The sequence below is a fragment of the Cryptomeria japonica genome, chromosome 10, assembly GCF_030272615.1.
Source record: "Cryptomeria japonica chromosome 10, Sugi_1.0, whole genome shotgun sequence".
In the NCBI taxonomy this organism is placed as follows: domain Eukaryota; kingdom Viridiplantae; phylum Streptophyta; class Pinopsida; order Cupressales; family Cupressaceae; genus Cryptomeria; species Cryptomeria japonica.
The window spans coordinates 166,042,762-166,114,850 of record NC_081414.1 but is presented as its reverse complement, the minus strand read 5'-3'; positions in this window follow the sequence as shown (position 1 = coordinate 166,114,850).

The window sequence follows — 72,089 nt, the reverse complement described above, 5'->3', positions numbered from 1 at the left end:
TGTCCACCTCCATTCTTTTTCTTCTTTTGAAGATGATAGGCACTTATTTTGGAAATAATAGACACATTCTATGTAAATTTATATGCAACTTTTTATTGAAAATATACAACTCTACTTTTCAAAGAGCCCACATTCATATTTAATAATTTTGTTTGAAATTATTGATTATTAATTTTGTTTGAAATTATTAATTATTAAAAATAATAAAAATTAATTATAGTGAAGGCATTTTCTTATTTGAATTAGATGACCTTTTATGTTATCTAGTATCAATGGTTGAGAGCTAAGGAGAAAAGATGCAAGATGGTTTGAAAAAAATTGAGTTGTCCATTTTTTTTTGGAATGTGTGTTGCTCTCCTCTCCCCATAAGGTTTGTTCCTACTATCATGTCATTGTACCACCCTCCTCTCACAATCAGATGAGGTTGGAAATGTGAGAAGGGGCTATCCACCTATATATTTAGCAAGTTATACAAGAGAAAAAGGTGCATCAAGAGATGTGCCCCTTATATAAATCCATAAATTTTCAATTCTATCCTATGCAACACATTAAATAAAGGGAGTCGAATTTAAATATAATGAGATGTAAGATATTAGTTCAAGATATAAGATATTAGTTCAAATTTTATATAGCATGTTAAACAAAAGTTAATTTAGTGCATCTTCCATGGTCACGTCATGATTTGATTTCCTTTTTGAAAAAAAATATTTTAGAAATACCATTTTAATTGTATTTAAAAAGTTGATCTTAGAACCCATGTTTGTCAGACTCCATATACTCATTTTATGTATTACTTGAATTTTATTAAATATGTGAATCGAATAGTAAACTTTGAGTCCCTATATTTCCAATTTTACTTTGTGCAAGACATTAAATAAAGGGGAGTCAAAATTAAATATAATGAGATGTAAGATAGTAACTTTCAAATTTTATTTAACTTATTAAACAAAAGTTAATTAATTTTCTTTTAACTATTTTTCAATATGATCATTATTTTTAACTTTTAACTATTAATAGTACTGTATAATATAAATTTATTAGTTTAAGTATTATATTAATTCTTAAACTTCATAATATATTAACTTATATATTTATATTGTATTCAAATTATCAATCAATAATGATTTTTGTTTTGTTTTCTTAGAGGTGTCCCCACAATTTGGTGAGCTTTTTCGTTCGAACGAGGCTTGAACCTACGTCGATCATCCATGCCTTTCAGCAACTCGACCAACCAATCTGCATCCCGTCAATCATTCATGTTTTTGTCTCCCCGTGATCAACTCCTACTATCTTGTCATTGTACTTCCCTCCTAATGAGATGAGGTATGAAATGTGGAAAGAGGTTATCTAGCCATATATTTAGCAAGTTATACAAGGTAAAAAAGGTGTATCAAGAACCGATCAAAAAAAAAAAAAGGTGCATCAAGAGATGTACCCCTTATATAACTTGCTAAATATATGACTGCATCTAAGTGGTCACATCATACTTTGATTTCCTTTTTAAAAATTTAAACCGTTTTAAAAATGCCACTTAAATTATATTTAAAAAGTTAAATCTTGGGCACCATGTTTGTTAGACTACATACAATTGTTTTTTGTTTCACTTGAATTTTATTAAATATCTAGATTGAATAGTAAAATCAAGTTCATAATTTTTTATTTAATCTTGATAAACACATTCAATAAAAGATAGTCAAATTTAAATATAATGACTTGTAAGCTAGTAGTTTAAATTTCATTTAACTTATTATAACAAAAGTATTTTAATTTCTTTTAAATATTTTTTAATATGATCATTATTTTAAAACATATATACATATATATTAGTTTAAGTATTATATTAATTTTTAAACTCATAATATTCAATATTTATTAGTTTTAAATATATATATTTAAATAATTATAATTGATATATTTATATTGTATTCAAATTATTAATCAATAATTGGGGATGACCCCACAACACAATGGATAGCTATGAGCCTCTTACATGGGAGGTCTTGGGTTCAAGTCTACTCAACTGGTTCTTAGCTTCAAAGAAACGCTAAAAAATACTACCTATGACTCATCAAAAGAAAAAAAATTATTAATAAATAATGGATATATATTATTTAATCTATCTCATTATATAATAATTTAAGAAATTAATATTCTTTTATAGCTATAAAAATAATATATTTATATATAACTATATTATATTTAAATTATTCATTAGACTCATGGACGGAAAAAGTTACAATGAATTTTATTCCAAAGGGATTTTTTATAGTGATTTTCACCAGCCAAGAGGAAAAGTAAAAGATTCTGCAAGGAGGGCTATGGAGAATTGATGATGACCCCTTATACATTTAAAAATAGGTACCAAACTTCAATCAATTATTGTAGAATCCCTATGATTCCCCAATTTGGAATCTCTTATATAATATGTCGATTGAGTATTGGTAAAACAAATATTTGGAGGAAATAAGTTGAGAACAATTATTGGCATTGATGTAGATGTGGTAAATGGAGACTCTTATCTATATTCAAGGGTCAAGGTGGTAGTTATTAGGAGAATCCCAGGGGAATTATGCTTTGTGTAAACATAAGGCACTAGATTCAAAAGATGGAGATAGAAGTAACAAAGCTTTTTTGTATTCACTATTGACATAGAGATTATATGGAGAAATATTGTAGGATGGCTCCCAAAATGATGAAGAAATGGATCGAAAAGGAATACCAAAATAATCTAGTAGAAGGAAAGGAGAACAAAGCAACATGCATAGACATGACAATTGTAGTAATTGATAAAGAGAATAATGAGAAAGAAAAAAAGGAATATATTGGATCATGATTGGTGATGTATATAACCAAAGTAGGAGGCAATATAACCAACAAGGATAGTGTCTTAGGGGGGAAACATCAAAATATAGTGGATCTCAATGAGTCAAAGAGGCCGGTGTTTCAAGCAAGGAAGCATGGGAGTTAGATGAGCAAGGAAAGGAATACATGATGAGTTGGACATAGTGGAATTGAGATGCATAAATCAATTGACTGTGAACATATTGCCCAAGATTAAAAATAAAGATGTAGAAAATATAATAAGAAAAAGAGAGAAGATGAAGAAGAAGAGAAAGTTTGGTTAGTATCAAAGAATTTCTTAGTAAAACCAAGGGAGAAAAAGCCTCTAATGGAAAGAAACTAGAATCCTAACATTGAATGTTAAGGGTTTGTTAGCCCCTAACAAGAGGCACCTAGTGAAGTGTCATCTGGATAAAGTAACAATGGATGTTGCACTACTTCAAGAAACCAAAACTGGTTCTCGGGAAGGGCTTAATTTTGTCAAAATTTGCATGTGTTAGGAAGGTCATTTTATTGGTGCCCATACTATCATGAGAGGGATGGGATTGGTTTGGAAGTTAGATACTATCGAGGCCTCCATAGAAGGTGTCAAGATGACTATAAGATTATTCTTAACATGAGAAATTAGGTGACCAATGAGATCTTCCCTCCCTTTAATATCTATGACCCAATTAAAATGGAGGACAACGACAATGTTTGGGGAACTATCCTTGGTGCAGTCACCAATGGGAGGGACCTCAAAGAGATCAATCTGGGTCGGGTAGCAAGAGTAAACACAAGGGAAACAAGAGGATATGATGGAGGCAAATGAAAAACTAAATGAATTGGGTCATGAAAACTGATTACAAATAACTAGTAACATTCGGACTACAAGATTCAACTCTCAGGCCGGCCACATACATGCTCAATTACAAAATTGGTCAACTCCGGACCTCTAAATCCTAAGATCTATCTTCTATGTTCTATATCACTGATCTCTAATGAACATTTACAATGATTTATATGATCCAAGAAGATCTGGTCGGCCTAAAAGGGATCAAATATTGAATAACAAGATCAAACATGTAAAACCAACAGGTCAGCCTCCGCCAAAGAGATTCCTCTGTAAAATCCAAAGGATGAAGCGTGGATCAAAGGGAAGGTCAGCCACATGCCAAGGAACATTGAAATCCATGAATAGGGGCTCCACAAGCTATGGAAAGGGTCCACAAGATTAAGCAAAATAGGTCTAGGCAGTTCCAGTGTCAAAGCCAAAAAACTGTCTCAGAATCTAGAATCGATATCTTGTCAAAAAATAATCTAAATGCTTTGTGGTTTAGGAATAAGGAAGATGATCATGTCCTCATAAAAAAACCAGCTCTACAAGAACCGATAAGACAATGCAAGAAAATATAGAAAGAAATGCAGAAATTGCAAAATAGAAAATAAATTGAAAAGGCAATTTTTTTTGTTGATGCAAGATTGCCAAGAACCAGGGATGCTCATGTATCAGATATCAGGGGTTATTGAAAAAGTGTGTCTCTTACTTTAATGGGGTCAGAGGAAAACCAAGGTGGTCTACCTCTACCTAATAAATCCAAGATGAATCTTCAATTGGTTTGTCCTTCCACTTCACTAGATACTCTTTGTACTGACTGCTCCGGGTACTACGCCCAATTCTACTTTCTAAAATGTCTTCAATCTAATCTAGTTCCCTTCAGGAGAAATTATTTTTCCAAGTCTGCAATACTCTTCACTGAATTTTGATTCATGATACTAATGTAGATCTGCAATGTTAAATATGGGTGAAATACTCAAACTATCCAGTAGCTCCACTTCATATGCATTTCTGGAACTGAACTTCCTCAAGATCTTGCAAGGTCCAAACCTCCTCATCTACAACTTGTTATAGCTTCCAAATAGAAATCTCTCTTTTCTTGGATACACCATCACTTCATCTCTAACTTCAAATTCCTTATGTTTTCTTTTCTCATATGCTTTATCCTTATACTTGGTGTTCATATCCTCCAAATGCTGCTTAACCTAAATATGTAAGGCCTTCATGTGATCTACAAATTATTTTTCTTCTGCACTCCACTTATCTTCATTGTTGATATCTCTCAATTCTGGTATACCCCTAGGGTGTGCTCCGATAATAATTTCAAAATGTGTTCTTCTGGAACTCTTGTTTACTGAATTATTGTCAGCAAACTCTTCTTGTGCAAGAATCAAATCCCAACTTCCGATTTTCTCTCCAACTAGGCTTCTCAACAAATTTCCTAAACTCATGTTTACTATCTATGTTTGTCCATCAATTGGTCTATGATTGAAAATAAGAACTGAATTTCAATTTTGTCTTCATCTTCTTCCAAAGTATTCTCCAGAAATAACCAACAAAATTAGTGTCTTTGTCTAAAACTATGCTCTTAGGTAATCCATGCAATCTCACCACTTCCTTGAAAAATAAGTTAGCTACATGCACTCCATCTAAAGTTTTCTTACATGGTATGAAATGAGTTATCTTTGAGAATCTATTCACCATCACAAATATAGAAGCCTTCCCCCTTTATGTCTTAGGAAATCCAAGTATGAAATCCATGCTTATGTCTTCCCAAGGTCTCTTTAGTACTGTCAAAGGCTTGTACAATCCCACATTCTAACTACTACCTTTTGCAACTTGACAAACTCTACAAATCTGCACAAATTTCCTAACATCCTTATGAATTTGAGGCCAGAAGTAGTGTTCACTCACCAATGTTATTGTTTTGTCAATACCAAAGTGTCCTACTAATCCTCCACTATGTTTTTCCTTTATCTTATTTTCCCTCATAGAACTCTTAGGTATACACAACTAAACTCCTCTAAATAATATCCCATCCTGAATGAAATAATCCAGCCACTGACTTTTTTTCCACCATAACTGATTCTCTCCATGCTTTCCAAAGTTCTGCAAAATCCAAGTCATCATCATACAAGGTCTTCAACTCCTCAAATCCTAATACGGTCACTCTCATCTCTGTCAGCAAATTCCTTCTTCTACTCAGTGCATCAACAACTTTGTTTGACTTTCCACTCCTATGCTTCAACAAAAAGGTGTAAAAATTCTACCCATCTCATATGTCTCTAATTCAACTTACTCTAACTATTTAAATACTAAAAGGCTTGATGGTCGGTATATAACACAAACTCCTTAGGCAATAGGTAATGTCTTCATTTCTTCAAGGCTTGAACTATGGTATAAAATTCTTGATCATATGTTGAATATCTCCTCCTGGAATCATTCAACTTCTCATTGAAATAAGATACTGCTCTCCCTTCCTGACTTAACATGGCTCCAATTACAGTTCCACTTGCATCACAATCTACTTAGAATACTTTGTTAAACTCTGGTAAAGCTAACACAGGCTTCTCAACCATTCTCAGCTTCAACAATTCAAAAAATTTATTTCTTCGATGATCCACTTGAATTATTTCATGTCTCCTAGCATCATCTCAGTCATAGGGCTACAAACAAAACTAAAATCTCTGATAAACTTTCAGTAGAAACCAGCCAATCCATGAAATGATCTAACCTCTCCAATACTTTCCGGTGTAGGCCATTCAACAATTGCTTTCACCTTCTTAGGGTCCATCTTCAACCTATCTGTAGATATCACAAATCCCAATTAGACCAATTCTTTCTTCATGAAAGTACACTTCTTTAGGTTTATCAACAACTTCTCCTCTCTCAACCTCTGTAAAAATTATCTCAGATGCAATAGATGTTCCTCTTTTGTCTTACTGAAAATCAAAATGTCATCCAAATATACAATAACAAAATTACCCAAGAATTTATTCAATACCTCATTCATCAATCTCATGAAAGTACTTGGTGCATTAGTCAAAACAAAAGGCCCATCACCAACCACTCATACAATCCTTCATTTGTCTTGAATTCTATCTTTCACTCATCTCCTTCTTTGATTATGATATGATGATATTCACTCTTCAGGTCTATCTTTATGTAGTATTTGGCTCCACTCAAACAGTCCATTATGTCATCCATCCTAGGCAAAGGGAACCGGTACTTCACTGTGATCTTGTTTATTGATCCGGAATGAGTACACATCCCCTATTCTCCATTCTTCTTAGGTGCTAATACCATTGGTACTACGCACGAACTCAAAATTTCTCTAATCAAACCTTTCTTCAACAATTCTTGCACTTGTCTATTCAACTCTTCATTCTCTATTGATGTCAACCAGTGTGCATATTTGTTAGGGAAACTAGCTCTAGGAATTAGGTCCATGCAATGACCGATGCTCCTCATAGGTGGTAATCCATTAGGCGTATTATCTGAAATGCTGTCTTCATACTCTGTCAGCAACTCCTTTTATCTCTTCCAGTTGTTCTTCATGTTCCAGATTCTCACTCTTCCTAGGAACTAAGGTAAAACACACATTCTCATGTCTCATTCTATCTAGGAATTTCCTTCCATCCACCAAATAGATTCTATCATTCATACAGACTTCACTCTTCAGGGGCTTCTCCAAGGGTAACAAGATTTGCTTCATCCCATTTGCTACAATAGTGTATATGTTCTTTCTCCCATCATGTATTGTTTGTCTATCAAACTGCCAAGGTCTAGCCAACAAAAGGTGACAAATATACATATGCATGATGTCACACAAGACTTCATCATGATAATTTTCAATTTCACCAAACATTTCTCACATACTAACAACTTATGATCATCTTGAATCCATGCTATGTGATATGGTTTAGGGTGTTTCGATCTTTCCAACTTCAATGTATTCACCTTTTCGTCTAAAACAAGACTATTCGAACTACCACTATCAATAACTACTTTACAGCACTTACCAGATACCTTACATCTAGTCTTGAACAAATTTCTCCTCTGCAAGGGCTCTTCATTTTCTCTAGTATGACACAAAGCTCTCATCATCAATAGTTCTATGTCTTCTAGTTTGTTAGCTAATTCGGTGGGTCTTTCTTCTACCAACATTGTTCTCCCAGTGTTCTCTATCTTCTTACATTCAAAATCATGATGTCCTTCTCCTCCACACTTAAAGCAAGTACCTCTAAACACTCTCTTATCTTGTCTTTTGTCATCTTTTCCAAAATTTTCATTGTGGTAACCATCAGGTTCTCTCGTTCGGTAGAAGTTTATGTCATCCTTCGGGTATGAACTAAAATCATTTCTTACTTCCTTGTCCTTGTTCTGATCTGTACAGGTTTGTTTTGCTCCTTGAAATATTCCTCTGGAAAACCTTCCACCTCTACCTCTCTGTCTCTGCTCATTCCTTCTATTCAACTTGTCTTTTGCTTTCTAGGCGTATTGGTAATCTTCCTCAACACTCTATAACTTGATCAAACTAAGTTCATCATGTATAGACATTCGCAATCCATTCAAATATCTTGCAACTTGTTCGACCTCATCATCGACATATCTGGATCTGATATTCATCTAATAGAATGAATCGATATACTTCTTCACACTAGATTCTTTCTACTTCAAGTTCTGCAACTTTTGAAACAAATTTACTTGATAATCAACTAGCATAAACTTTGATTTTAACTTGGAAATCTGCTCCCATGTTTTGATCTTCTCTTTACCTCTTCTTTTTTTATCAATCTACAAATGTTCCCACAAAAGAGACGCATGACCTTTCAGCTGAGTATAGGCATATTTCACCTTTCTTTCTTTTGCGGTGTTTTCAAAATCAAAATACTTTTCCATCTTTGAGATCCAATCTATTAATTCATCTGAATCCAGCTTTCCATCATACTACAATGGGGTAAAATGCGGTTTAATGTTCACCCTACTCAAAACCCTTAAGAACCTCTCTTCCTCTAGGTCGATCGTCAGTCTATTTTCTACTTGTTTCATCAGTGCTTCTTCTTCTTCTTCATCTTCACTCACATCTTCAATATGTTGGCCTCTTCTTTGGGTTGTCTCAACAGCCTCCAACTGTGCTATAATTTCTCTCAACATAATTTCCATCACACTAGGGTCTACATTCTTGCGAGCTCCACCATTCTTATTTCCTCTTTGCGTCATATTCATGCCAATCCTTTGTAGCTGCAAGTCAGATCCATAGTCTACCACCCCACAATAAAAGCTTCATGACAACACAGTCTCTAGAACTAAATCTTGCTCTAATACCACTCAGTGCAATCACTATTAGGAGGGACCTCAAAGAGATCAATCCGGGCTAGGCAGCAAGAGTAAACACAATAGAAACAAGAGGATATGATGGAGGCAAATGCAGAACTAAATGAATTAGATCATGAAAATTGATTGCAGATAACCGATAACATCTGGGCTAAAATATTCAGCTTGCAGGCCTGCACATACATGCTCAATTACAGAATTAGTCAACTCCTGACCTCTAAATCCTAAGATCTAACTTCTATGTTCTATATCACTGATCTCTAATCCACATTTAAAATGATTTATATGATCCAAAGAAGATCCAGTCGAGGAATCAAATGTTGAAGAACAAGATCAAACATATAAAACCAACAAGTCGGCCTCCACCAAAGAGATTCCTCTGGAAAATACAAAGGATGAAGTGCATATCAAAGGGAAGGTCGGTCACATGCCAAGGAACATTGGAATCCATTAATAGGGACTCCACAAGCTACGGGAAGGTTCTACAAGATTCAACAAAGTAGGTGTAGGTAGTCTTGGTGTCAAAGCCATAAAACTATCTCGAAATCCCGAATAGATAACTTACTAGAAAATGATCCAAATGCTCTGCAGTTTAGGAATAAGGAAGATGATCGTGTCCTCAAGCAAAATATAGCCCCACAAGATCCGGTGAGCCAATGCAAGAAAATACAGAAAAAAATGCTGAAACTACAAAATAGAAAACAAATTCAAAAGGAAATTTTTTTTTTGGGGGTTGATACAAGATTGCCAAGAACCGTGGATGTTCCCACATCAATCCTCTAGGATATTAATAGTATAGAAGTAAGGAGAAAGAAAATATCATTTTGGGGGGATTTCAATACAATTTTAGACTTGAGGAAAACAAGTGGAGGAATCTCCAAAGTCAATAGAGTAATCCTTGATTCTAGAGAAATTATAGAGAAAACTAAAGTGACAGACTATATTCCAAAAAATGGTAAATCCACATGGACAAATAGAAGGGAGGGATTTACCAACACTTCTAAAAGAATGGACAGGTTTTTCATTAGAGGTTACTGGAGTAAAAATAATATTATGTGCACTATTAGAGTACTACCCTATTCTTTCCTTGATCATAACCCAGCCCTATTAGAAGTGAAAGGTAGCGAGAGATCAAAAAGGGATAATTTAAATTTGAAAGAATATGGTGGAGGGACCCTTATTAGGAAAAATGGAAAATTGGTGGAATGAGAGCAACATTTTTCAAGGGACTATAAGCTTTTGATTTAAAAAGAGATTAGGGTTCATTTAAAAAAACTAAAAAACATGGAATAGAAAGAACTTTATAAATATTTTTTTGAAAAGGGAAGGAATGGAGTAGTAATTCGAAGATTTGAACAAGAAATTCATCCAAGGTGGTATCTACCTAGATGACTTCCTAAAAGAAAAAGAACTCAAGGAGAGATTGGTGAAACTTCTCATCCACGAGGAGATTTACTAGAGAGACAAGGCATGAGAAAATTGGCTCTCAAAGGGAAATGGGAACACAAAGTATTACCATGCTTCAATGACAGAAATATGGTAGAGTTCAATCTAGAATTAAAGAGATCAAGTTAACAAATAGGAATGTATGTAGAGATCTGGTAGTAGAGATCAAAATGGAAGCAGTTGATCACTTCAAAGAGATTTTGGCAAGAAAATTTGGGAATGATATTGATTTGAACGATCCTATATTTTCAATAGTTCTACATTGTGTGATAGAGGAATACAATTTATTGTTGAATGATAAATTCACAAAAGGGGATTTTAGAGCAATAGGATTCCAACTTCCTCCAAACAAAATGTTGGGCCCAGATAGCTTGCCCACAAAATTCTTCCAAGTTTGTTCGAGATTCATTGGCCAAGACATATGAGAGTTGGTGAAGGAATTAAGGAGGAGACACAAATTTGTACGCGACCTAAATAACACTACTATAGTTCTTATTCTGAACAAGAAATATTGCCCATCACTGGTGGATTTTTGACCTATATCCCCATGCAATTCAATATACAAAATCATTTCAAAGGCCCTTGCCAATAGAGTGAAGTTAGTGATAGAAAAATTGATAGCAAAAGAGCATAATGGTTTCATACCATGAAGGGATATTGTAAACAGTATTATCCTAACAATCAAAACCATTCACTCTATTGCAATAGATTAACTCAAAGGTATGTTCATTAAACTATACATAAATAAATCATATGATAGGGTGTAATGGATTTTTATTTTATGAGTATTGAGGAGGTTTGGTTTCAACCAACATTGGAAAGAGATTATTAAAACTTCTATTTCTACACCTTGTTTTTATGTGTTGGTCAATGGTGTGATGTGTGGGGTTTTCAATCCTACTAATGGTTTAAGACAAGGGGATCCAATCTCTCCTTTCTTATTTATTTTTATGGCTAAGGTAATGTGGAGATTGATTGGAAAATTAAGAGATAATAGAAATTGGAAAGGAATTAAGGCAGCCAGAGATCTAGAACATGTTACCTGTGCCCAATTTGTGGATTGTACTACCTTGTTTGGGGAATCCAGTGTCAAAGAAGTAGAAGTTATCAAGGAAACTTTGGAAGCATACTCAGAAGCTTCAGGACAAATTTTGAATAGAGACAAATAGAAAGTCTTCTTCTTTAACACAAATAATGTGGTTTAGAAATGGATAAGCGAGATTTTAGGCTTCTCTATTGCTGCTCTTACTGTTAAATACCTTGGGCCCCCTTGTTTACTAGAACAAGTAGTTCCTCACTATGGAAAGAATTTATTGACAACTATAGAAATAAAAATAATGCTTGGAAGAATAAATGGTTGACCTTGGCTAAGAGGATCATTCAATGATACAGGCAATTATGGTTGTTATTCTAATCTACATTATGTTATGCTTCAAATTTCCTAATAAAATAATTGATGAATTGGAGGGCATTATGAAGAAGTTCAAGTGGGAAGGGGAAAAAGAAGAGAGGTGTATCCCACTAGTTAATTGGGACACAAATTGCCTCTCTAAAACTAATGGCGGTGGTGACTGTAGGAGGATGGGTTGGCAGAATATCGCTCTTGGTGCCAAACTTATATAGAAGATGTATAAGCATCCAAAAAAATAGTGGTATTATATTATGCAGACGAAATATCTTGACAATAATGAGTCGAGTCAAATCCTTTCAATAGAAAATAGTGATGGTGAATTAGGTATATTGAGATTTATCTAGGAGAGTCGACATTTAATTGTTAACCATTTGTCCTGGAAGGTGGGGAATGGTGGAAAGGCTAAATTTTGAAGTAACTTGTGGAATGGAGAAGTTTCCATCAGCGGCATCTTAGGTAACCTAGATCGGATAACAAAAATATCTTGAACACATGGTATTCTTGTAATCAATTATGTGTCTAGATCAGATGATGGATGTTTGGATGATTGGAGTTGGAGTTTGGTGGATAATTTGAATAATCCAGGGGATGCAAAAAATATTCTAAAGAAAAATACGAAAGACAAGAAGATTAAACTAACGGAGGAGGTGGATGAGTTTATACGTTGTGCTACTAAATCAGGGGAGTACTCTATGAGACTAGGATACACATTGCAGGCTATACAATGGAGAGGTACAGATTGGCCTGTGAAGCTATGTTGGCATAACAATGTTCTTCCCAAGGTCAAGGTCTTTCTAAAATAGCTCTACGTGAGAATATTTTGATGGGGGACAGGCTAAGGAAGGTGGGGATCGAGGGGTCCAGTTGTTGTCTCCTTTATTTAATGGATGAAGAGAATGTGGATCATCTACTGCTAAGACGTCCTTTCTCGATAGCCTATTGGGATTCGATGGCATACTCTTTAAAACGGTAGACTACAGGACAAAAAATATCGTTGAACTTCCTCTCTAGTTGGCCAATCATTAGTAAGGAGTCACACATGGGGAGATCTATGAAATACTACTTTGTCCATGGTGGTTTGGTAGCTACTGGAATGGCTTACAGTGTGAGTTGATAAATTCTAAAGTAAAATAAAAAAAGAATAAGTATTTTTCCTCATGCGATGGCAACATTCAAAAGACGTGGATCAGATTGAAGGCTTCCCCTATCAACATCATGAAGAATTGAGGGATAAAACTTATTGGCTGTCTCCTACAATCAAGAGTCGTAAGCTTAATTTTGATGGTGTAGCTTAGGGGATCCGAGAAGAGAAAGTATAGACCTTTTTGGATCAAAAATAATGAAGTAAATTGTATCGAGTATTTGTCTAAAAATATAAGAAATCCCTCAAACAACAAGGCTATAATGGAGGCATTCACTAGAGGGTTGTGGCTTTGCAAGGACAAAGGCATCCATACCTAGATGTGGAAGGAGACTCGGAAATTTTCATTAACATTGTTAGTAAGGAACATGTTAATAAGTGGAGACTGAAAGCTTGGGTGGCACAAATTAAGGAAATCGTGGTCTCAATAAACAATATTCACATAACCCATGTCTACAACGAATCAAATAGGGTAGTTGATTTTTTGATGAATGTTGGGTTAAACTAAAACAATGTTGAGGTTGTATTCAAATGATAAAATAAATTATTGGCTAGAACTAAGGTATATTATAGATGCATAAATGAACAATGTTAATACTTTGCCTCAGGATGGAGTAGGATAGGGTACAAGCAGGGGCTTTGATAGATAGGATTGAAAGGAAGGAGGGTCTGAAAAGGTATAATCTCCATGTGGTACGAGCAAGGGCTTTGATAGATAGGATTGAAAGGAAGGAGGGTCTGAAAAGGTATAATCTCCATGTGATTGTGTGAATGCAAAAATCACAAGGAATGTAACACATAGAAAATAGAGATCTTATCCCCATAGTGATAGTCTCATTATTTATATAGGAAGAGGTTCTCAATGGATTGATTGCATAGAAAAATATGTGGAGGGTACTACACAATCATCCTAAGGAAGGAAGAAAGATTTTCAAAGCAAGAGATCTTGAGAGGATTATATTCCCTATTTTTTTTGCATGCTAGGGGTACAAGATGACTAAGTATGGCATGTGAATTTTAGGTTCATATGAAGTCATTGATTGTTTCTTAGATTGCAAACTCAATATAAAAGAGAAGAAAGGAACTTTTTACTCTTTGTCTAAAGGTGAAAGAGAGAGGTGATGATAAAAGAGCATTGTTTTGATCAATGAGATGTGATTGTTGAAGTTGTAATCACCATTGGATATGATAGTCCTAAAAATGATTGTGTAAAAAACCTTCATGCCTTAGTTAAAATATTGGTCATTATGGATTTAAGTTTGCCCTCTTTTCAAGGTTCAAGGTTCAGGGTTTAGGGTTTAGGGTTTGTGTGTTTTGTTTAATCTTTATTTTAAAAACCCTAGGCTTGTTTTATTCCTCCATTACCTTTTTCTCCACTTAAGCCAAGGGTCTGTTACGGTTGGTGAGGCCTTTTATTTTCCTAGGCATTAAGTCATTTTCGGTCGGCCCCTTTGTATTTTCCTAGTATTTCACGTGAAGTTATCATACGCGAGTCCCTTTTAATATTTTTCTGTCAGCACCAAAATTGTCTAAGTCTAAAGTTTTATATTTTTTTGTCGGTGACTTTAAGGTAAAGTTTGAGAAAATCCTACAGTTCGCATAGCCCCATGATTGAAAGTGAGAGGATATTATGGATTGCAGCATCACGAGATGATGTCATGTGTCCTCAAAGGAGAAGGTTAAACCGGCAGTTTGATTTTTTCAAACCTTAAATGTTACCAATTCCCAGCGAGTAAAGACCAGACTACTAATGGTCCCATCGATTTGTACGTATTTTAATGGATGGTGATGTTATAATCTAGGTAAAAAGGTGCTCAATGTTTAATTTGGAAAGGTTGGTAGGCACTGTGGTCGCAAGGTAAAGTGCAAACATATCCAACGGCCCTCATAACCCCGTGAAGGAAGATGCAAGAAGGTTATGGACCGCGGAATCACGAGATGATGCCACATGTCCCGGGCTAACCAAGAAGACCAACGATGGGGCCACTGACAACATTAGGCTAAGAGGATGACACGTCTCTCTGTGCCCATAGCTTGTTTGCTCCCTTATTTCTATAAAAGGGATTTCAAGGCCTTGAGAGATGGTCAGAAATTTTGATTCCTAAAGGGGTTCCAAATTTTTGTTTCCTTTAGCAGGTTTTAGATGCAGTTGTGCAAAGTGTAGAGTCTTTTGCAGATAAAAGTAGAATGAGTCTAGTGTCATGTTTTATGTAGGCTTTGAAGGATTGATTGTCATGTTTTATGCAGGTTTTGAAGGACTGAATTGTATATTGTTTTATGGCAGACATGGCATTTGAATAAATAATATTGAATTCAGACTTATTTTCTCTCCAATGTATGATTTTATTATCTTTTGAATGAAATAAATCAAGCTTAAGTGCATTGTTATGATGTATGTGGTTTGTTTTTATGCTTTGATCCAAGGGGTCGATCAAATGCTAAAACAAAATTAAACAGTGGTAAGGCTTCTGCAGGGATTTTGATAAGTAGTTTTTGGGCTTGGGTCATAGTTGAGATGTATTGTAAGGCAATATATTTGTTTATGGTAAAAATGGAAACAACAACATTGAAAGACTAAATGAATTCAACCACAAAACACTAGCCTAACAACAACAAAGATCCACCATAACATATGAAGATTACCTAAGACAATGCAAATCAAATGAAATCACAAAGATTATACCATCACATGTCCAATAGGGTTTGGATCTCCATTCTTCCTATCTCCACTGATCTTGCTTGATATATTTGCTCTCTGATTTTATATGTGCACAAGAGCTCAACAAAGAACAGAAATGTGGTTGATAGCTAGATTGCATATGAAAGTTCGAAAGAGTAGTTGGCATTTGATAATGAAGGAAGCATCTCCTTACATAGAAGACACTATAAGAAATGGAGGGATAAGATTGAGAGGTGTAAAAGATAAATGGTCGACTAACATTAGAGGGTAGGTACTGTAAGAATTAAGAGATGAATGACATGTGTCATGGGTAGAAAAGGTTAATGAATTAATTAAATAAATAAAGATTCATTTAATTAATAGAAGAAGTGGGATCAATTTAATAAACAAAATATTTATTTAATTTAGGAAAAGGTTAATTTAAATAAATAAAGTATTTATTTAAATGAGAAATAAGGCTAGAAGAGGATAAATGAATTAATTAAATAAATAAAGATTTATTTAATTAATAGAAGAATTAGGCTAAAATAATTAAATAAATAAAAATATTTATTTAATTAGACATGACAATTTTAGGTGTCTACATTTTGCCCCTCTTTGAGACAATGCAGCTTGTCATGTTGTTTCAAAGAAGATTAGATGAACTGATACAAAGTTGCCCCAAGATGGGAATGATATGCCCCCTCAAGAGATTGGATGAAAATGTCTGAAAAGATCGCAGACAATCTCTTGATAAGAAAGAAAGGCTAGAAAGGACTTACAAGATAGGATAGAGTGATAGAGTCACGGAAGACTAGGGCTAGGGTAGTCTATAAGATAGACTACGAGGGAAAACATCTTCATTGTCATCCACACACTTAAGAGATCAGAGTGCAGTAGAGAAAAGAGAAATCAGCAGTGATGGCATTGGTGCATAGATTCGATTGCGTTCGCCGATATCAAAGGCCAGTAGATGTAGGAGAGTCGGTAAGTACCACAAAACCTCCTTGTACCTTGGTTTATTAATTGTTGTCATGAATGCATGTCAGGTAGAGCAATAAATGTGCATTAGGTATGTCTTAGAAAGTGCCAAGCAGGGTAAAAAATGCTAAGGCGCGTCTGCGTTGGTGTCAGGCGTGTCTAGGTAGCTTAGGCACGTCTATGTGTTTAGAAGCGTCTGTGTCAAATGCAAGTGTGTCCGTGAAGTTCAGGCACGCTTATGTAGGACAGGCATGTCTATGAAGAACAAAGGTGCATCTGTGTCATTCAGGCATGTCTAGGCAGAGCAGGAAGTATGAAAGTGTGTTTGTGTGATAAAAGCATGTTTATGTCTTCAAGGTCGAATCAGCAGTTGGGTATATGCATGAAGTTGTGGTACCAAAAAGGTGCCACACTTCAAAAAAAATTAAAAAGTGCATAAGGCGCATGCACTAGAGGGCGCCCGCCCTATAGTGCGCACGCCTTATAAGGCGTGCACCTTATAAAGCGTGCACCTTATAAGGTGTGTGCCTTGTAAAGCGTGTGCCTTATAAAGCGTGCACCTTATAAGGCATATGTGCATTATAAACAGCAAAAAAACCTTGCTCCGCATTTCTGCATTCCAAACCTGCGTTTTGGCATTTTTGGGTGCTATTTTCTTACGCTTGCCCTTTGTAAAAGCTTGAAATTGGGCACTAAGTTGTCCATCTCTCATCAAAATGCCGCCATGCCATCGAAGAGCTCGAAGAGGTATGTATTTTTATTATCTTATTGTCATTTTTTTTAATTAATTTGAAGATTAAACTAGGTTTATTGATTTAAATTTATTTTCATTATCAGAAAATGAGATTAGACAAGAAAATATTGAAAACACTCAATCACCTCCTCATGAAGACCATATTGAAGAAGAAGCACATCAAGAACCTCCTACAATCCCTAGACACCCCATAGGTACAGAAGAAAACCTATTAGGTCAAATAGAAAATAGCCAAAAAGAGCTTGAAGGTTTAATCACAAGGCTAAAAGATCCCACTAGAACAAACTCCCTTAGGATAAACCTTGCCAATTCTTTGCAATCTATTGTCTCTCACATACAATCTGTGAGTGGGCAAATAAATTTTTGGTCTCGTAAGAAGGAAGAACAAAAGCAATTTTATGCTGACAAATTATCATATGTGGCAATGAAGAAAAAGAAAATTAATAAATTTGACTTGTGTGCTCTTTTTATGGACCCCCAAACGAATCAAGCTTTACACCCTAGATGTAGGAGATTCCCTATTCATTAGTGTCATCATGAAGGGATTAAGAACAATTTTTGGGATAGGTGGTGGATGGTATTTGATCAGCCCCCATGCAATAATCATGAGGTACCCCAATACATTTTGAGAAAACCGTACTGTGAGTTTGTCCTTAATGAGATCCCAAACTATTTTGATTTTCTAGATTTCCAAGGTAGACGTGGGGTTCCTCGCATGATAGAGAGGGTGCACAGTGTGATCCAAATCTCCCACCAAGACCCTTGGCCAGACCTATGGTGGACATGTTATTATTCCTTCCATTGTGAAGGAGAGTATTGAGGTCGAAACTCAAGACTCGATTAGCTCACTCACTCAAACCCTTATACAGTATGCTAGTCCTCTAGTAGAGGGTGATGTGAGTGATGATGTTGATTCTTCTAGGCATCGAGTTCCAGCTCATTTTTGTCGATCTTGTGGTTCTCTTTGCACTTATGATCCTAATAGTTCTGAGAATGCATGTGCACGAGCGGAGTTTGCTACAGAGAACATTGTCATGACAGAATCCTTGCTGAACGAAACATTTGGCATTGATACCCAAGTGAATTTCATTACAAGTTCATTTCATTCTTTTTATTAAATCTTATATGTAAATTTGAGAATATATCTAAATTAGTAAATTATTATGATAAAAAATCAGGGTCAAAGTGTTCACAATACTAGCAACATTCCTGCAGCACCCTTTTTCACTACTTCGTCGACTCCACAGGTATGCAACGAGTGAAAAAATATAATTATTATATGTAGATAGTTGAACCTTATGTGAATGATTTTCTAATTACTCATTTTGGATGTCAAATAGTTTGATGCTAGAGCTTCAACATCAACACCTCGTAGTGTATTTCATCGACAATCTTTCACCCAGGTAAACAATTTATCTTTAATGTTGTTATTAAATAATATAGATAGTTTTGGTGATTAATCAATATACTTTGTTTAATTTTTAGATGTTGAATTCAGAGACTCCTCCTTCTATCTACGCGTCAATGGAGCGCGGTGTTGCTGCAATAGTAGCAAGTTCAACTGCTTTAACAAAAGTATGAGACATATTTGTTAATTTAGTAAATTTAGCATTACATTTGTTATCTTAATAATATGTTATTGAAAATTTTAATGATACTTGTATTTAGTTTAATTTATATTGTGATGCTTACAGGAGGGGCTTGTCACTCCAGATCATGAACGTGCACCTGTTGTGGATGAACATCATGATTATTTGTATGTGGTAAGTGACTATTCTATTACATGTCATTCTAAAATTCAATTTTTGTATATGCTAACATCATTCTTTTCATTGTATCAAGTGGAGTTACAAAAAATTCTAGAAAGGAGGTCGAGTGGAGGTACTCGAAAGACACTTGCATCATATACATCTCCATCCCCTTGACAGGAAAAGATATCTCATGATATGTTTCCTTCCCCTAGAGGGAAATGAATAGAATAGGGTCCTATGTTGTATGCCTATATGGCAATTTTGAACATATGTTTTGTATTACGGATATGTGACATTCTATCGCCATATGGCTTTTGGCAAGCTCCTATTTGACTTTATTGGATACCATGTTGTATACCTATATGGCAAATTTGAACATATGTTTTGTATTACAAATATGTGACATTCTATGTCCATATGGCTTTTGGCAAGCCCCTATTTGACTTTATTGGATATCATGTTGTATGCCTTTATAGCAATTTTGAACATATGTTTTATTTTATGAATATATGAAATTCTAAGTCCATATGGCTTTTGGAAAGCCTATTTGTTTGTATTGGATATATTTGATAGTTTTAACGGTATACAATGTTGCATGGATTTGTAGCTTTTTGGTTAATGCAAATCATTTATCATGGTTATCCATAATTGTAGTACAAATGATTAGATGAATAATTGCACAAAGTTTATTATTACTTAAGCTTTGAACCTAAATATGTTTTTGTAATCCAAGACACAAGCCACCCCGACGCATACGAGCTGACGGTTCGATGCCACAACACAACCCCGCAGGATCAAACGGATCGTTCTTATGATTAATGGGCATGGAGAAACGCGATGTTGAATATTGACAACTTTCAGCAATTTGAGCACTTGGGTGATTTGGCTGCTAGGGTGTGGCCCGCAACGATCAAGCGAGTTGGAGAGCAAAAAGAAGGCATTCCAAGCATAAAACTAGCCACCCCGACACGTACGAGCTAACGGTTCGGTGCCGCAACGAGCGGATTGAAAGATGGGGCATTGTGCAAGTTTTCATTGAACTCATCTGTCACTTTTTGTCGCGACCAAGAAAGAGTCGCCACGAGCAACTCGATCCGAGTCTACCCAAACTGAGAGAGGATTTTTTAGAGTACCATAACATGACCCCGTAGGATCAGATGGATCATTCTTATGGTTAACAAGCATGAAGAAACGTGATGCCGAATATTGACAACTTTGAGCATTTTGAGCACTTGGGCGAATAGGCTGCTAGGGTGTGGCCCGCAACGATCAAGCAAGTTGGAGAGAAAAAAGAAGGCATTCCTAGTGTAAACCCGGCCACCCTGATGTGTACGAGCTGACGGTTCGGCGTCGCGATGAGCGGATTGAAAGATGGGGCATTGTGCAACTTTTCATTGAACTTATCTGATGCTTTTTGTCGCGATCGAGAAAGAGTCGCCACGAGCAACTGGATCCGAGTATACCCAAACTAAGAGAGGCTTTTTTATAGTGCCATAACACAACCCCATAGGATTAGACAGATCATTCTTATGATTAACAGGCACGGAGAAATGCAATGCCAAATATTGACAACTTTGAGCAATTTGAGCACTTGGGCGATTTGGCTGCTAGGGTGTGGCCCGCAACGATCGGGCGAGTTGGAGAGCAAAAAGAAGGCATTCCAAGTGTAAACCTGGCCACCCCAACATGTACAAGCTGATGGTTTGGTGTCGCGACAAGCGGATTGAAAGATGGGGCATTGTGCAACTTTTCATTGAACTCATCTGACGTTTTTTGTCGCAACCGAGAAAGAGTCACCACGAGCAACTGGATCCGAGTCTACCCAAACCGAGAGAGGATTTTTTAGAGTGCCATAACATGACCCCGTAGGATCAGATGGATCATTCTTATGATTAACAGGCATGAAGAAATGCGATGCTGAATATTGATAACTTTGAGCAATTTGAGCACTTGGGCGATTTGGTTGCTAGGGTGTGGCCCGCAATGATCGGGTGAGTTGGAGAGAAAAAAGAAGGCATTCCAAGCATAAATCCGGCCACCCCAATGTGTATGAGCTGACGGTTTGGTGCCGTGATGAGCGGATTGAAAGATGGGGCATTGTGCAACTTTTCATTGAACTCATCTGATGCTTTTTGTCGTGATCGAGAAAGAGTGACCATGAGCAACTATATCCGAGTCTACCCAAACTGAGAGAGGCTTTTTTTTAGTGCCATAACATGACCCCATAGGATCAAATGGATCATTCTTATGATTAATGGGCACGGAGAAATGCGATGCCGAATATTGACAACTTTGAGCAATTTGAGCACTTGGGCGATTTAGCTACTAGGGTGTGGCCTGCAATGAATGGGTCAGTTGGAGAGAAAAAAGAAGGCATTCCTACCATAAACCCGGCCACCCCGATGCGTATGAGCTGATGGTTCAATGTCGCGACAAGCGGATTGAAAGATGGGGCATTGTGCAACTTTTCATTGAACTCATGTGACACTTTTTGTCGCGACCGAGAAAGAGTCGCCACGAGAAACTGGATCCGAGTCTACCCAAACTGAGAGAGGATTTTTTAGAGTGCCATAACACAACCTTGTAGGATTAGATGGATTGTTCTTATGATTAATGGGCACGAAGAAACGCGATGCCAAATATTGACAACTTTGAGCAATTTGAGCACTTGGGCGATTTGGCTGCTAGGGTGTGGCCCGCAATGATCGAGTGAGTTGGAGAGAAAAAAGAAGGCATTCCTAGCATAAACCTAGCCACCCTGATGTGTACGAGCTGACGGTTCGGTACCGCAATGAGCGGATTGAAAGATGGGGCATTGTGCAACTTTTCATTAAACTCATCTCACACTTTTTGTAGCGACCGAGAAAGAGTTGTCACGAGCAACTAGATCCGAGTCTACCCAAATCGAGAGAGTATTTTTTAGAGTGCCATAACATGATCCTGTAGGATCAGATGGATCATTCTTATGATTAATGGGCATGAAGAAATGCGATGCTGAATATTGATAACTTTGAGCAATTTGAGCACTTGGGCGATTCAGTTGCTAGGGTGTGGCCCACAATGATCGAGTGAGTTGGAGAGAAAAAAGAAGGCATTCCTAGCATAAACCCAGCCACCCTGATGAGTACGAGCTGACGGTTTGGTGCCGCAACTAGCAAATTGAAAGATGGGGCATTGTGCAACTTTTCATTGAACTCATCTGACACTTTTTGTCACGACCAAGAAAGAGTCGCCACGAGCAACTGGATCTGAGTCTACCCAAACTGAGAGAGGATTTTTTAGAGTTCCATAACATGACCCCATAGGATTAGACATATCATTCTTATGATTAACAGGCATAGAGAAACGCGATGCCGAATATTGACAACTTTGAGCATTTTGAGCACTTGGGTGAATAGGCTGCTAGGGTGTGGCCCACAATGATCAGGTGAGTTGGAGAGAAAAAAGAAGGCATTCCTAGCATAAACCTAGCCACCCTAACATGTACGAGCTGACGGTTCGGTGTCGTGATGAGCGGATTGAAAGATGGGGCATTGTGCAACTTTTCATTGAACTTATCTGATGCTTTTTGTCTCGACCGAGAAAGAGTCGCCACGAGCAACTGGATCCGAGTATACCCAAACTAAGAGAGGCTTTTTTATAGTTCCATAACACAACCCCATAGGATTAGATGGATCATTCTTATGATTAACGAGCACGGAGAAATGCAATGCCAAATATTGACAACTTTGAGCAATTTGAGCACTTGGGCGATTTGGCTACTAGGGTGTGGCCCGCAACGATCGGGCGAGTTGGAGAGAAAAAAGAAGGCATTCCTAGCGTAAACCCAGCCATCCTGACATGTACGAGCTAATGGTTTGGTGTCGCGATGAGCAGATTGAAAGATGGGGCATTGTACAACTTTTCATTGAACTCATCTGTCGCTTTTTGTCGCAACCGAGAAAGAGTCACCACGAGCAACTGGATCCGAATCTACCCAAACCGAGAGAGCCTTTTTTAGAGTGCCATAACATGACCCCATAGGATTAGATGGATCATTCTTACATGTCACTAACATCAAGAAAAACCATGCTGAATTTTGACAATTTTTCACACTTTGAGTGATTGACAACAAATGAGCATTATTTACATCTTTTACCATATTAACAGGGTATACTTCATGAAATGATCCCATGTGATCTCTAATGGTCCAAAATGACATTATTTACATAAAATCACACAAAACAAGACAAAAACATAATTTTTAATATTACAATGCCTCGAGTAGTCAAAAATACAAGTCATGTACATATATCCAAATAAGATTGATATTACAATTTTTTACATTTACATTTAATCCAATGAACCATCTGGATCTGCTCTACTCTTTATCATTTCTAGTATGGCCTCATGGTCAGACTCATGAACCTTCCATAGGTTCTTGTTTAGTGGTCTACCCCCATATCTGATCAAATGAACATTTGAAGCTACAACAAGGTTAGAATAATGAAGAATCTTCCTATGTGTCTTGAAGTCCTCAAACAACCACAAGTTAGACTTCTTCACTGGGTACCTTCTAAGCCATGTACCAGTAACAACTACTGATCCTGTGGGGTACTCAATATTTTCTCCATCTACCATAGGGCAATCCAATTTCTTTTTTGCGTTCACACAATGACACAGGTAATAATATGTTCCTTCTTCATTGTCTTCAGCTGCAATTACTGCATAAACATGCCCTACAATGATAAAGTGAGAAGAATTTAGCAAACAACTAAGGTAAAATATTAAAGTACAAAAATTGCATGTGGATAATTTACCTGGTTGGACTAAATCTGACACATGGTCAAAGTCAATTGATGCTTCCATCTGTGTGAGTTGTAGTGCACTCGGAGGTCGATATGTCTCAAGTGGGATTAGAGGTCTCATACACAATTCGTCCACCCACTCCTTTGACTCACAGTCATTATAGGAACCATCTCTACATGAAGAACAATAACATGCCATCCGCTACGTATGGATAGTCCATGAACCTGCATTAGAGCTTTTGAAAGAGTGTAGCTCACTCGATCTTGTCAATGTACAACAATCTTCTAATTTTGCAATGTTAGTATCATCTACCAACCAAAAAAATCTGTGAACTAAAGACTTACCTTGATTACCTAGACCAATTGTACCATTGCACCATTGAACAATTGATTTTGCATCTTTCAAGTTTGCATTCCCTTTCTACTTTAACTCTTCTCGTGCTAAAGCTCTTTTAATACATGCTCCCCTTTTCCATGCCCAACCTCAGAGAAATTCCACATATGTTGAATAGCAGTCAACTTATGCATCCTACTCAACCAATAAAACCTTCGAGAGTTCTTAAATTGCGATGCACAATTATCTGACCATATGATATGCTGACGGAATGATATGCCTCGGCTAGCCAAATCATCGTAGAATATCTGAAAACAACCATGCACAAACTCTATAGAGTGTGAGCGATCATCACTAATGTAAAATGATACTCCCTCAATATCTTCCTATCCTCTTCCATACTATCATGTGCATGAATGAATGATATATGCACAAATATGACAACTTGTGTGGAGTTGTAATATTGTGATTGCACCTTGTTATGCGGTTGTAGTGTGTAGTTTTATGCAAAGTCAACAATTGAAATGATTGTATGAAGTGGAAATGTGTCCTTTCATAGCTTAAATTGTGAGTCCAACCAACGAGCTCAATGGTTATGCCTTGCATACTCACACTATATTCTCATGAAAGATGCCCATAAACCGATACACTAGAATCTTCTCACTAACCAATTCACACCTTTTTGCTTCTTTTCCATCTTTTAGCATGTAGGCCACTGTCTTATATTTTCCAAATTCTACTAATTCATTACCAATTTCTTGTCCAATATCCATATGTTGACAAATTTGTAAATGTCGCAATCCACCACAATCAACACATGTACCATCCAAGCAACACTTATTGTAATATACTTGACCATTGCTTTATCTTTCTGTGGTAATCTACCGGAAAATGCCCATAACTCATTGTTATATGGATCCTTCGCTCTTTGTCGCCTTCCCAAAGCTCTCATTAGAGTTTGTCTACTTATCTTCAATTGTTTACTTGTCTTTCTAAGGAGGCGAGGTTTCTTAGTTTGATTGCTTACAATTGTTGATGTAATGACATGTCATGTGGCATTACTATCTTTTGTGCGTGAGTTAGAACCAACAGTATCATATGCATTCATCAGATTCTTCACAATAGATTTGTCACTTGATTCAATCGATGTTCTTAGCCCAAGAATCTTCATTATAGGCCTAAATTTCAGATTTCTCATCATTTCAACAAATATTTGACATCTTCTTGTCTCATTTAAAGGCTCAAAAAATATTTTCCATATCCGGTTAGCATGTCTTTTACAAGTACGCTTCAGAAACTTGTCAACCATTGGTTTCAAAACATTAGCATCAATATCAATCAAATACTTAGGCTTTCTATGCAAAACTCTAGGAGGTGTTCTCAAACTTTGAGTTATATCAAGATTAGGAATGTCAACAACATTAGGGATAGGTGGCATACCTTCAAGCAGAGATGAAAATGATGACATACCTTGAAATTGAGGTGTACAAGATGGTGTATCTCCAATACTTGATGTCAGTCGTGAAGTACTTGCAATGTCAAATGTCATAGAGGGAGTGCATTCAATATGAGATGTTGTAGACACCAACGGTGTGCCAATAAGAGATGGTGTACCTTCAACTTGAGATGTAAGAGATGGGGTGCCTTCAAATTGAATTTTTGTAGACATGCTCTCAACCTCGGGATTCAATTGTCTCATTGCATGAAGGTTTTGCATCCGTTGCCTTTGTGTGGCCAATTTTGTCTCTCTCTTAGATTGGATGGATATTTCATGTTCCTCTTCAATTGGCACCTCTTCAATTGACACCTCTTCTTCTATGGTATTCAATTTCAATTGTTCATGAAGTTGCTTCATTCCTTCCCTTTTTTTTGCATTCTTAGCTTCACACTCTTCCAGTGTTACATTTTTTGGTCGTTTCCTCAGCATGATGATGATGTTGCATATGTTAAAATGGATATATGAAATTGAAATTATTTCATGTATTCCTTTTCTAAATTATTTCATAAGATCTTAAAAAGGATGTATGAAATTGCAAATTTTGTTTTAAACCACTAAACAATTAATTTCCTTATGCAACTTCCTTCAAATGCATTGTTAAATATAATGTAAATCTAATAGGATTATAATCAATTTTGACTCACAGTTTTATTCTATCATTTAAACAAAATAACACTTAATAAGTATTTGAATTCTAAAAATAAGAAAATATTACCTCAATTATTCAAATTTGATAAAAAAAGCTATGTTCTTCCTCTTTGACGTTGCCAAATGAAAAAAAAGGTGGTGGAGAGCTAATGGAAAGTATAAAATAACCTTGCATAAAATGTCAACACCATACAAAAAGTATTTTTTTGTCTGATCATGCGCAGAAAGAAGACAAAAAGAGATAATGTGGGCTTGGATCACGGGTCAAGGGTCCCATATAACCATTTTTTAGTGCAGCTCATTTGGCTAGCGCCAAATATGGCACTAGCCAAATGACTTCCATTGAAATTTTTTACCTTAAACTAAACACTAACTATATACCCTATAACCTTTTTTTTGTGCAACTCATTTGGCTAGTGCCAAATATGGCGGCGCTAGCCATATTTGGCGCTAGCCAAATGACTTCCATTGAAATTTTTTACCTTTGATAAATTTCTACTCTATACCCTATAACCTTTTTTTTGTGCAACTCATTTGCATAGCACCAAATATGGTGCTAGCCATATTTGGTGCTAGCCAAATGACTTCCATTGAAATTTTTTAACCTTTGATAAATTTCTACTTTATACCCTATAGTTTGATAGCCACAACCATAAAAATTAAACCATATGACTCTTTAGGACATAATATGGTGTCTTAGGACACCATATGACCCCTTAGGACATAATATGGTGTTGTTATGGATCGTACGGACACCTAAGGGGTCATATGATGTCCTATGGGGCCATAGGACACCATATGACCCCTTAGGTGTTGTTATGGATCGTATGGTGTCGTAAGGGGTCATATGGTGTCCTATGACCCCTTAGGACACCATATGACCCCCTAGGACACAATAGGGTGTCGTTATGGGTCGTATGGTGTCCTAAGGGGTCATATGGTGTCTTATGACCCCTTAGGACACCATATGACCCCTTAGGACACAATATGGTGTCGTTATGGGTCGTATGGTGTCCTAAGGGGTCATATGGTGTCTTATGACCCTTTAGGACACCATATGACCCCTTAGGACAAAATATGGTGTCGTTATGGGTCGTATGGTGTCCTAAGGGGTCATATGGTGTCTTATGACCCCTTAGGACACCATATGACCCCTTAGGACACAATATGGTGTCGTTATGGGTCGTATGGACACCTAAGGGGTCATATGGTGTCCTATGGGGCCATAGGACAACATATGACCCCTTAGGTGTTGTTATGGGTCGTATGGTGTTGTAAGGGGTCATATGGTGTCCTATGACCCCTTAGGATAGCATATGATGCCCTAGGACACAATAGGGTGTCGTTATGGGTCCTATGGTGTCCTAAGGGGTCATATGGTGTCTTACGACCCCTTAGGACACCATATGACCCCTTAGGACACAATATGGTGTCGTTATGGGTCGTATGGTTTCCTAAGGGGTCATATGGTGTTCTATGACCCCTTAGGACACCATATGATCTATTAGGACATAATATGGTCTTGTTATGGGTCATATGGACACCTAAGGAGTCATATGGTGTCCTGTGGGGCCATAGGACATCATATGACCCCTTAGGTGTTGTTATGGGTCATATGGTGTCGTAAGAGGTCATATGGTGTCCTATGACCCCTTAGGACACCATATGACCCCCTAGGACACAATAGGGTGTCGTTATGGGTCGTATGGTGTCCTAAGGGGTCATATGGCATCTTATGACCCCTTAGGACACCATATGACCCCTTAGGACACAATACGGTGTCGTTATGGGCCATAGGGTGTCCTAAGGGGTCTTATGGTGTCCTATGACCCTGTAGGACACCATATGACCCCTTAGGACACAATATGGAGTTGTTATGGGTCATATGGACACCTAAGGGGTCATATGGTGTCCTATGGGGCCATAGGACACCATATGACCCCTTAGGTGTCATTATGGGTCATATGGTGTCGTAAGGGGTCATATGGTGTCCTATGACCCCTTAGGACACCATATGACCCACTAGGACAAAATAGGGTGTCGTTATGGGTCGTATGGTGTCCTAAGGGGTCATATGGTGTCTTATGACCCCTTAGGACACCATATGACCCCCTAGGACACAATAGGGTGTCATTATGGGTCGTATGGTGTTGTAAGGAGTCATATGGTGTCCTGTGACCCCTTAGGACACCATATGACCCACTAGCACACAATAGGGTGTCGTTATGGGTCGTATGGTGTCCTAAGGGATCATATGGTGTCTTATGTCCCCTTAGGACACCATATGACCCCTTCGGACACAATATGGTGTTGTTATGGGTCGTATGGACACCTAAGGGGTCATATGATGTCGTATGGGGCCATAGGACATCATATGACCCCTTAGGTATTGTTATGGGTCATATGGTGTCCTATGACCCCTTAGGACACCATATGACCCCCTAGGACACAATAGGGTGTCGTTATGGGTCGTATGGTGTCCTAAGGGATCATATGGTGTCTTATGACCCCTTAGGACACCATATCACCCCTTAGGACACAATATAGTGTCGTTATGGGTCGTATGGACACCTAAAGGGTCATATGGTGTCCTATGACCCCTTAGGACACCATATGACCCCTTAGGTGTCATTATGGGTCGTATGGTGTCCTAAGGGGTCATATGGTGTCCTATGACCCCTTAGGACACCATATGACCCCCTAGGACACAATAGGGTGTCGTTATGGGTCGTATGGTGTCCTAAGGGGTCATATGGTGTCTTATGACCCCTTAGGACACCATATGACCCCTTAGGACACAATATGGTGTTGTTATGGGTCGTATGGTGTCCTAAGGGGTCAAATGGTGTCCTATGACCCCTTAGGACACCATATGACCCCTTAGGACATAATATGGTGTTGTTATGGGTCGTATGGACACCTAAGGGGTCATATGATATCGTATGGGGCCATAGGATATCATATGACCCCTCAGGTATCGTTATGGGTCATATGGTGTCCTATGACCCCTTAGGACACCATATGACCCCCTAGGACACAATAGGTTGTCGTTATGGGTCGTATGGTGTCCTAAGGGATCATATGGTGTCTTATGACCCCTTAGGACACCATATGACCCCCTAGGACACAATAGTGTGTCGTTATGGGTCGTATGGTGTCCTAAGGGATCATATGCTATCTTATGACACCTTAGGACACCATATGACCCCTTAGGACACAATATGGTGTCGTTATGGGTCATATGGACACCTAAGGGGTCATATGGTGTCCTATGGGGCCATAGGACAACATATGATCCCTTAGGTGTCGTTATGGTTCATATGGTGTTGTAAGGGGTCATATGGTGTCCTATGACCCCTCAGGACACCATATGACCCCCTAGGACACAATAGGGTGTCGTTATGGGTTGTATGGTGTTTTAAGGGGTCATATGGTGTCTTATGACCCCTTAGGACACCATATGACCCCTTAGGACATAATATGGTGTCGTTATGGATCGTATAGTGTCTTAAGGGGTCATATGGTGTCCTATGATCCCTTAGGACACCATATGACCCCTTAGGACACAATATGGTGTCGTTATGGGTCGTATGGACACCTAAGGGGTCATATGGTGTCTTATGGGGCCATAGGACAGCATATGACCCCTTAGGTGTTGTTATGGGTCGTATGGTGTCGTAAGGGTCATATGGTGTCCTATGACCCCTTAGGACACCATATGAACCCCTAGGACAGAATAGGGTGTCGTTATGGATCGTATGGTGTCCTAAGGGGTCATATGGTGTCCTATGACCCCTTAGGACACAATACAGTGTCGTTATGGGTTGTATAGTGTCCTAAGGGGTCATATGGTGTCCTATGACCCCTTAGGACACCATATGACCCCTTAGGACACAATATGGTGTCGTTATGGGTCGTATGGACACCTAAGGGGTCATATGGTTTCCTATGGGGCCATAGGACACCATATGACCCCTTAGGTGTTGTTATGGGTCATATGGTGTCGTAAGGGGTCATATGGTGTCCTATGACCCCTTAGGACACCATATGACCCCCTAGGACACAATAAGGTGTCGTTATGGGTCGTATGGTGTCCTAAGGGGTCATATGGTGTCTTATGACCCCTTAGGACACCATATGACCCCCTAGGACACAATAGGGTGTCATTATGGGTCGTGTGGTGTCGTAAGGGGTCATATGGTGTCCTATGACCCCTTAGGGGGGAGCATGCTCCAATTTCTATTTTTTAGGATCTGTCCACTTCGAAAATTAGTAAAAAATCATATACTCATTAAAAAATTAGTTGAAAATTCTGGCATAAACTTCAAGGTGTTAGCTAATTTCTCACTGAAACGATTTTAAAAATTCAAAAAAAAAGTTAACATTTTAGGGGGCCCACAACAGACGCTATGTTATGTTTTTTGCATAAAAACAGGATCACTTTTTGTGGCCCCCTTTTTGAAGCCCTTAATCTCCACCGTTTTCAAAAAAAATTAGTAGTTTAGAAAGTAGACTCAAAGCATTCTAACTCTTGTTCTTGTTGCATCTTCAAATTTGGAGTGTAACTATCTTCAATTTGTCATTGAAGTTCAGACTTTGCTGATTTCAGAAAGAAAAAAAAAGTGGCATCTTAAGACCCCCTTTTGGTACCACAACTTGGTGCACATACCCAGTTCTGTGATAAACACACGTTGTCGATTGGATAAGCTACTGAGAGGATACACTCAAGTAGGTCTTCTAGAGAAGACTAGATAGAGCTAGGATTGACAATTCTATCATAGAACATATGTTCCCAATCAGGAAACTACTCAAGAGGATACACTCAAGCAAAGGCCCTAGGATAGGGTAAAGCAAGATACTTTGTGATGAATAGGGATTACCAAAGAAATTGACAATTTTGTGATAGAACATACGTTGCCAATTAGGTTAGGCTAAAATTGACAATTCTATGGTAGAACATATGTTGTCAACTAGATAAGCTACTCAAGAGGATACACTCAAGTAGGTGCCCTAAAGATAGGATCAAAGAAGCACTTTGCGATGAACAGGGAATTCTACTAAGATAGAAAGTAGTACTTTCTGATGAACAAGGAGTACTAAAAAGAGCAACACTTTGTGGTGAACAGGGAATGCTAATAGGATAGAAAGTAGTACTTTGTGATGAACAAGGAATGCCACTAGGATTGACAAAATTGATTTGCTTGACTACATGAGGACTTACCTATGTTGGATTCACAAGAGAGATTCCCTTCAACTCAAAGTTTATGACCAGAGCTAATGTTCGAGGATAGTGTAGTAGTTGAGGCTATGGGCTTGAGATATATCAGGTATGTACCTAAGTTTCGGGAGAACATGGGATTTCTGACTACACTAGCTGAGAGATGGCACTCAAATACTTGCACATTTCATTTATCGATGGGTGAAATGATATTCACCTTAGAGGATGTGTATAGGATACTAAGGATACCGATTGTTGAGGAGTTAGTTCCTTACGATCGGAATGGAGACAGGGATGCACTGAGATGAGTGTTTCAGGATCCAGGACTGGAGATGAGGGCAGCTAATGGACAGCCACGGGAGTAGCCACAAGGAGAGGGGGAGGAGGAGGAGAGGAGGAGGAGGATGAGAAAATATCCTTGAGGGAGATCTACAGGGACAATCAGATGAGATCCAAGATCTAAAGAGGGAGGCAGCTAGGCTCAGGAGACAACTGAGGGATACTAAGCGAGAGAGGGATCGAACTATTCAACGTTATACAGAGGTTGAGATAGCACTAAGGGTAGGGAGGCAGGAAATGGAGGACACAGGTGCCGAATACGCCTATGTTGTATGGGCAGGGGAGGAGATAGGATACTGGAGGGACTTGTACTATGGAGCGGTGCCACTAGATCAATGAGTTAGGATCTTCTAGAGACTATCACGGATGGTGATGATCATTGGAGGGAGGAACAGGAGATAGGCATCTAGTGGTGGGGTCATGGGTCTTGCACCACCACTAGATAGAGGGGGCAGGAGAGATGATCCTGAGGTAGGGCCATCCAGGGCTCAGACTCCAATGAGGCCAGCTGGCTCCAAGAGAGGGAGTTCATCATAGCCTTAGAGGGCTCCCTATCTATCAGTTTTGTACCATTATTGTATGATGATGTAGACACCTTCAGGTGATTTTAGCCATATGTATTTTGACATCATTGTATCATGACACTTATGAATTTGATATATATATGAGATGATTCATCCTTGTGGTAGCTATATGTGTGTGTACCTATGTGATGTTGCTTCTATGTGATGCATGTTTATATGTGATGTTTATGATATGGATACAAATATGTACATGATGAAATGCAATATTTTTGTTCTTTTATGTTTTATATATTATGCATATGCGAATGTGAATGTATGAAATAAAGATGAATATGATAATGCAAATGATTATTTACATTATAAGAATGTAAAATGTGCTAACATGTGTTGTGTGCAAGATGTGATGCTATTGTGATATCTATATGTATATATGAAATGCTAATATGTGGCAATGCATGTGTAAACTACATGAGATGCAGATATTTTTGGCATTTCATTATACTTAGTCATGTGACAGTAGGCTACATAGACTCAAGAAGGACAATCAAGGTCAATCAAGAAAGAGAGATGAAAGATAGAAGATATGAAAGTGAAAGAGCTTCTTGTGCATTATCATCATTGAGCTTTATTATGGCAAATAGGTTATGAAAATCAAGGTATAAGTTCAACCCAGAAAGTCATTGTACTCATTTACATGGAGATCAGATAGTTGTAAACAAGGAATACCCTAGTTCACACTAGACTCACAACATCCTCATATCCTTGGACAAGTCATAGCATTACTAAGAGATAATCCATAGACAGCAAAGAAAAAAAATAGGTGACGATACCCCATCGTCGCCCTTCTAGTCAAAGACATCCTGGAGATAGAATCTCTAGTCAGAGACATCCTGAAAAAGCTAAAAGACATGTCACCAAGAAAGATAAAATCAAAAGAAAACCAAGACTCAACACCAACATCCACTGTAGTCCTCAAGTTTAGTGTCTCTTGTCACTTGTATAAGTATTTCATTGTGGTCACAATGTTTACTTTCACAAAAGGATAGATAGCACTGAACCATATGTTCTCTGAGTCTATTGAATGATTTGATTTGTTGAAGCCCATTGTTGTTGTGTCTCATCTGAATTTGACTGAATCCATGAAACTGATACTTTATTGCGGAGAAGATGGAACTTTACTACAGATTTGTGATGCAAGTGTTGCTTTATTGTGGATCCTGCATGGATAGACTGAAGAAAACAGGAAGAAAGTTTACTCCTCAGAACATGTGATGCTCTTAGTTCCACACCCATCACTAGATGTAGGATTTTCCTTAGCCATAGATAGGAGCGCATTTATTATGGATGGAAAGGGATAAAAAGGGAGGGATTATTATGAATGGCTAACCAATCTTAGGTAGATCAATACCAAGCCATAATGGGAATGGGTGTTTATTATGAATGGATAGGTTCTGAGTGTGTGCAAATTGAAAGGATGAGATGGAATCCTGAAGGAGGGAGGAGCAATGTCTCTACACATGGCATCGGTAACCCATTTTTCACCATGGTACTTGCCCAGGGCACCACCAAAGTGGTTTTCACTATTGGACGAATTTATTTCTCTTTACTTTTTTTGATTTTTTTTGTGTCACAAGGTGCCTGTTTGCCAGGTTTTCACCAAATAACACTTTTTATGTTTTTTATGATTTTTGTATTTTTAAATTTTTTACTTTTTTTGAATTTTTTTTATTTTTTGAACTAGGATACTCTGAAGAGCTATGTGTAAAACTTGTGAAGGTGCATGTTGTTGATAGGATCCTCCAAAGGTTCATCATCTGGAGTTGAAAGTTGATATGCACTGGATCCATAGGCTATTATGATGATGTAAGGACCAAGCCAATTTGGTTTGAACTTGCCCTTCTTTTCTCTGTCTTACTGATTTTTAGGATTTTCCTTGAGAACTAAGTCACCCACCTCAAATGTGTGAGGCTTCACCTTGTGATTGTAACTGCGACTCATGCATTGTTGATAGGCCTTGAGATGATTAAAAGAAATTTGTCTTTGTTTACCCAATAGTTCTAGTTCTTGTAGGCAAGAGACCCTATAGTCTTCATCATTGATAATGTTTTGCAAAGAGACTCGTAAAGATGGTAGCTCGACCTCAATAGGCAAGATAGATTCAGCGCCATAGACAAGTAAATAAGGTGTGGATCATGTAGGTGTGCGAACACTTGTGTGATAAGCCCAAAGTGTGGCATTGAGTTAGATATGCCAATTAAGGTCAACATCATTGACTGTCTTTTTGAGGATTTTAAGAATAGTTTTATTAGACGCCTCAGCTTAACCATTGCCTTGGGGGTAATAGGTGTTGGCAATATTGCATTATAATAGACAATGAAATATTGTTGGCATTTCATTAAGGATATTGAGAAGGTTGTTGATGATTATGGATATAACTGATTAAGGATGTTTACTGTTTTGATATTATTATTTTGTCATTGATGTCAAGAAATTGATTTTATAATTCAGTATGATGTTTCCATATCTTGAGAAGTATGATATGAAGATTATAAAGATGTTGGTAGAAGACACAGGAAAGAATATGATGAATAAGGGGATGAATAAGGTATTCAATGGGCAACTAGTACCAAGTCAGACAATGATGAGATCATGATGTTTTAGATTGTTTTAACATCATACATATGTTGTAAAATGTAAAGGTCAATACTATACTATGTTATCAAGCAAAGAACCTAGTCGGTAAACCCTAAGGTTATCGCTATCAGTTAATGAAGGCGGAATGTCTACTGAGTGAAGTTTAGTATTCACTGAGTTGTTACCGAGTTGTAACCGAGCTATAACAGAATGCATTAAATGTTTACATGTGTTATTTAATAAAGGAAGTTGATGAGCTAGAACTAATTAAATGATTGGTGAGTCATGGAAGAGGTTTGTTAATGAATCTAAGGCAATGAAAAGTCGACATGAAGATCTACAGCTCAGATTGAACCACAATACCCTGGCACAAGTTCCAAGAAATAAATGCAAGTTCCAAGGCGGGGTAAAACATTTTCAGATCGAAAGATGCATTGAACCTGGACAAGATCGAAGATCTGATGGCTATGATTGATCATGGGAAATGTGATCAAGGAGATTAAGCGGTTACCTAATTGTTTATAAATAGGAAACTGTTGATAAACAATGTATGCGGGCAAGTGTATGCACAGGGATGCTACATAGTGATTACCGAGCACAGAAGCTTGAAGACCTGTTAGAATAACAGAGTATAGAAGCCCAACAGATAGACAAGATTAGTTCTATGTCTATATTGTATTGAACAAATAAGAATCTGCTTTAGCATTTTAGATGTGAAGTTGCAGATAGATTTTATTACCGTTATTTTGTGAAAGTGACAAAAAATCTCTTAACCGAGTGGACTTAACAGTCTTATTTGTAAAACCCTCTAGCAAGGTGACATTCTGATTGAGTGTTTGAAATCCTTTAACAAGGTCACTTCTAACAAGGTGAAGATCCTAACAGATCTAAGGGAAATCGCTTAACCGGGTCACATCTAGTAATGTGTTTGTAATCTTTAACAGGATTTGCTTTTAACCGAGCATACTCTAGAAGAGTATATTTCTTAGTGGGTCCGAAATCCCACAGTGGTTTTTCCCTATTTGGGTTTCCACGTTAAATCTGGTGTTATGAGGTTTATGATGTTTATATGCTTTTGAGTTTGCATGTTTAATAGTTTTGGTTATATTACTTAAATATATGTTACCAAGGTTGAATCTGACGTTTTTATGGATGATTAAGTTTGTATGATTCACCCCCCCTCTCATCTTGTTGGTTATTGGATCTGTACTTATATTAAGTATCAGAACTATCAATTGGTATCAGAGCTTTGGACTCCGGAAGGAAAGTTTAAAGGCACTTGAGTTAAAGATCCAAAGATGTATAAGAGGGATGCACCGAAGCTGAACAAGTCAAGTTTCTCTACATGGCAGAAAAAGATGAAGTTGCATCTATCAGGAGTTGGAGAATATGTTGTATACTATCTGGAGAATGATTTTGTCACACCAAGCACCTATCCATTGACTATGGAAGAGATAAAGGCAAAGCAAGAACATATTCAAGCAATGATTGAAATAACATCTGCATTGACTGATTCAGAGTTTAATGATCTAGAAGGCTGCAATGATGCAAAGGAAATGTGGGATAAGCTCATATCAGTATATGAAGGAGATGAACATGTTCAAAGAGAAAAAGTAGATAGTCTAAGAGGACAACCTGAATCTATGAGGATGAATGAAGGTGAGAACAGAACTCAGTACAGTACAAGACTAAAGTATATTGTCAATCAAATCAAAGGAGCAGGTGGAACTATTGAAGAAAATGATATAACAAGTAAGATGTTAAGAACCCTTCTACCAGCTTATGCAATCCGAGTCTCTACAATCAATGAATTGAGGTCTGTACCTAATATGCCAGTTTCTTTAGATGCTACTATTGGTAAGCTACATGCATTTGAGTCAAGTAACTTTGATAACAGTGGATCTTTGGTAAATAAAGTTGAATCTGCATTTAGTTCTTTTCATCTTGATGAATCTAATGATTTCAATGAAAGAAAGTATAAGTCCTCTGAAGAAGATCATAGTGGAGCAAGTGAAAGATTTCATAAGAACATGGAGGCAGTACACAAACTGTATGAGGAAATCAGAAAGCAAGAAGAGTTTGAAGCACTATTAGCCAAAAGGTTACCTAGAGGTAAAGGTAAGTATAAAGGAAAGCTACCTTTGAAATGTTTCAATTGTGATAAGATAGGACATATGGCTTCTAACTGTCCTGACAAAGATTTTACTGAAAAGAGAGATTATCGAGATGACAGACAGAAAGATAATCATTACAGAGGACACCGAGACTTCAGAAGAAGAGATAGAAAGACATGTTTAATAGCTAATGAAGAATCTAATGATGATAAATCAGATGAAACTGATACAGAGGAAGTAGTTTATGTGGCTATCAAGGATGGATCAAATGAAGAAAGGTATGAAGAAAAATCCCTAATATCTCACATAAACACTAATGATTCTTGGATTATAGATAGTGGATGCTCACATCATATGACAGGAGATAAACACAAGTTTGTTATATTAGAAGAATATGATGGAGGCTATGTCAAATTTGGTAATGATGCACCATGTCCGATGAAAGGTAAAGGATCTATAACACTTCTTGATAATGCAAGATGCAATGATGTTTATTGGGTTGAAGGTTTGAAATACAATTTGTTGAGTGTAGCATAGCTAAACAGCATAGGTTATAGAATAAAATTTCATAAAGGAATTGTCAAAGTTCATGACAAGAATGGAAAGTTAGCTGCTACCGGGACACAAACAAAAGGTAACACATTTCACCTTGACTCAACTCGAAATAAGTGTTTGCATGCAAAGCTAGATGATACCTGGTTATGGCATAAAAGGTTTTGTCATGTAAATTTTGATAATCTGATCAAAATAAGCAAGAAGCACAGAGTAAGAGGTCTATTGAGTCATGAAAAACCTGAGAATGCTATGTGCCGAGGATGCCAGATGGGTAAGATGAGAAGATCAAGCTTTACAAGTAAGTCTTACACCTCTAAGGGAATTTTAGATCTAGTGTACACTGATCTTTGTGGTCCTATGAAAGTTCAAAGTTATTATGGTGATAAATATTTCATATTATTTGTGGATGACTATTCAAGGATGATGTCAGTAATGTTTTTAAAAGAAAAATCAGAAGCTTTTCAAATGTTTAAATGGTACAAGGCAAGAGTTAAAAATGAAATAGGAAGACAACTGAAATGTCTTAGATCAGATAGAGGAGGAGAGTTCACATATGATGAGTTCAACTTATTCTGCAATGATCATGGTATTAAAAGACAAGTCTCTGCACTGAGAACTCCACAACATAATGGAATAGCTGAAAGAAGAAATAGATCTATTATGGATTGTGCTAGAACACTGATGATTGAAAAGAAGGTGCCACAAACATTTTGGAGAGAAGCAATAAGCACAGCAGTTTACACCTTGAACCGAGTTCAATTGAAGAAAGGTACTTTGAAGACACCATATGAAATCTAGTATGATAAGAAACCTAATGTAAATTATTTTAAAATCTTTGGAAGTAGATTCTATATTCACAAAGATGATAGAAATGGCAAATTTGACCAGAAAAGTGAAGAAGGAACATTTCTAGGTTATTCTTCTAGAAGCAAAGCATTTAAATGTCTGATCAAATCATCTAACAAAATAGTAGAAAGTGCAAATGTGAAAATTGATGAATTTGCAAAAAGAAATGATGAAGGAAATTCCAAGGAACCAGAAGACTATGATGAATTTATCTATGTTCAACCGAGAAGTCCTACTGAGAAGATTGTTGAAGAAAATGAAGAGAATATCCAGTTATCGAGTGATGAAGAAGATCATACAGAGCCTATCAAGCCTGTATTAGCCAAGTATGTCAGAAGACATCATGCACCAAGTCAGATTATAGGAGATAAGGATGATCCAGTGATGACAAGGAACCAACTGAGACAGAACACATGTTTGATATCTAAATTTGAACCGAGAATAGTGAAAGAGGCATTTAACAATGAAGATTGGATAAATGCTATGACAGAAGAGATTGATCAAATCAAGAAGAATGACACATGGACACTAATCCTAAGACCGAAGGACAAAAATGTAATTGATACAAAGTGGATTTTCAGAAACAAGCTAAATGAAAAAGGAGAGGTCATTTGAAACAAGGCAAGACTAGTTTGGAAAGGTTATTCTCAAGAAGAAGGAATTGATTATGGTGAAACTTTTGCACCTGTTGCTAGACTTGAAGGAGTAAGAACATTGTTGGCCTATGCTGCTTTCAAGAACTTCAAGGTATATCAAATGGCTGCATTTCTGAATGGAATATTAGAAGAAGAAGTTTTTATTGAACAACCTGAAGGATTTGTTGAAGACAATAATAAAGATCAGGTATGTAAATTGAACAAAGCTTTATATGATTTGAAACAAGCACCTAGAGCATGGTATGAAAGATTGCACTCTTATTTGATAAAGATTGGTTTTATAAGGACAAGTGAGAACATCAACATGTACATGAAGAATGATGAAAATGGAATACTGATCTCAGCCATATTTGTTGATGATATTATATTTTGTGGAAATGACTCTTTATGCAAGAACTTTGGAAATGAAATAAGCAAAGAATTTGAGATGTCATTAATCAGTGAGATAAAGTATTTTATAGGTTTACAGATACTGCAAATAAAAAATGAGATTTTCATTACAGAATCCAAGTACATAAAGGAAATCTTGAAGAAATTTGGAATGGAGGATTCAAAACCAGTAAGTACTCCTATGACTACCAATTGTAAATTGTCAAAGAATGATGAATTTGCATCTATTGATGAGACACTTTACCGATCCATGATTGGAAAGCTACAATATGTTGTTCACAACAGACCAGATATAGCACATGTAGTAGGTATAGTTGCAAGATTCTCTGCAGATCTTAAGGAAACACACATGACAGCAATCAAAAGAATTTTTAGATACTTGAAAGGGATAGAGGATTATGGCTTAGTATATCAGAAAGGAAATGACTTTGATTTAAAAGTTTATACTGATGCTAATTGGGCAGGCAACATTGATGACAGAAAAAGCACAAGTGGAGGAGCTTTCTTTTTAGGAGAAAGACTAGTGAGTTGGCTTAGCAAGAAACAAGGATGTGTTTCACAGTCAACAGCAGAAGCTGAATACGTTGTTGCAGCATTGAATTGTACCAACATTGTATGGATCAAACAATTGTTAGAAAGTATAAATGAGAAAGTTACCAAGCCAGTAACTATATTCAGTGACAATACTAGTTTCATTAATATTTCAAAAAATCCTGTTATGCACTCTAAGACAAAGCACATATCTATCAAATATCATTATCTTAGAGAAGAAGCTCAAGAGAAGAAAGTGGTGTTGGAGTATGTTAGAACAAAGGAACAAATAGCAGATATCTTCACCAAGCCACTATCAAGGGACACTTTTGAATATCTCAGAAGTAAGTTAGGGGTCCTACCCCTATCTTCTACTCACTGACTGACTTCGGTGAAAGCATCAATCTGATGACTCTATCGAATATCTTCTGGGAGTTGATGCTTATTTTACACTTTAGGATGTTTTCTAAAGGTGTACAGGAAATATTATAGGAAACAGGAATTGAAGACAAAATGATCTGATCGAGACTCAGTTGACACACAACAGCAGGAAATCACTTCTTATGAAAAGTAATTATGTTTTAGCTCTTTACTTTTTGGCATTGTTGTCAAAGAGGGAGAAGACCTACAAAGAGGGAGAAGACTAATATAGAGGAAGAAGACCTATCAGGGGAGAAGACTAAAAGAAAACTGAGCAGACTACAGATTGGAAAGAAGAATGAAAACAGGAGAAGTCTAATGTATGGGGGAGAGCATTTCAGCATTTTAGAATCACAGCAATCCGAATCTTTTTAAGGTCAAATCAATTGGTTTTTCCATCAATGCCAAAGGGGGAGATTGTTGGCAATATTGCATTATAACAGACAATGAAAGATTGTTGGCATTTCATTAAGGATATTGAGAAGGTTGTTGATGATTATGGATATAACTGATTAAGGATGTTTACTGCCTTGATATTATTATTTTGTCATTGATGTCAAGAAATTGATTTTCTAATTCAGTAAGATGTTGCCATATCTTGAGAAGTATGATATGAAGATTATAAAGATGTTGGTAAAAGACACATGAAAGAATATGATGAATAAAGGGATGAATAAGGTATTCAATGGGAAACTAGTATCGAGTCAGACAATGATGAGATCATGATGTTTTAGATTGTTTTAACATCATACATATGTTGTAAAATGTAAAGGTCAATACTATACTATGTTATCAAGCAAAGAACCTAGTCAGTAAACCCTAAGGAACCTAGTTAGTAAACCCTAAGGTTATTGCTATCGATTAATGAAGGCGAAATGTCTACCGAGTGAAGTTTAGTATTCACCGAGTTGTTATCGAGTTGTTATCAAGTTGTAACTGAGCTATAACATAATGCATTAAATGTTTACATGTGTTATTTAATAAAGGAAGCTGATGAGATGGAACTGATTAAATGATTGGTGAGCCATGGAAGAGGTTTGTTAATGAATCTAAGGCAATGAAAAGTCGGCATGAAGATCTGCAGCTCAGATTGAACCGCAATACACTGGCACAAGTTCCAAGAAATATATGCAAGTTCCAAGGCGGGGTAAAACATTTTTAAATCAAAAAATGCATTGAACCTGGACAAGATTGAAGATTTGATGGCTATGATTGATCATGGGAAATATGATCAAGGAGATTAAGTGGTTACCTAATTGTTTATAAATAGAAAACTGTTGATAAATAATGTATGCGGGCAAGTGTATGCATAGGGATGCTACATAGTGATTACCAAGCACAGAAGCTTGAAGACCTGTTAGAATAACATAGTATAGAAGCCCAGTAGATAGACAAGATTAGTTCTATGTCTAGATTGTATTGAACAAATAAGAATATGCTTGAGCATTTTAGAAGTGAAGTTCCAGATAGATTTTATTACTGTTATTTTGTGAAAGTGACAGAAAATCTCTTAACCGAGTGGACTTTGTATGCGGGAAAAGTGGGCTGATAAGACTTAATATGTGAAAATGTTGCTAAATACTAGTCCACACACACACACAGGACTTCTTGGTGCAAGCTATGGAGTAACGAAGTATTACTCAGCTTCCCAAGGTAGGTCCCATGGTTCTCTATCTCACAATGTCCCTCAAACCAATGTTTTTGCTCTCAGATCACTAAGCAAAATGGTTTAGGGATGGCAAATGCAAGAACGAGGGATGTTTTGATAGATTTTAGAATGAAAGATATGCTAAGCTATGTATGATTCTAGAAATGCAATAAACTAGATGATCAGATAACAAGGTTAGTATAAATACTATCCTAACATGATATATTTAGTCTATGATTGAGCTAAATGATAAAGAAAATATTCTAAACATGCATATTTAGACGAATTTCTATTCTAAAGAGAGGCTAAATGATGAGCATAAAATGATATATAATAGCTTGAATGTATTTGAGCATAAGTGTGATACTTCAAATTTTGAGGATGATCAAAATGGAGGAATGGGAGCTCTATTTATAGCAAGAATAGGGCAATGGATGGTCAGGATTGAAAGATTTAATCAAGGGTTGAGTTTGAAAGTTGGGGATCCATGTTTGTAATTGGCACCAATGTAATGGTGACAAGTGTCAACATAGGGTTGGGTTGAGAGAAGGGGTTGGAGGCATTAAATGCCTGAGGAGACCTTATGGTTATCTAGAGGGTAAGGGTCAAGCCTAAGTTAGGCTTACCCATTGGATTAAGAGTTAATCCAAGGATAAACCTTTGTGCAAATGATTAAGAGATAATCATGGTCAAAGCATTAAAGGCCTGATGAGGCCCTTGGGTTGGGTAAAGGTTGAGTTAAAACAAACTGTTTAACCATGTAAGAGGGTTTGAGTTAACCATTAATTGTTATTGAAGACTTTGGGGGATTAAGTGGTTGAAGGTTGGAAGCCTTTAATGGTTATTGAAGACTTTGAGGAATTAAGTGGTTGAAGGCTTGAAGCCTTTAATGGTTATCAAAGACTTTGAGGTTTGAGAAGTGACTTCCCTTTGTTTAGGGATGTGACAAAGTTTAGAAGATGGGTTAGGCTAATTAGAAGCGATTAGAAGAGTCTAGAAGAAATTAGGAAGGGATTTAGGAAGCAAGTGGGAGATGTAGGATTTTGCAAGTGGATGGAGGGGTGATAGGATTTAATTGAAATAAAGTAATTTAATTCAATTTGGTTGTAATTTGGGAAAATTAAATAAATTAGATTTATTCAATTTAGGATAACTATTTAATTAAATTTGAATTTAATTAAAAGTGGATAGAAGGGATTTAATTGAATAAAATGATTTATTCATTAAATGGGTATAGTGAATTTTATTTAAATAAATTGAGTAATTTACTTAATAAAATAGAAGAATGTGGATAATTTAATTAAATTGGATTTAATCAAATAGAGAAATGAACATAAAATATTCATTTAGGAATATGGTCATTTTTATACGTCTATATTTTGCCCCTCTTTGAAGTGACGTGTGTGCACATGTTATTTCAAAGAAAATGATGTGTTTTTGTGATTTATAATCAAATGCAATTTTTGTGTCCCTCTTTGATTTGCAAGTCATGCCCCATATTCGATATTTGATGTGTGATACCCCAGATTCGATATTTGATGTGTGATGCCCCAGATTTGATATTTGATGTGTGATGCCCCCTCGAGAGATGAATCAATATTTTGAAATTTTTTTATTTAATTTGATGAGGTTCGTATGATGTGTATGATTTCGTGCATGTGAAATGTGGAGAAATTGATTCATCTCCTGATAAGTTACAAATGTTATGGTATAAGAGAGACTGCAACCATATTACAGGTCCATTCGGCTAACCCTAAATTAATTTTCCTCCTATAAAAGGGGAAAAGGGCTTGAATTAGATTCATTTGTTCATTGTTGACTTTAGAAAAAGAGAATTTGGTCTGCAGAGAAAATGCCTATGCGCGTTCGGAGGTACCGAAGACCTACAGCGTATGGACCACCAGTAAGTCAACATTATTGACCCTCTTTTGACTTTTCATTTGGTCATTTTTAGTCATTTTTTGATTTTCAAAGTTCAGGTTTAGCGGTTTAGCATGTCTAGGGCATAGATTAGCGCATACGAAGTTTAGAGTAGTGCATCCATTCAATTTATAAAGTTGTGTCTAAAACAAATAGGGTAGCACATAGAAAACATAGGTTAGTGCATAGACTCAGAATAGCGCATAGAGGTGGGCAGATAGCGCGTCAGGTTAACAGGTTAGCGCATAGGGTAGACCTAGCGCATAGGGGTCACAGGGGTTCGCATGGGTAAGGGGTTTTAGCGCATAGCGTTAACCTAGTGCATAGGGTCAAACGGGTAGCACCTAGGAGGTGTAGATTAGCGCGTAGACAGAGTTTAGCGCATAGAGTAGGTTAGGTGGCGCATGGGGGGAAAAGATTAGTTCGTAGGATTAGTCTAGCACAGAGGGTAAATAGAGTAGTGCCTAGGAAAGGCAGCCTAGCCCATGGGGTTTTTTTAGCGCATTGGGTGTCTGTTTTAGCACATCTGAAAAAATTTTGCAAGATGAGCGGATTTGCAAAATTTTTGTGTCGTGCTATCATGATTTTATGGAGTTGTCCAATATGGGTGTTGATATAACTTGTTTTGATTTGCTATATTTCAAGTTATGTAAATATCAATGTGTTGTTTTGATCAAAATATGATTTGTTTGCGTGTTCTGTTTCAAGTTCGATGTGTGAAGCCTGATGTGTATTACAAGCTGATATGGGTTGGAAACTTGAGTTGTTTTACAAGCTGATATGGGTGGGAAACTTGAGTTGTTTTACAAGTTTATGTGATTTTGGAGACTTGAGTTGTTTCACAAGTTTTGATATGGTTTTTGAGAACTTGAGTTGTTTTACAAGTTGATATGAAATGATAGGATTTTGAACTTGATGTAGATGAGCAAATTTGTTTCATGTTGTTGATGTGAGTTTGATTTTGATATCATTTTTTTGATGTGGAAACTGATATTGGATATGTTTTGTTTGTTTGACAGGAGCGATTGGGTGTGGTTCAGTCGCGGGAGAGATTTTCGAGACCGTGGACATTGATACCGCGGTTGTCGCAGGCTGATCTTGACATCATCGAGAGATGTGGTTTGACTTCCCTCTTGGATATGCCTCGGTTCACTGTGAACCAGGGGCTATTGACAGCACTTGCAGAGAGGTGGCATAGCGACACGAACACCTTCCATTTTGCCACTGGAGAGATGACAGTCACCCCAGAGGACTGTTACAGGATCGTGTGCATTCTTGTAGTAGGGGCACTACTACCTTATGAGCAGTCGGAGGAGGGTGGGACAGAGGCACTGCGTCGCATATTCCAAGATGATACAGTTTGCGGCTATGAGATTCCATGGCAAGAGTTTTTGGACCTAGATTATGCACTGTTGCCATCCGTACTAGCAGGGTTTATTGGTGGATTCCTTTGTCCTGATCGTAGGTCAAAAGGATTTTTGGTGGGATGGGGGCTGGTTTTGGAGGAGATGGTCACATAGGGCTAGAGATTTTCATGGGGGTCAGCTATGCTGGCTCATCTATACAGGGGCCTTCATGAGGTGGTATACCTCGATTACGGCAGTTTGTCAGCTGGCATGACATTATTACAAGTATGGTGCTGGGAGCACATTCCAACAGCGAGGCCACTAGTATATAGGGATAGGCCCGTAGGAGCAGTATATGCCTACGGATATAAGGGTCTAGTTGTCCAGCGTAAGCTAGGCAAAACTAGAGCACTGGAGGAGAGTACTTGATGACATTGATACGGTCACATGGCGACCGTATACAAGATGTGAGGTGTGGGCTGAGGACGGGCTGGAGATGCCCTTCATATTTATGACCAGATACCTGATTGGGAGGACCCCGTTTGTTATAAAGAGGTTTGTGGTGACCCAAGTTTTGAGGGAGTTTGGGCGCCAACAGGGTATACTGCAGGGAGCTTGCCTTTATGCACAGAGGAGGCAGGATGTGGCTGATTAGGGGCCGACCATTGATAGTGGAGTGGTAGTGGAGGAGTTTGTGGGACTAGCAGGGCAGATATGGGACTATGCCCCAGAGATTCTGGATGCAGGCATGACCGATGAGTTTGCCAGATTATTTGCTACGTGGGTGGTGGCTAGGTTTTCGGATCCTGAGGGGATGAGGCCAGCCTTTGATGATGATGAGGAGGAGGGAGATGTGGGAGATGATGGAGATGATGGAGATGATGGAGGATGAGGAGGAGGGAGAGGAGCCAGAGGGAGATGGGGAGATAGAGGGAGGAGGGGAGATAGAGGTGTGGATAAAGCGGTGAGGTAGGCAGTGATAGACAGGGGGAGAGGTGGATTGGCGATTGGAGCCAGGGGAGAGGGGAGAGTGGGGGAGGTGTTAGCTGTAGTGGGTGGTGCAGAGGAGGCTAGGCGACCAGCACAGAGGAGGAGGACGGATGTACTCCCACCTCCAGCACCGAGGACAGGTCGAGTGGGAGGGGTTCCCCCTGCACAGGTACCATTACGAGTTTGGATCCCGAGTCACATTGAGGATGCTCATATCCGGACCTTACAGATTACTATACAGCAGCTGTAGGCACAGGTATTGACATATCAGTGATAGATTGCATAGTTGACCACTGAGTGAGATACCGAGATAGAGCGGAGGGGGCGAGTGGAGGATCTGGTGACGAGTATGCAAAGAGCGGCGGTGGGTGGTCCGATCAGAGACACCCTGAGAGAGTTGTCATTGAGAGCTCAGGAGGCGGAGTACTATCGGTGGCATTATGAGGCTACAGTACCCAGGGATCGCCAAGTACAAAGCTTTGCACAGTCGAGATCTAGTCGATCTCGAGATACTGGGTCGCGATCTGAGAGCTGAGGCATTACGGGGCCACCGAGATAGGACCCTCCTAGAGATCCAGGAGCAGGGACATCTAGAGCGAGACCATCTCCATCAGGGGATAGTCATACTTGAGAGACATGGTCTCTATTGTATTTTTTTGAGCATTGTATTCTTTGTACTGGACACCGTGTTGGACACAATTTGTACATTGGGATCATTTTTGAGATATATATATATACAGCACCATTTTCTTGGATCATGTGATGTATTTATATGGATGTATGTTATGCGAGTTATTTTGTTACTTTATGATGATGCAATGCTTAAATGTATAATGTATGATGCAAGATGTATGCTTTAGATTTTTTTGTATGATTCGATATGCTGTGAGATGTATCTTGAAAATGAGATGTATGATTTGATATGTTGTGAGATGTATCTTGAAAATGAGATGTATGATTTGATATGTTGTGAGATGTATCTTGAAAATGACATGTATGATAATGATGTGCATTTAAGTGTAAAATGATATGCAACTAATTGTAAAATGATATGCAACTAATGATATGCAACTAATTGTAAAATGATATGCAACTAATATTTTTGGAGCATCCTCATTTTGCATTTTGCCATCTCGATACAACCATATGTCATTTGCTTTCTTTGTAGGTTTCATCATTGAACATTGATTTGTTTTAGGATATGTTGAAAATTTATACAAGCATAATGGTATAATTGAACCATGATGACCTGAGAAAAATTTACATGATGTTTGATTTTGCAAGATAGCACAAGCATCAAGGTATAATTGAACCATGACGACCTGAGTGCGTATTGCATAAACAGACAAGATTAAATCATTTGTATGCATGAAGTGGAATCAGGCCTTTAGTGATATTTGATGTATCACGTCTCGAGGCAAGAATTCACACAGTACAAGTGATCGCCTCCCAGACAGAAGACTAAGAAAATATTGGAAATTCCCCATGATCTCTAGCTTTGCAGCATTTTATGAGATAAGAAAAAAAATTCCAATAATTTAAAAAGTTCAAAATGCAAAAATAGTCTAGATTTTTATGCAAGAATGCAACATTTAGTACTTCAGAAAATCATCCATCCTTGGTATTTTTGTGAATTGTTTTGTTTTGTTTTTGCGATGTTGTGAATTGTTTTGTTTTGTTTTTGCGATGTAGTTTTGGGTGTTGGATGTCATGCTTTTGAGTTTTGCAATAGTTGTGATGTCTTGAATGTTTGCAAGTTTTTAAACAAGTTAATGCCCCTAGTTGAGTGTGTCTCCGGATATGATCATGTATAGTGATTTCCAAGCCATGGTGGAATGTGGTAAGAGGATAGATATATATGGATAACCCAGGATAGTGACTACGCTAAGTATGTCCTGAATGGATGTATGCTAAGTGTCGGGCGATGGCCGATAGTGTTTGTATGGATAAAATGGTATGGAGATAGATAGAGGAGCCGTTCTTTCACAAGAGCACCTATTTACCAGGTTTTCACCATTTGTTTTTATTGTACTTTGTTTTTGCTTTTTTTGGATTTTTTTTATTTTTTTGATTGTTTTTGGTTTTTTCTGTGCACTAGGCTACTTAAGTAGGGTACTTCTTCAGATGGATACTATTAGTTGGGTCATCGAGCACATCTCCTTTTGAAGTTGTTAGCTGATAGGCACCTGATCCATAGACTGATATGATGACATAGGGACCCAACCAGTTAGGTTCAAATTTCCCTTTCTTTTCTCGATCTTGCTGATTTCTTGGATTTTCTTTGAGAACTAGGTCACCAACTTTGAAGTTTCTGGGAATGACCTTGTGATTGTAGCTCCTGCACATGCGTTGTTGATATGCTTTGAGATGGGTGTAAGCATGTTGGCGTCTTTCATCTAATAATTCAAGTTCTTACAGTCGGTTAACTCGATATTCTTCATCTGGGATTAAACCTTTCAAAGAGACTCTGAGAGATGGGATTTCTACCTCCAGGGGTAAAATGGCCTCTGATCCATATACCAATGAGTACGGTGTTGCTCCTGTAGGTGTGCAAATGCTGGTTCTGTATGCCCAAAGTGCTGGATTGAGTTGTACGTGCCAATCTTTGCTTGCATTATTCACTGTTTTCTTTAGGATTTTCAAGATGGTTTTGTTAGATGCTTATGCTTGACCATTGCCCTGTGGGTAGTATGGTGTAGAAAACCGATGTTGGATTTTGAAATTTTCACATAGTTCTTGTACATCTTGGTTTTTGAAAGGTCATCCATTATCTGTGACGATTGAACTTGGAATACCATATCTACAGATCAGATAATTTAGGATAAAAGAGGCAATTTGTTTCCCAGTCACTATGGTTATGGGAACTGCTTCGATCCATTTGGTAAAGTATTATGTTGCAGTTATAATGAACTTGTGTCCATTTGAAGATGAAGGATGAATTTTGCCAACTAAATCTAGTCCCCATTGACAAAAGGGCCAGGATGTCGTAAATGGCTGTAGTTCCTGTGCTGGTGCATGTATCAGATTGCCATGGATTTGGTATTTAGAACATTTCTTGGCGAAATGATATGAATCTTTCTCCATTGTAGGCCAGTAGTATCCCATCCGTAGAATCTTTTTAGCAAGAGTAGTACCACTTGAATGTGTGTCATAAATACCTTCATGAAGCTCGTGTAAAGCAGAATTGGAATCATTACGATCAAGGCAACGAAGAAGAGTACCATCTAGACCTCGACGATACAAAGTATCAGCGGTAAGGGTATAATAGGCAACTTATCAGATAAAGTTACATTTTTGGTTATGGGATTGGTCAATTGGTAAGATATTGTGTTTGAGATAGTCGTATATTGGTCCATATAACGGAGAATCTGAACCAGTCAAGGCATATATAACCTGGGATTCAGAGTGGTCATAGGCAGGAGAGAACAGTTGCTCTACCAGGAACTCATAACGACTCTGTTGCTCTGGAATTTGTAGTAGTGAAGCGATAGTAGCCATTGCATCGGCTGCTTTGTTGTTCAATCTGGGTATTTGTTCGAAGGTGATGTGCACAAAGTATTATTTGAAGTCATCCACCATTCGCTTGTAAGGTAGTAGCTTGTCATCCTTTGTCTGATAGTTGTTGTTGATTTGATTGACAATTAGTTGTGAGTCTCCATAGACTTTTAACTCTATGATTTTCCATTCGACGATCATTTTGATGCCTATAACCAATGCCTCATATTCAGCCACATTATTTGTGCATGGAAACATAAGCCTATATGATCTTGGCATAGTGTGTCCTTCAGGAGTGATGAATAGAATGTTGACCCCTAAACCATGTTGTGTATAGGATCCGTCAAAGTATAGGGTCCATTGTTTGTGAGAAAGAGCAAGAACGTCCCTATCTGGAAATTCAATCTCCATGGTTTGTTTTCCTAGTAGCGGTGCTTCAGCCAGCTGATCTGCAATTTCTTGTCCTTTAATGGCTCATCTTTTTGTGTATTGGATGTCGAATTCACTGAGAATCATGACCCATTTAGCCAATCTTCCTGTAAGAGCTTCCTTGCTGAGTAGATATTTAAGAGGATCAATTTTTACGACTAGCTTAATGGTGTGTGCTAGCATATAATGTCGAAACTTCTAAGATGCAAAGACCACTGTTAGGCAAGCCTTTTCAATGAATGTATAGTTGAGTTTATAGCCATTTAATGTCCAACTGATGTAATATATGGCTCGTTCCTTTCCTTGTTGATCTTCTTGTGCCAATAGTGCCCCCAGCGATATATCTGTTGTGGAGATATATAGGATAAGAGGCTTTCCTGCAACTGGTGGTACTAGAACTGGTGGATTCATCAGGTACTGTTTGATTTGGTAAAAAGATTCTGCACACTTAGTCTCCCATCTGAATGGTACATTTTTGTGTAGTAAATGGTTAAATGGTAGACTTTTATCCACTAGTTGAGCGATGAATCACCTGATTGATTGAAGTCGTCCCTATAGAGATCTGAGTTGACTGATATTTTGTGGTGGTGGCATGTCCATAATAGCTTGTACCTTTGCTGGATCAACTTCAATACCTTTAGCTGAGACTATGTAGCCTAGTAACTTGCCTGAAGTAATCCCAAAGACACACTTCTTAGGGTTGAGCCTGACTTGGAATTTTTCCAATCGAGCAAAGATCTTTGTTAGGATACTGAGATGTTCGGCTTTGGTGAAGGATTTAGCTAGTAAATCATCCACATAGTCTTCCATAAATGTGTGCATCATGTCATGGAATATTGTTGTCTTGCTCTTTGATAAGCAGCCCCTGCATTCTTTAAACCAACAGGCATAACATTCCAACAGTATATTCCCCAAGGACAAGTGAATGTTGTTTTATCTTGATCTTCAAGAGCTATTTTGATTTGATTAGAGCCTAAGAAACCGTCCATTAGTGAGAGAATTGCATGGCCTGCTATGAGATCTACAATTATGTCGATACTTGGCAGAGGAAAGTCATCTTTTGGACAAGCTTTGTTGATGTCCCTGAAGTCAGTGCATATTCTAATACTACCATCTGGTTTTGATAGTAGAACAATGTTGGAAATCCATTCTGCATAGTCAATGGGTCAGATGAATCTGACATCTAAGAGTTTCTTTAGTTCAGTTTTGACCATGAGTGCCACCTATGGATTCATCTTTCGTAGCTTTTTCTTGACTGCCTTAACTCCTGTAGAAATGGACAAATGATGCATGATTAAGTGTGGATCTACTCCGGGCATATCAGCATATGACCAAGCAAAGTTAATTTGCTATTCTTTAAAGAAAATGATAAATGCCGCTCTTTCCCCATCTGTCAAAGATTCTGCAAGGTGTATGTTTCTAGCTGCATCCGTGGTACCAATGTTGATTGATTGAGTGGGCTCAATCAATATGGGTGATCGCTCATGAAAATGCTCAGGAAGAGTGTCAAGTCTCCCATCATTAGGTGCCTTAAAAAGGTTTTCACCCTCAGATGCGTCCTTTATTTTTATTTTTTTGTGATCTAGAGCTGCCATTGACTGGTTTTCAGCATCAGATCCTTTATGTGGTTTATTTTTGTGACTGAGAGACTTGGCACTCCCTGTTTGGCAGACATCGTTACTTTGTTCACTGGTAGAGCCTGTTTCAGGATTTGCGGTACATAGGTAATGGATAATAGATTCATCATCTGGGAAAATTGGTATATCATAGATTTCAGGTTCATCCCAGTCGATGAGGTTAGGAAAGACAAGTGGTAAGGAGTCGTGGGGTGGATCAAGTTCTGCTACTGTAAGCATTAGGATAGAGTGTTCAGTGTGATTGTTTTTTGTTTTAAAGAAGTCCAGGGTTTCATCAAGGTCTTTGATGGTATCATCTTCCACATAGACTTGTTCATAATATTTCTGTTCCTTTTCCTTGGCATCATAGATATTTTGTGGTCCAAATTCAAGACGTCTATCTTCTGCGTTATGTTCTTCTTAAGAAAGGGATATGGAATCAGTATCATCTAGGATATTTGTAGTAGTATTGGAGCAAGTACCCCATTCATATTCATTGGAATATATCTCATAGGCATCATCCCAGATTCTATCTGTGCTGCAAACAGGTATGTTGCATGGTGAAAACAAATTTTTGATGATGGATACCATTTTGATGTTTTGTGTTGATTCTGTGTCAGATCCATCTTCTACTTTCTGAATTTGTTCATAGACTGTGCTTCCTCGAGGAGGAATAACGGTATCTGGAGATGACACGATTTATTCTTGAGACATTGGTGTTTGAATATGAGCTACTGCTGTAGATATGGCCTTCTTATGACTTAGAAGCTTTCCCTGATGCAACTTCTGATCTTGACGTTCCCATGCCTTGCGGATTGTTTCTGTTGATTCAAAGAGTGCTTCCTACCAGGATTCTTCTTTGTACTTCTTCTTTACCTTCCATTAAGGTTTTTTAGTTGTGCGTGGTGGTCATTTCAATAGGAACATGAGTTTAGAACCCAATCCTGCTTTGTTTCTACTAGGTTGTGAAGGAAGATCTATAGGTTCAGTGACTCCTTCTTTGCATTTCCCAATAGGTCCTTTACCACCATATCCCATTTATTTCATGATTAAGTATCCTTTTCCATACAAGTGTGTTGGTAGAACAATGTCCAAAGCGACTGCTCTATTATCTTCTTCCCCATCTTTGTATAACCAGCTAAGAATGTCCTTGTCTTCTGATTCATGTGCTAGAGTACCCAATTGGATGAAGGTACCATCAAATTTGGTGATGGGCTGAGTGGCCAGATGTGTTGATGTAGTAGGCAAACCATGCGATCTAGGTGATGTTGGCAATTTGGCCAAACACAAAGGCTCCAAAGAGTATTCTCCCATGCCCTGGTCTTTGATTTGCATCTTCTGCTTGAAGTCTTCAAACAAGGAGTTGGGCTTTGCTGTTTGTAGATCTGATGTCAAGGATCGCTGCTTTTCTCTATTATGAGGAACCAAACTATCTTGGGTTGCCTCCATTGCGTTGCAATGTTGAAATGGATTATGATCTATTGATATGGAGATTTCTTGTCCATCATAAGGAAACTTGACACACTGGTGATACGTAGAAGGTACTGCTTGCATTTCATGTATCCAGGGTCGTCCTAACAAAATATTGTAGGTTAGATCTATGTCTAAGACTTGACATATAGTATCTTTTTGCACTGGTCCCACTTGAATAGGTAATATCACAGTTCTTTTAGAGGACCTTTCCTCATCATCATATGCTTTTATGGTAATCTTCTTGCAAGGATTAATAGATTCTTCTGAGAAGCCTAATGCATGGATAAGCTTTAAAGTACAAATATTAAGTCCAGCTCCTCCATCTATTAAGACTCTTTTCACTCGGTGTTTGCAAACAATGACTTCAATATGGAGAGGAGTATTATGCGGATGACTCAAGGAAGTATTGTCATGCTCTGAGAAGGTGAGGTTATGAGGTCTTGTCATATGGGCGACCATGGCTTGAAATCTGTCTCTATCTAGATTTTGAGGTATATTTGTTTCCAATAGCACTTGTTCCAATATGTCTTTGTACTTTGGCGATAGTTTCAACAATTCTAGTATGGATATCTGAGTTGGAGTCTTGCGTAGTTGGCTAACCAAGTCATAATGGATTTTTGGTGTGGCAATTGTAGGTGCAGTATGTCCTTTCAACACATATTTTTGAGTTTGGGTTGTTACATTGACAGATTCATGATCATGCTGATCTCGAATGGTGATGACATTTACTTGATGATCTTTAGCTGATATGTGGTTGATGGTGTTGTTGTAGATGTGATTGATACGAGCTCCATGTGTATCATCTGAGGTTGATGCTCCATCTTTGTTGTAATTTGGGAGAGGATTTTTGAAGGCTCCGTGATCACCATTTGTTTTGAGACCATCCACTGTTAAGTCACCTCGATCAATCATGTCCTATACCAGGTGTTTCAATCTCATGCAATCATTCGTTCTATGACCCTTGTTACGATGAAAATCACAATAATGTGAATCATTCCACCAAGGTGGTTTGATTGGGGGTTCATAGTTGTTGATTGGAGGCAAAGAAAGAATCTTAATTGCCAAAAGTTCTCTGAATGCTAATTCTAATGATTGTCCCAGTGGTGTGAAGATACGCTTTTGGAAATTGTTTGTGTTGTTGCGTGAATTGATGTTAGGTCCCAGATTCATGTTTTTGCTTTGAGTATCGTTGGTGTTGTTTGTGTTGAGTTGTCCTTGATTAGTGTTTGGTGCATATGTGTTAGCACTGGGAGTAGCATTTTTAAGATTTTTCGTATTTTGAAAATTTTTGGATAATGCAAGCACTGGTTTCTTAGATTTGGGATCATATGATTCATTGTTGCTTTCATTTTTGTTTCGAGTCCAAAATCAAGATTTATCAAAGTTGGTGTTGTTCTGATTATTGTAGTTTGATGAGTTTGTTCCTTCCTTGTAAAATTTGAGTGTTCCCTTTTTGACACATGCTTCCTCTACTTGAATGCCATTTTTAATCAATTTAGCGAAAGATGGTATGCATTGAAGTTTTAGTCTATAACTCATTTCACCATTTAAGTTATCGATGAAGATTTCCATTTTCTCCTTTTCAAGAATATCTCGAGGATATCGTGATACCATGCGTTGCCATCGTTGAAGAAATATCATGAATTTTTCATTGTTCTTTTGTTTGGTATTGCAGACATCTAGCATGGTTATGGCATGTTGAATATTATAGGAATATTGGGTTATGAATTTGTTAACCAATTCATCAAATGATCTGACGGGTGGTGTAATCTTGGATAACCATTCCATTGTCTGTCCTCCCAGGATTCTTGGGAATAACCTCATTAGATAGGTGTCATCATGAGCAAATTCAAGACTCATGGTGCAAAATTCTTGAACATGATCCCGAGGGTCACTTTTCCCATCATATTTATCAAATTTGGGAACATCTGAGTTTGGAGGAAAAGGTACCATGTTCAAACTTCTGTCAAATGGATAAGGACAGATTTCATTTATAGAGTACCACATTGTTGTCCCTTGTTGCATATCTTGCATTTGTCTTTGCAACATTTGCATTTGTTGAGTAAGAGCAACCAAGGGTGCATTATCTTGCTGAGGGAAGAGTTCTTCCCTCGTATTTGTTCTTAGCTGAAAAGGTGTGGTAAACGGTATGTTTTGTTCGGGAGTTTCAAGCTTAGGTATATGCATTTCTGGTATACGTTGTTCTGGAATATATTGCTCATGTATGTGAGTTTCTTCTTCTCTTTGTTGTTCTTGATATGCATATTGTCGAGACCCGGTTTGAAAAATGTTTATGTCTAAATCTTCGGGAAATTTAACACCTTTACTTGTGAGCATGAGTGGATATTTTTCTTTGTCATTTTTCATAAGCCTTTCAACAAGTTTTTGGAATGAAGGGTTTTCTTGACATTCTTGAAGAAGTGCTTCAATAATTTCAGGCTCTTCCGAGTGTGGAACTTCAAAAGGATTGGACAATCTACGATTCATACTTGATTCTGCGTGTGTCTCACTTTGTTGGTTCTTTTGAGAGTGAGTAATAGGCATTTTAGTAAAAACTTTCGATGACGAAGGGGACAAAATCCTCTTCGATGTGTTGCTCAGGGGTGGGTGGTTCTGGTCGAGATGTGTTATAAGTTATGCACTTGTCGGGCAAGAATGCTGGATTAATCTTTCCTCCGCGGTTTATTTTTTGATTAAAAGCAGATTTTTGACAGTAGGCTCTTGTCTTCAAGGGTTCTTTGTTAAATTCATTGGATTTGTTTTGGATATACCATTTGACGCGATGAAGGAATACCCGATGAGATTTGAAGAGTTGATGATTGATGTATAAAAACTTATTTTTCTTGATGAATTTGGAAAAACTAGGTTGTTGTTTCTTCAACATGATGTTACGATAAAAGTTCTTTCTTCTCAGAATAAGGGGATTAGTCATGCATGAGTGATCAATGGTTTCCTTGATTGGTTTGGATTCAGTTGATTCTTGTTTTCAAAATTTTCAAATCTTACTCTATCAAAGTGAAGGTTTTTAGATGCCCCTTCACGACAAAGCGTGTCAAATGATATGAATAAAAGCCTCCTGATCTAGAAACTTGATTTGACAATTTGAAAATTTTAAACAAGTGTTTTTGAGATAAAAATCCGTAAGATGGTAAAAGATTCTATTGATACTGATGATGAGATTTTCGGATTATGATAGGAAAGACATCCTTTATTATGTGATTCATTTTGGATTTTGACAACGTTCGTTTGGACACAAATTTAGCTTGAGAAATAGTTCTAATGGTTTGTTTGTCACTCTGTTTTGATGAAAGATGATGTTGATGAAAAAAAGGCCTTCAAAAATGTATTTGAAATTTTCAAAATTCATCCCGGTTTTGCTCTTTGTTTTTCTGTTTTTGATCACGCGCTAGAACAGAGACTACATGTGCTACTGAAATGCCTCCATGTGCTAAAATAATAACCACACACGCTAGGCTGCCCCCAAACACGCGCTAAAGTTTTGACTGTTAAAATTGTTTTCTAGCTGTTTTGAAAAAAGCTATGTGCTATTTAGGGTCTGTCACGCGCTAACTATTGAGTTTGATGCGCTAATGTTTGTTTTCTACGCACTAAGCTGTTGCTTCCACGAGCTAGACTGTTTTGCTGATGCACTAAATGTTCCAACATTGATTTGACCTATGATAAAAATGCTACTGTTTGGACCTGACACGCTAACTTGATGCTTGGATGCACTAATAAAAATACTCCACACGCTAAGAAGTTGCTCTTATGCACTAAACTGCCCTAATTTTTTCTTTGGTTTGGTTTTTTGTGAATTTTGAATTTTTGCTATGAAATTTTCAAGTTTGATGGATGATTTTCTAAAGTAATAAATGCAAACACGGCACAAAAAGTACAACCATTTTGCCTAATCTAACAAAAAGTGTATGTTCTGTGAGGATGTGTTCAAATCCCCAATGTTTTAACAGGTTTGGATACAAATAATACACTTTAGAAAGACTCTTTAGTCAAGGGTCATAAATAACATCATAGCCCACTAGTCTTGATACTCCGTCAGCTCAAACAGCCGTGTCACCCCCTAGAGGGCGCCCATTTTTTTGCCTTTTGCCAGAAATTAACTCAAAGTGAATTGCTTCACAGTTGAGTAGTTATCTTGGGATATATATGGTGAGTAATCTTAGGGGCAGATTCTTCCCCACCCTTGCACTATGATGTTATAAATGTCTGGTTACTGATTCGATTCAAAGCTTCTATTTCTATGGTTCGTAATCAGGCTTCTCGTTCGGCCGTCAGTGATAAACTCCCTCAAGAGGCTTCCCTACCTTTAGAACAAAGGCTTTACATATCTCAAGGATACTGGGGGAAGGTTAATCGCTGCGCGCAATCGTTGAAAAGGACTTTCATCACTTTCCACGTTTGATTATAGTGGGTTGGAATTCTTGGCATCAAAGTCATTCCCCACTTAAGTCGTTCCCTTCACACTGGTCATAAACGGCTTTAAGAGTTGATTCCAACTCCTCGGGAAGGCAGGCAGGCCTACTAAAGGATGTAAATGCTTGAAGTACAGAAAGCTATAAGAGTGGTCTGGATTTTTGATCACCCAGTTAAGGGGAGAGCATATTCCTTCCACTTTCGAGACAAAGCAATCAAGTTGGTTCTTTTTAGCCTTTCAATTCAGTGATTTGCTAGAATCTATATGGAGATGTTGCTCTACAAAAACATGGTGTTTATTTTATCCTTTCAAGGCAATAATTTTCTGATCTATGAAAAGAAATTTGGTCAACAAAGTAAATTCGATGTTTTGGTCAGCAAAATAAAAATCGATAGAGAAAAAATTTTCCTCTTTGCCTCGCACAAAATGAAGATGAGGTTCTTTTACTTTGCAAGAATCAAGTGAATCCTTTTAGACACCAAAGGATGGTGATATTCTTTTTACCCCTTTCTTGCAAAAATAAAGATTGTTTTGTTCTTTTAGAGCTTTCAAATGAAGTGTTTTTCCTAACTTGCAGGAATGAAAGGTTTGCTTTGTTGTTCTTTTTAACATGCAATAAAGAAAAATGAATTATTTTTACTAACTTTGAAATAAAGCAAAGAAAACTAGACTGGTCCCCTTTGTTCCTGCATAAAATGTTAGAACCTGCACACAGTCAGTTAACAAAAAAAATTAAATCATCATGGTGGGCTTCACAAGCCTAAATTTTATCTTTTAGTTACAAATTATATTCTGTCTGCGACACGCTACAGAATAGACTGTATGCGCTACAATATACCCTAGATGCACTAAAAGAAAGTCTCAATGTGCTACACTATTTTTCAGATGTGCTACTCTATGCATCGAAGGCGCTGCTCTGGTTCTCTTCCGAAAATTAGTGATTTGATGTGCTAATTTATTAACTGTACGTGCTAGATGATGGACTCCACGCGCTGAACAGTGGACTGGATGTGCTATGCTGTTTACTGGATGCGCTACTCTATGTGCCGAAGGCGCTGCTCTGGTGTTCTTCCACGCTGAGACTTACAGGAAAATATTAGAGGAGGTCATGCGCTGAAGAAAGTTCTTCACGCGCTAGAGTATAGACCCCACGTGCTAAACAGTAAGCGAGATGTGCTAGACTGTTAACCGAATGCGCTAGGCAATGTTTCCCACGCGCTATTTCCTGTTTTCTGCAGACTTGCAAAAGTGATTTTATTTCAAAACCGATTAGATATATGGGGTAATACCCCACGGTGGGCGCCAGAAATATATGCGGAAAAAGTGGGCTGATAAGACTCAATATGTGAAAATGTTGCTAAATACTAGTCCACACACACACATAGGACTTCTTGGTGCAAGCTATGGAGTAACGAAGTATTACTCAGCTTCCCAAGGTAGGTCCCATGGTTCTCTATCTCACAATATCCCTCAAACCAATGTTTTTGCTCTCAGATCACTAAGCAAAATGGTTTAGGGATGGCAAATGCAAGAACGAGGGATGTTTTGATAGATTTTAGAATGAAAGATATGCTAAGCTATGTATGATTCTAGAAATGCAATAAACTAGATGATTAGATGACAAGGTTAGTATAAATACTATCCTAACATGATATATTTAGTCTATGATTGAGCTAAATGATAAAGAAAATATTCTAAACATGCATATTTAGACTAATTTCTATTCTAAAGAGAGGCTAAATGATGAGCATAAAATGATATATAATAGCTTGAATGTATTTGAGCATGAGTGTGATACTTCAAATTTTGAGGATGATCAAAATGGAGGAATGGGAGCTCTATTTATAGCAAGAATAGGGCAATGGATGGTCAAGATTGAAAGATTTAATCAAGGGTTGAGTTTGAAAGTTGGGGATCCATGTTTGTAATTGGCACCAATGAAATGGTGACAAGTGTCAACATAGGGTTGGGTTGAGAGAAGGGGTTGGAGGCATTAAATGCCTGAGGAGACCTTATGGTTATCTAGAGTGTAAGGGTCAAGCCTAAGTTAAGCTTACCCATTGGATTAAGAGTTAATCCAAGGATAAACCTTTGTGCAAATGATTAAGAGATAATCATGGTCAAAGCATTAAAGGCCTGATGAGACCCTTGGGTTGGGTGAAGGTTGAGTTAAAACAAATTATTTAACCATGTAAGAGGATTTGAGTTAACCATTAATGGTTATTGAAGACTTTGGGGGATTAAGTGGTTGAAGGTTGGAAGCCTTTAATGGTTATTGAAGACTTTGAGGAATTAAGTGGTTGAAGGCTTGAAGCCTTTAATGGTTATCAAAGACTTTGAGGTTTGAGAAGTGATTTCCCTTTGTTTAGGGATGTGACAAAGTTTAGAAGATGGGTTAGGCTAATTAGAAGCGATTAGAAGAGTCTAGAAAAAATTAGGAAAGGATTTAGGAAGCAAGTGGGAGATGTAGGATTTTGCAAGTGGATGGAGGGATAATAAGATTTAATTGAAATAAAGTAATTTAATTCAATTTGGTTGTAATTTGGGGAAATTAAATAAATTAGATTTATTCAATTTAGGATAACTATTTAATTAAATTTGAATTTAATTAAAAGTGGATAGAAGGGATTTAATTGAATAAAATGATTTATTCATTAAATGGGTATAGTGAATTTTATTTAAATAAATTGAGTAATTTACTTAATAAAATAGAAGAATGTGGATAATTTAATTAAATTAGATTTAATCAAATAGAGAAATGAACATAAAATATTCATTTAGGAATATGGTCATTTTTATACGTCTACATTTTGCCCCTCTTTGAAGTGACGTGTGTGCACATGTTATTTTAAAAAAAATGATGTGTTTTTGTGATTTATGATCAAATACAATTTTTGTGTCGCTCTTTGATTTGCAAGTCGTGCCCCATATTCGATATTTGATGTATGATGCCCCAAATTCGATATTTGATGTGTGATGCCCCAGATTTGATATTTGATGTGTAATGCCCCCTCGGGAGATGAATCAATATTTTAAAAAAAAATTATTTAATTTGATGAGGTTCGTATGATGTGTATGATTTCGTGCATGTGAAATGTGGGGAAATTGAAATGTGAGGAAATTGATTCATCTCCCGATAAGTTACAAATGTTATGGTATAAGGGAGACCGCGACCATATTACAGGTCCATTTGGCTAACCCTAAATTCATTTTCCTCCTATAAAAGGGGAAAAGGGCTTGAATTAGATTCATTTGTTCATTGTTGACTTTAGAGAAAGAGAATTTGGTCTGTAGAGAAAATGCCTATTCCGTATCATAGACACCGTTTCGAGCGTGTTCGGAGGTACCGGAGACCTACAGCATATGGACCACCAGTAAGTCAACATTTTTGACCCTCTTTTGACTTTTCATTTGGTCATTTTTAGTCATTTTTTTATTTTCAAAGTTTGGGTTTAGCGGTTTAGCATGTCTAGGGTGTAGATTAGCGCATACGAAGTTCAGAGTAGCGCATCCATTCAATTTATAAAGTTGTGTCCGAAACGAATAGGGTAGCACATAGAAAACATAGGTTAGCGCATAGACTCAGAATAGCGCATAGAGGTGGGCGGGTAGTGAATCAGGTTAACAAGTTAGCATGTAGGGTAGACCTAGCGCATAGGGGTCGTAGGGGTTTGCATGGGTAAGGGGTTTTAGCATGTAGGGTTAACCTAGCGCATAGGGTCAAACGAGTAGCGCCTAGGAGGTGTAGATTAGCGCGTAGACGGAGTTTAGCACATAGAGTAGGTTAGGTGGCACACGGGGGGAAAATATTAGTGCGTAGGATCAATCTAGCATATAGGGTAAATAGAGTAGTGCCTAGGAAAGGCAGCCTAGCACGTGGGGTGTTTTTAGCGCATTGGGTGTCTGTTTTAGCGCATCTGAAAAAAATTTGCAAGATGAGCGGATTTGTAAAATTTTTGTGTCGTGTTGTCATGATTTTATGGAGTTGTCCAATATGGGTGTTGATATAACTTGTTTTGATTTGTGATATTTCAAGTTATGTAGATATCAATGTGTTGTTTTGATCAAAATATGATTTGTTTGCGTGTTCTGTTTCAAGTTCGATGTGTGAAGCCTGATGTGTATTACAAGCTGATATGGGTTGGAAACTTGAGTTGTTTTACAAGCTGATATGGGTTGGAAACTTGAGTTGTTTTACAAGTTTATGTGATTTTGGAGACTTGAGTTGTTTTACAAGTTTTGATATGGTTTTTGAGAACTTGAGTTGTTTTACAAGTTGATATGAAATGATAGGATTTTGAACTTGATGTAGATGAGCAAATTTGTTTCATGTTGTTGATGTGAGTTTGATTTTGATATCATTGTTTTGATGTGGAAACTGATATTGGATATGTTTTGTTTGTTTGACAGAAGCGATTGGGTGTGGTTCAGTCAGGGGAGAGATTTTTGAGACCATGGACATTGATACCGCAGTTGTCGCAGGCTGATCTTGACATCATCGAGAGATGTGGTTTTACTTCCCTCTTGGATATGCCTTGGTTCACTATGAACCAGGGGCTATTGACAGCACTTGCAGAGAGGTGGCATAGTGACACGAACACCTTCCATTTTGCCACTAGAGAGATGACAGTCACCCTAGAGGACTGTTATAGGATCCTGTGCATTCCTGTAGTAGGGGCACTACTACCTTATGAGCAGTCGGAGGAGGGTGGGATAGAGGCATTGCGCCACATATTCCAGGATGATACAGTTTGCAGCTATGAGATCCCATGGCAGGAGTTTTTGGACCTAGATTATGCACCGCTGCCATCCGTACTAGCAGGGTTTATTGGATGATACAATCTTATTTGTAAAACCCTTTAGCAAGGTGACATTCTGATTGAGTGTTTGAAATCCTTTAACAAGGTCACTTCTAACAAGGTGAAGATCCTAACAGATCTGAGGGAAATCCCTTAACCGGGTCACATCTAGCAATGTGTTTGTAATCTTTAACAGTATTTGCTTTTAACCGAGCATACTCTAGAAGAGTATATTTCTTAGTGGGTCCGAAATCCCACATTGGTTTTTCCCTATTTGGGTTTCCACGTTAAATCTAGTGTTATGAGGTTTATGATTTTTATATGCTTTTAAGTTTGCATGTTTAACTGTTTTGGTTATATTACTGAAATATATGTTATCAAGGTTGAATCTGATGTTTTTTATGGATGATTAAGTTTGTATGATTCATCCCCCCCTCTCATCTTGTTGGTTATTGGATCTGTACTTATGTTAAGTATCAGAACTATCAATAGGGAGTGAAGAAACGATGGGTAATATGGAATTGATCATAAAGTTCATGAACATCCTGGTTTTTAAAGGGTCGGCCATTATCAATTATGATGGAAAGAGGAATATCGTACCGACAAATGATATAGTTGAGAATGAATGTAGCAATTTGTTTTCCAGTGACTTGTGTAAGAGGTACGGCTTCAATCCATTTAGTAAAAAACTATGTAGCAGTGATAATGAGTTTGTGGCCATGTGAAGAAGGAGGGTGAATCTTGCCTATGAGATCGAGTCCCCACTGACAAAAGGGCCAAGGAGTCGCAATCGGTTGAAGTTCTTGTGCTAGTGCATGAATGAGGTCTCCATGAATTTTACATTGCTTACATTTCTTGACAAACTGATATGAATCTTTTTCCATATTGGGCCAGTAGTATCCAGTCCTGATGAGTTTCTTGGCTAAGGTAGGACCACTAGAATGTGGACCACATATCCCTTCATGAACTTTGTGTAATGCAATCTGAGCTTCATCCCTTTCTAAACAGCTAAGGAGAGTGCCATCTATACCTCAATGGTATAAGATATTGGCTAAAATGACGTATCAAGAAGATTGGCGAATGAAAGTGCGACATTGGTTGTTGGATAAGTCAGGAGGAAGGGTGTTGTTGTGAAGGTATGTGAAATTGGAACCATATAATTGGGAATCAGGACCAATGACACATATCATCTCAGTAGGAGTGATCTCATATGAGGGAACCAAAAGGTTATCCACCAAGAACTCATAGCGGGTTTCATTCTACGGTAGATCAATTAGTGAAGCAACAGTAGCCATGGCATCTGCGGCTCGGTTCTGCTCTCTTGGTATCTGCTCAAAGGTTATGTTTGTAAAGTATTGCTTGATATCATCTACCATTTTCTTGTAAAGCATTAATTTTTCATCCTTTGTTTGGTAGTCACCGGTTGCTTGACGAATTATTAGTTGAGAGTCCCCAAAACATGAAGTCCCTGGATCTTCCATTGAACTACAATCCGTAATCCAGTTGTTAATGCCTCATATTCTACTATGTTATTTGTGCAAGGGAATGACAATTGGTATGATATAGGAATGGAATCCCCTTGAGGTGTGATAAAATGGATGCCAGCTCCAGCACCATGTTGTGTGTATGAGTCATCAAAGTATAACTACCAAGACTTTGTGTGTGATACTGTCAGGATGGATTCATCTAGAAATTCTAAGATTACAGGAGCATAATCTATCATGGGTGCATCTCCTAGCTGATCTGCGATAGATTATCCCTTTATTGCTTTCATGTCCACATATTCAATGTCAAATTCACTCAAATAGTATCACCCATTTGGCTAATCTACCAGTAAGCGTCGCCTTATTGAGAAGATACTTCAATGGATCGATCCTTGCGACCAGCTTAGTTTTATGAGTTAGCATGTAATGTCATAATTTATGCGAAGCAAAAACCACAGCGAGACATGCATGCTCAATTGGTGTGTAGTTTATCTCATAACCCACCAAAGTATGGTTGATGTAATATACTGCCTTTTCTTTGCCCTCAGCATCTTGTTGCGCTCAGAGTGCCCCTAGTGCTATTGATGTAGCTGATATGTAAAGTAACAGGGGTTATTTTGGGATTGGTGGCATCAAGACTGGTGGATTCAAAAGATAATCTTTGAGTATTTGAAAAGCCTGTTGACAGTTATCATCCCATTTGAATTTGATGTTTTTGTGTAGTAGGTGCTGAAAAGGATGACATTAATTTGCAAGTTGTGCTATGAATCTTCATATGGACTAGAATCTTCCTTGTAAAGATTGAAGTTGACTGATATTTCTTAGTGGTGGCATTTCTATGATCACTTTGACTTTTGTTGGATCGACTTCTATTCCTCATTTTGAAACAATGAATCCCAGGAGCTTCCCAGATGTTACTCCAAAGACACATTTCTTGGGATTTAGTCTTATTTTGTATTTTTCCAACCGATCAAAAATAACTGAAAGGATGTCCAAATGTGTATCTTTGTCTATTGATTTTCTCAAGAGGTCATCAACATAATCTTCTATAGTTGCATGCATCAGATCATGAAAGATAGTAGTCATGGCTCGTTGGTATGTAGCGCATGCATTCTTTAGCTCGAAGAGCATGACATTCCAACAAAAAGTAACCTAGGGACAAGTAAATGTTGTTTTACGTTGATCCTCGGATGCGATTTTTATTTGATTGTAGTCAGAGAACCCGTCCATCAAAGATAACATTGCATGACCTGTTGTGAGATCTACAATTAGGTCTATATTTGGCAGCAAAAAATCATCTTTAGGACAGGCTTTGTTAATGTCTCTGAAATTTGTGCATATTTTGATGTTGTGATTCGGCTTACTGACTGGTACCAAGTTGGAAATCCATTCAGGATAATCAATGGGTTGTATGAATTTGACATCCAGTAATTTTTCAAGCTCTGCCTTGACTAATAATGCCACTCGTGGATGCATCTTTCTTAATTTCTATTTCACTGGCTTTGCTCCTAGTTTAACTATCAAATGATGCATTACCAAGTCCAGATCTAGTCCTGACATATCGGCATATGACCATGCAAAATTGATTTGTCGCTTTGTGAAGAAACTTATGAATTTTGGTCTTTCTCTCTCTGTTAGAGATTGTGCCAAGAATATGTTATGTGGAATCTTTTTTGTACCAATGTTTGTTTTAATGGTCTTCTCTACTAACATAGATGATTTCTCTTCATATGATGCCTGGAGAATGTCAAGCCTTCCATCTTCGAGCACATCAGAGAGGTTTTCACCCTTAGATATGTCCTTTCTTTTTACTTTTTTGGGGTCAGACAATGCCACAATGTGGTTTTTTCTGTAAAACCCATGATTTGTTTTTATTTTTACATTTTTGTGACTGGAAGGCCCAACACCCTCACCAAAATATGCCACGTTGTTGAGTTCTATAGTGTATCATTCTTTTTGGTCCCCAAGTAGAAGATCATCTCATATGCCTAAATAGTTGATAGAGGCTTCATTGTTTTGGAATGTGTCAAATTGTGTAGGTCCTTCATGGTCCCAATCAATAAGTTGGTGTTGAACAAGGGGAAGGCCATAAATTTTTCAAAGTCAGCAGGTGTTAGGGTGCATATATAGCTATATTCAGGTATGTCAAGGTAGTTGTCGAGGTCATCATTGGCACTCTCCTCATCTGTCTCGATCGTGAACGAGCCCAAATTGTCATCACTAGAAGCACATTCCAAAACTGGTGTCCTCATCCATTGTGATTTCGACCTAGAACCTAAAGACAAAGAGTGTGTGGGATCCTTAGAGGTTGTTTCTTGACCAACTCTAAATTTTCTATGGAATTCCTCTTCTTCTGTGGGTTCACCTGGTTCTCTAAATGTCTCGATGAGTTCATAGTCACTGGAGGATTTGTCCAAACCCCATTCCCATTCATTAGAGTCAATGGAATAGCGGTTCTCTTGTTGATCTTTAGAAGCCTTGATTTTTAATGCTTCTTCTGCCTTTTGAGTGTTTACCCTGGAAGATATGAAACCAAGCCCTTTTGAGCGCTGATTTTTAAGTGTCAATTCTAGTTGCAAAGGTTGAATGATACCTTCTTTTCTTAAGCCCAGAGGACTTTTACCATCATACCCAAACTTTTGTAAAATCTTGAATCCTTTTCCATATTTTTCACATGGTATCTCGATGTGATCTTGTGTAACATCTTCAGGGTCTTTGTAAAGCATTTTTTATAAGTCTTCTTCTTCCATTTCACCCCACTTTTGGAATATAGAAGGATCCCATTTTAGTGTAATGATAGATACCCGTTTAGAAGGATGTGGTCATCCATATTCTTTTGGTGAGATCATAACTTGTCGTAAGCACATGGTTTGATTTAAAGCATATTCATCCATGCCTATGTCCTAGTATTTTCCTTTAAGCTCACCTTGATTTGATGTTGAAGGTTTTAATGATTCAGGGTCAATATATGCAGAAGATGGGATAGCCTCTCTATTAATCGGAATTATTGTCTCAGATTTTGGCTTCAAGTTATTGCAATGTATAAATGGATTAGGATCACCATTAACTATTACTTCAACTCCATTGTGAGGAAACTCAATGCATTGATGGTATGTAGATGGGACTTCCCTCATCTCATGAATCCATGGATATCCTAGCAATATGTTGTATGTGGGATCGAGCTCTAGGACTTGACAAACCACATCCTTTGTAACTGGGCCTACTCTGAGAGGTAAGGTGACTATGCCTTTGGATGAATGCTCTTCGTCATCATATGTCTTAATGGTAATTTTTTTTGTAGCATTCACATCTTTATCAAAATATCCCAATTGTATTATTGTGTTCAAGGTACATATATTGAGACCAACTCCTTCATCTATCAAGACTCATTTTATTCCGTGTTTGTGTAGGAAGGCTTCAATGTTTAAAGGTGCATTATGTGGTTGGCTTACGGATGCGTTGTCAGCTTCAGTGAATGTAAGAGAATGTGGAATGGAAAGGTATCCCACCATGGCTTGAAACTGGTCCACATTCAGATTAGTGGGGATAGCAGTTTCTCTCAAAGTTTTGTCAAGAATGGCTTTATGTGTGGGAGATATGCGTAAAAGCTCAAGGATGGAAATAAGCATGGGCATTCTCCCTAACTATTCTACTAGATCATACTCAGGTTTGGCTGATGAGGAAGTGGCGGTTTTAGCTAGAGCACCTTGCAAGATAATCTTACCTCGATGATTTGTGACATTACATTCAGAGGTAGATCCAGAAGAAGATCCAACTCCTTTTAGGATAATTTTGGGTCTTTGAGTAGAATTTTTAGGCGTTTTGTCCTTTATGATGATGGTAGATACATAATTGTCCATCAAAATGTGATTAACAATTCAATCATAGTTATAGGATGCTCTAGCATAGTTGGTTTGTTCATCCATGGCTTTGGATTTTCCCTTGTCATGTTTAGGAATGGTTCTTTAAACATTTCATGTTCTTGATTGGATGAGTGTCCCTCGATCTGAATGTTACCTCTATCAATAAGATCTTGTATAATGTTCTTCAGCCGATGACAATTTCCTATTTTATGGCCCTTTCTCTTGTGATATTCATAGTACTCATAATCATTCCACCAATTCGGTTTGACCTTTGGCTCATATGGAGGCATATCTGGAATTGTTATTATCTTGTTTGCCACTAGCTTCTTGAAAGCTGACTCAAGTGGTTCTCCCAATGGGGTGTACTTCCTTTGTGGTTTCAAAGTCCTTTGAGTGTTCACTTGTTTGTTTGTAGAGCTTGATCCAGAAAAAATGATTTTGGGTCACACTGTTTTGGCATCGACAATGCCATCATTTACTGTGTTTTTGTTTTTGTTCCAAAATCTTGGCTTGTCTTTTCCTTTAAATTCCTCTTTGTTTTCTTAAATATTTTAACAATGCCTTGCTTCATTAAGACTTTTTCTATTGCTAAGCCCTTTTCAATGACGTCCTTGAAGGTGGAAAAACAAGCTTTTCTTAAGTCATAACCAATGTCTTTGTTAAAATTTTGGGTGAACATCTCTACCATTTATTTTTGTGAAATTTCACAAGAGCATCTGTTGGCTAAATTCCTCCATCTTTGTAGGAATGATGAAAATGACTCCCCATCCTTTTTCTTGTGTTGCACAAAGTGGTGACTTATATATTTGTCTCTATGTTGTATGAGAAATGTTGGATAAATGCCTCTACTAAATCACCCCATGACTTAATTCCAGGTGGAAGTTGGGAAAACCATTCCACAACTTGATCACCTAAGCTCTATGGGAATAATCTCATCAAATATGTCTCTTCTGCTACTACCTCAATGCAAGTCGTGAAAAATTGTCTTATATGTGCCTTAGGGTCTCCTTTGCCTCTGTACTTATCAAACTTTGGTGTCACAAAATGTGTAGGAAAAGTAGGTATTAGAATGCTTTTGTCAAATGGATATGGACATATGTCTCTCATTGTATAAGTTGGCTTTGGTGTATTAATGTCCTCCATTTTCTTTTGTAAGTCTTTTATTTGTTGTTAAGTGGAGATCGAATTCTTGGACCATATCCCATACCTGAGCCACTGGGTGAGGAGGAGGATATTGCATATATGGATGATATTGATCATACACATGTTCATATGGAGGAGGTGTATAATGATGTTGCGTATAGGGACCACTTGGTATAGAATCATGATGAGGAATGGAATATCTATTTTGTCCATGTATACCATAGTCTACAAGCATGTCATGAGTTTGTTCTAGTGTGTTGCCCCCAAATTTGACATGGGGTTTCCTTGTGTCCAAATTTTGAGCATGCCTTTGGATATCCAATTTCTTTGGTGGTTGGTCCTTAGCATTGGTATGTGATTGAGTGTATTTTTCTGCATAAGACTTCCATAAAGGTCTGCGTACATGAGTATCATAAGCTTGACCATGTGTATTGGGGATCTCAGGTTTTTGAAACAAAGATGATGGTGACTCGGGCACGAAACATGGTCCTTTAGTACCTCCACTATTAGGCCTCCTTTGATCCATGTTGAGCTGAGGTTCTTGCATAGGTCAATTTTCCATTATTTGAGACATGTCAAAATCATGAGGTATCTTGGCTCCACTTTGTGCCATCACTTGTAGGAAATATTGTCTATCTCTTCTCATGATTTCCTCAACCAATCTATTAAAATGGGTATCCATGATGGAGTCTTCCACTTCTGCTGAATGTACAGAAAAGTTGTCCATGTTGTCATTGTGTGTACCATTGTTGTTTGTGTTATCTATGTTCTCAACATTTTGAATGTTTCTATAGATATTTGTGTCAAGTTGGTGTGATCAGAATTGAAAAGGATGTCACTGTCATACTCATAGGCACTCATGTTTGCAGATTCTTGAGCCTCTTTAGCTTCTCTCCTATATTTTTGGGAATGAGTTTCAACCATGAACTAGGTCTTGACCAAGATGCATGAAACTAGATGAAAATGGAAAGAGTATGAAAGACCAAGAGTTGATGGAATGTAAATGAATCTGAGGTTTACTTACAATGTCCAAAGTGTAAGACCAAGTATGTATGTAGTAGAGTAGGTGTGGCTTCCAAAGAGATGATATTTTCTCTTGATGAGGTAAGTTGACCTTAACTCTAAGTAAGACCAAATGAGACCCAAAGGTGATAGACCTTGATGAGGGACCACTTAGCAAAATATTGTTGTATGTAGTGTGTTGACAAAGCAAGATGAGAACAAGCGACCTTTTGACTCAAGTTTAGATAAGTGTGAATGTAATGCAAGATGTAAAGCAATGATGGACTTTGTGAGACTCAATGATAGGTTGAATGCTAGATGAAAATCTAGAGAAGTAACATGGGAAGCTCAAGAATTTTGAAATTGATTGCTCTTGTTTGTTGCATTGTGATTTTTTCCAATATTGAACACAGACGTGTCTGTATACTTCACAGACATGGTTAAATGACATAGACGTTGTTGAAAACTGCACAGATGCATTTCTGAGACTTTTGTAAATGTAATATTGCTTGTAATAACACAAACGTGTTTTTGTATTGCACAGACGCGGTTGAATGACACGGACATGTTTCTGTCAGACACATATGTGTTTCCAAAATTTGAGTTCAATTTTTCCAATTTGTGAAGTTGTTGTTGTGACCAAATCTGAATTTTTTACTGTTTTTCATGACAAGAGGACACAATGTTGATGAGGACTCAATTTTTGCAAGTGTTTAGACTCAAAATGACTCAAAAGAAAGTGTTTTGTTTGATGTAAAAATGTTTTGCATACACTTGAAGACACAAAAGACACAATGTTTTGATGTTTGATCTTGAATGTTTGAATAAACAAAAGAAGACAAGCACAAGTATTATGGCTAGCCAGGACAATAGTTGTTGATCCCACATGGGGTTTCCCCTGAGGCTACGCTATTTAGAGAAAATACTTAGATGATTGACCCTACTGGCTCCACCCTCGGCACTCACTTCTCTGGGGCAGCCAAGCATCAGTCCCCATGAAAAACTCCCCATGGTGAACTTTGTATCTCTACTAAGAACCGTATGTGTGTGGGCTGCTCTAGAGGTCTGACCTTCTACCCCAACAACTAGAAGGATTTTGGCTTTCTAAAACAAAAAGGTGCTAGTAAGGGCATCCACTCGTGTTGCCATACATGTGGCACTTTCAGTTATGTAAATACAGAAGGCTCCCATCCAGTAGGGGTTACGTCCTACAAATGATCAAATAAATTTGATCAAATGGGTTTATGGGGATACATAGTGTCAGTATGAACTAATTAGCACATGTTACCCATGGTGTTCACCATGGATACAATTATTCATAGTGGTTCAGAAGAGGTGGGTTTTCCTTGCTACCACTTGGGTCGCTCTCTCCTCACTAGTAGTCCTAATGACCACACAGGGAGATAAGCCCTCTAAAGAGAAGCACAAAGAGCCTATTGCCCAAGACACAAAAGACAATGGTTCAATTTTAGTGCACCAATTGAAGTGTTTGCTTATCTATGAAAACAAGGCACACAATGAAAATCAAAAGAAAAACCCTTGCCAAAATTCTGCAACAAAGACTTGTTAGTAGTTTTGCGATAATACCCCTCCTGCAAGCACACAAGTTAGGTAAATTTTAGATCCAAAAGAGTTTGTGAAATAGGGGCCTTCAACAATGCGATTTGCTTCAAAAACAAGCTGCACCAATTTGTTAGCTAGATCACAAGATGTTAGTCCAAAATAAACCAAATTTGAAGTCCAAATGACAAAATGAAGCCTTAAAACTAGAACAAAAACTGAAAAATATGAAATCCGAAACATAGACGTGATTGAAC